The following is a 72,089-nucleotide window of genomic DNA, read 5'->3' as shown; positions in this document are numbered from 1 at the left end:
CACCGCAGCTTCAGCTACCTCCCTCAAGATTTGTGCCTCATCTCTACTGACTGTGTCTCCAAACAGCTAAGCATAATGATTATTCCACCAAAAATAAATAAATAGTGGAAAATAATCCGGTCATTAAAAAGATAAAAATATGAATGTGTTTAGCAGTCTAATATGAGCAGCGACAAAAAAAGTGAAGGACATACGTGAATTGAACACTGAGCCTTAATAAACTACATAAAAAAAAAATAAGATTTGTCAGAATAAGGATTAAGTAATAAGGATTAAGCCTTAACTGAAATTGTGCAAACCAAAAATATTGATAATAATTCTTTATGAAACAGAAAAAATGTGATTGCACACTTCTGCGGCAGGTGTGCTAGGTCGAAGCACAGAAAGTTTTGAATCTGTGTTGGAGGTTGACTATGAGTTGTTTGCTTAACCTTGACGAGGACAATTTTAATCCTTTATTTAATACATTTATCATCAACACAACAGTTGTGATAAACTGTAGTGTGCCTCTTCCTCTGCAGAGATTGTAAGAGTGATTCATCACAGAGCTACACGTCTCCAATAGCTGGGACAGTTCCCTATATAGTTCAAACCATTTCTGTGAGTTTTGGCTTTTGGTTTCCTGACCACGGAACTCACACCTTGATCCAACATCCATGTATCAGTGCAAACATCCGAACTATTAATCAAATTCTATGGAGACACAATCTACTAAAGTACAAATACTAAGTTACTGTACTTAAGTAGACTTTTAACTGTCAGTATCTGTACTTTACTTCATTATTTATATTTCTGGCAACTTTCCCTTTTACTCTACTACAGGGGTTTTCAAAGTGTGAGAGAGTGAGCCCCCCCTCAGAGAACAAATTTCAGCGGAGCCCCCCCCCCACATTTTTTTTTCTAAATCCCTGTGTGTTTCGAAAGATCTTTTTAATTATTTTACAAATTTAAACATATTTTTGAAACATTCTAAACATTTTTGTGTGTCTTGCCCAAATTATTGACTAGTTAAATGTCATTCACACACCCAGTGTTTTTTCGCTAGAGCCTCCAATGTCCTGCTGTGTGAAAATAGTAGCCAGTGGAGAACCAGACCCTCCTAGGAGGGTCCGGGGGGCACACCCCCGGGAGATTTATTTTCACCTTTTTAAAGTGAAATGCATGAATCTGGTGCACTTTGAGAGGAAAATTAAGAGGCTAAATATGAGGAATTTTGTGTGAACAAATAATTTGGAGACACTGGGTCTGATGAATCAGAAGCTATTGAAGAAAGACATGGATTTTCCATAAAAATATTAATTTAAAATAAAAAAATGTATGCAGGGTCCTCTGGGTTGGGCTTGTTGCTCTTTTTCTTTAACGAGACCTATTTCTCTGTAATATAATGAATGCATTTAAATGCAGTGAGAGGAACGAAGCAGAAGAACTCTTGTCCAGCTATGCCGTGATCTTAATATTAAAAAACAAACTAAAAATGTTATTTATTTTTTTAACATATTCATCCGCGCCCCCCCTGCCATAACCCCGCGCCCCTTTGAAAACCACTGCTCTACTACATTTCCTAAATAAAATGTGCACTTTTACGTCCAATACTAAAGTACAGTCAATATCAAATTCTTTCAGACTTTTACTCAAGTAATATTCAAAAAATGAGACTTTGACTTCTACCAAAGTCATTCCCTGGTAAGATACTTGTCCTTTTAAGTATTACTTTCAAGTGCTTTATAAAAGACTAGCTGCCACTTCATTACTTATAGGTCTATCATTTCAACCGTTAAAAGAAAAAGACTGTCGGAGATGTGAGTGAACAAGCCACAAGGTTGAACCAGTAGAGTGTGTTACACCCACTGTGCACACACACACTGCTGCATTTGTTCTTGTCGGAAACTTAAATGAGGCTAAGGGGATGGGAGTCACTAATGGGACTGTGTGAGAGTCCTGGTGTTAAAATCCACCAAGCACTAAGTATTAAAACCAGCCAGGGACAAATGAATTCCCAGAAAGGGGTGACATCATTAACATCCACCCTCACTGCCCCCCCCCCCCCCCCCCTTGCTCTCTAAAAGCACCTCAGGGTAAAAACTATCATTGACTGTGTCTTTCTGAGGGCAGAACAGAAGAATTTTTTTTCTCTCTCTTCATCTTTCTCTATTCCCATCCTTCCCTCCCTCCCTCCCTCGCTCCTCAGCTGTTAAGGCATCAAAAGACTTCCTGCTCTTGTTGCCTGTGGTGGTGAGAGAGGCAGCAGTGAAGTGAATTCAGAGCACTTTATATCCCCTAGTCATTCTCTCTTGATGTCTTTTAAGCCTCGGTTCAACTGAGCGGTGCGGTTCGGTGCGGCTCGGCACGCGTTTATTTGCGTTCCCCACCGTCAAAAGTTGGGAAGGGCAGAATAATAAAATAAGCAAAACTGTGGCACACCTATTTTTGTCACCCTTCTGTTGGGGTACCACACCGCACCAAAGGGTCCTGAAAAGGGTGGAGCTACACACTGCAATCTGTTGATCGGTCGACAATAGTCATTCCCATGCGAGACATAAACCTCCGTGTGTAATCAACTCGGCAAGTGGAATTGCAAGCTAGATCTAGGGTTGCCGTGCCCTGCCGGACCGAACCGATCTGTGCTTCTCAGTGGAAACAAGGCATTATGTTTTAGCCCCTCCCCCTCTCTCAAAACTCCCTTCTCTCCCGACTTTGATGCTGCAGTGGATGCACACGCAGCACTAAACAGGCATGGATGGACTGATGATGAAGATAAAGAGAAACCAGGCTGGAGGGTGAAAGGGATAAAGAGAGAGAGAGAGAGAGAGGGGGGGGGGACGGAATGATAAAGAGTGGATTGATAACACAAGGAGTAGTGTGGGCTGGGTAAAAGAGGATGAACAGAGGTTGAATAGATATTAGGACTTGGAGATAGAAGTGTCTGGCTATCTGCTGCAGTGACTCCAGATAGTGAGGCTGACACGTGGTTCTTAACATCCTAACTGAAACTTGCCCCCCTGGGTAGACCTGTAACAGCTTCATTTGGAATGGAACAGAAGGCACTCGCTGAAGTAAAGCGGTATAGTTGTACAGAGGCTAATAAAAGAAGAAGTATGCAAGCTGAGGGATGGTTTCGGATGTTTAAACCCGCAATATAATTCCAGAGTTCTAACAGAAAATGGAGTCATGGTCAACCAAAGGACATTGAACTGTGTGTTTGGTGACATAGTTGCAGTATCTATGCAAACGCCTCCAATCTTTAATTCTCCCCATTGAGTCTGATGGAGATGTCATTAGTTTAGCAGGCATTGCACACATTAAAGTGTTGACCTGAATGTGGTGCATGATGAAGGCAGGGGAACACACAAGTGAATATCCTGATAAAGGGTTTTTACTGGGAGTTTTTTTCTCAGCCGAGCTAAGGGTTATAGGGCAGGGTGTCGTACTGTATGGAATGTAAAGCCCACTGAGGCAAATGTCTATTTGTGATATTGGGCTATACAAATCAAATGGATTTGATTTGATTTGAATACACTTCACCTTGAGGGAATAATGGTTGAGGTATTTTAGTAAAGGGATCACACAGGCCATTAGAATATATCTGGGCACCATGAATGATTATTTACAAAACGGTGTGCCAATTCATCCAGTAGATGTTAAGGTAATTGACTGAATGAGTCAACAATTTGATCTCAAAGGTCAGTAGAATTCATCAAAAAAATGTTTTGCAGTTAGCCATGAAATAGCTACCAGACAAAAGTTAAAAATGTGTCTCATCAATAAAATGCGTGTTAACTTTTGTCCAGCTAGCAACAGCAATAGCAGGCTTGCTAATTGGTTAAACTTAGCAGGCTGCAGGTATGGCAGGCACCTAGTCCATCCAATGCTTTGTCTTGTGTACTTATTCTTTCATTTGTTGTCTTTACACAGGTGGAACTCCTGTTTTGAGATAAGATTGAACTTTCTATACACAGAAAAAAAATCCAGAATTGTATTATTGCAGCTAAGGTTTACCATGAGCTACCGCTCGTACCAGTTTTAGTATCACTACTCAAACTCAGGTGTCATATTGGAAGAAGTTTCAATGGTCTAGAATACTCAGACATTTTATCATTTCAGTTTGGAAACATATCTGAAGGGAAATATATTTTTACACTCAAACAAAATATATGGCATTTAACATGCTGCCAGAAGCTAGTATGTTACCAATTAGCTGGCCAGCCACAGCTGCTCACCAAACTAGCTCCACAGGCAGTCTCTATGGTGCCAAGCCAGCACCCAGTGAATATGGAGTTGCCACTCCCTGTTGTGAGCAGATACAAATGCTAAAAATAAAAACTATGTTTGATTGAAAAGGGATGAAAATTGCTTGGTTCATGTCCAATTTAACTGTTAAGTCTTCACTCCTTCAAAACAAAATGTCTGTGTTTGCCTGTTCAACAAAAAACAAGAGTGACATCAGCCAAACTCTCCCTGTAGCTCTTCTGCCTTCCACTGACGTCAGAATACCAAATGTCTGTGAAAAGGCAGAAGTTAAGTAGTCTGACACAGCTGGCTGCAGGAAAGCAAAGAACATTGGCAATACTGTGGACTTAGCAGACAGGTCATCCCTGTGACTAACACAGGCAAATAAGGTTTGAAATCAGCAAAGTCTTCCTCCAGGGTGACTGTGCTCTTCTCTCGTGACATTTTCAGGCCAATCACTGGGTCATCACAGAGGGTCCGCAAGATGCATTCTGATGTATTCTTGGAGCCGGTAAAATTGAAGTAATGTGTGGTCCATACACCGGTGTGCACACACACACACACACACACACACACACACACACACACACACACACACACACACACACACACACACACACACACACACACACACACACACACACACACACACACACACACACACACACACACACACACACACACACACACACACACACACACACACACACACACACACACGGTAATTTACTCATGGCAGAACAATGAGCTCATGCTGCATGGGCTATGGTGATGAAGTGGATGCACTCATGCACTCCACTGTGAGCAGTCCATCCAAAAATAACACTTTCTCTCCATTGTTCTGATAAACAAACAAATCAAAATCCAGCACATCAAAGTTGTGTATGCACTAAAACTTGCAGTCCATGTCTGCATCCAGAACGCCTTCTGAATGCCATATATTTGGTCTGGAGTGTAAAAATATATTTTCCAGCAGATCTGTTGCAATGTCCAAAACTGGAGTATCTGGACCATCAATTGAAACTTCTCCATATCAGTGCATATTTATTATAACACCTGAGTTTGAGTGGTGATACTATAACTGGTATTAGCAGAGGCTAATGGTGGCTAACGTTAGCTGAAATAAGTCAATTGTGGATGTTGCTGTGTGTTCAGTAAGTGTAATGTTATCTCAAAACAGGAGGTGGATGGACCAGGTGCCAATCTTCCAGGTCTTGTCCACAGTCAGTGCAAATCGGAACAACAACGGAACTGCTTCTCGGAGAGAGAGAGTTACAGCCCGACGTCAGCACCCACGGCCATCAATCATTGTGAAGTGATTGAGACGTGTGGAGGGCCGTCAACTTGTCTCATTAGCATCAATTCGAGTTCAATGCATTTTCCTTGAAACAACCTAGAAGAGGAATAATCATTCCTACAAGAAAGACAGAGGACATTAAATCCAATTACATCAAACTCTATCTGTCATATTAGAATATTAAAACCGACCATGTCCTGCTCTCAACTAACCTGCCCGCAAAACATACTGGTAATAAACACATGCAGTACAGAATGAGGATGTAGCCACAGTGACGAAGCTTGCAAAGACACAAACTCTTTCTTTCCTGTAAGTGCTCAACAATTAATTCAGCACCAAGAAATGCCTCACTCTCATTCCGACACACACACACACACACACACACACACACACTCTCTCCTCTCCTCTCCTCTCCTCTCCTCTCCTCTCCTCTCCTCTCCTCTCCTCTCCTCTCCTCTCCTCTCCTCTCCTCTCCTCTCCTCTCTTTTCTCCATCTGCACAAAACTGCTTAAAGTGATAATGAGTTGTTTTTAATAATTAATTTGCATATAAAAGCCGAGCCGTCTGTGTGGGTGGCAGAAAACAGATCCTAGATCACAGTCTGGCTGCTGGCGACGCTTCAGAGAAGAGAGGCAGGAGGCAAGAGGGAAGAAACAAACACAAACGGAGGAAAACAGAGCGGAGGAAAGAACGAGGGAACACAAAGAAATGTGGCAGAAACAGACAGATGAAAAAAGGATGTGCCAGAGAAAGACTGCTGTCAACAAGACACTATGCATTTAGTGTTCCTGTTTGAGAATCTTTTTCATTTCTCTGACACTTCCAACTCATTGCTGTGTTCAGTTTGTGTTTGTAGCCAAATTGTCACATATATTGAGGCAGCTAGCACCCAGAGATTTTAATGACACAACAAAAAAGGATTTTGGTGGCGATACAATGGACAAACCAATTAAAAGAACACATTGCTACCTCCAAATACAGTACATGCATTAGTGAATGGTTCAGCACCACCCCCAATGGACAGCAACATGCTACCTTGTACACAGGGATAAAATACTTAGCAGCATTCTTAACAGAGGCACTGTGTTTGTAGTTAAGGCATTTCCAATATCAGTAGATAAAGTCGCCACAGTGGTCTGCAGCATTACAAAGCTTAAGCATATTCAAAGATAAAGTCAAAGCTGCTGTTTAATGTTACAATTATAGAACAGGCGAAGCGTAACTTACTTACATGAGTCAAACTGTTAGGGCTCAAGAGACAAAATTGTTACAAAGTAAAAATGAGAGTGAATCTGTATCTACTTTACTCATAGGGGATGTTATTCAGGACAGGAACGCACACACACACACACACACACACACACACACACACACACACACACACACACACACACACACACACACACACACACACACACACACACACACACACACACACACACACACACACACACACACACACACACACACACACACACACACACACACACACACACACACACACACACACACTTCGGTGAGCTTTCACAAAGGCCTTGCGTAATTCCCAGTATAGAAGCAACCCACTCAGTGAAACACTTAAAAAACGCACACCTCACACAGATAATCTCTGCTGAAACAAGAGAAGGAAAGTGTGTAGCCACCCACACACACACACACACACCTACACGCAATCAAGTCCATTCTCTGCCATCAACCACACAAAAGATGGCTCAGGCTTGACAAGGACACACACAAACAAACACGTACACAGGCATCGCACATGGACCTGTATCAGAAGATAACGCTACTTTTTGAAAGGTTATTTCCTCGTTGCGCCTACTCTTGCTATATCAGATCCAAATGGACTGTGTTGTTTTGGGCTAAAGGGGACTTCAAACAGTTGCTGTTGCATTTCCGCACATTTAGGCTTAAAGAAACATTCCCTGGTGTGATAGATTTGAGTGCAGACTGAGTGAGTAAGCGATTGTCAAAATATAAACTTAACTAAGCTTAGTGAGTGAAAGACAAGGATGCTGGGAAGGCACAGACAACTCAACACTGGAACCCATCCAAAATGTCCTTGTATGAGGAAAAGATGCCAAATATGATAAGCAGCACATTTCAACTTTCAAGTCAACAGCAGCGGAAAAAAAACGTGCACAAACTCTTTAATGCAGTTTCTAGAATTTCAGCCTTAGTTTGCAGTTCATCACCAAAATGAAAGAGATAATGTCTCCTCTAAGAAAAGCTTGTGCATGCAGATCTAACTGTATACAATTCTTTTTCGTTGGTAAGAAAAAAAACCTGTCTTAGCCATTCAACAAAAAAAAATGGAACAACAAGTAGGCTAAAGAAAAGCTGCCATTTTGCATTTACGTTGGTTTACGTGTTAAGCGGACTGTTGCATCAAAGGGCCCTTACATCAAACATATGCAACAAGCACTCAACTGATGTACAACGTCGTGAAATGGCCTTCAACCATGACAGCTCTGTACCACAGTTAGAACAATAATGTGGACTGACTGATAATAACATAAAAAAAGATGATAAACAAGCAGTGTCGTTAATACTCACTGAAGCTGTGGCCAGGGCCTCCTTGTCGTAGTACTTTTTCCTCTCGTACTTGTCCCGGATAAAGATCTCCACTGCTCTGAAGGTTACAAATTAAGGACTGAACAACTGCACAGAAATATTCAAACATTCTTTATACACGCACGCACGCACGCACGCACGCACGCACGCGCACACGCACACGCACACGCACACGCACACGCACACGCACACACACACACACACACACACACACACACACACACACACACACACACACACACACACACACACACACACACACACACACACACACACACACACACACACACACACACACACAGATTGATTAACATACTGTAATTCTGGAATGCTGGATGAAAGCAGTCTTGAGCCTTACATTTCCTGTTTTAATGGGTGTTTGATACTGCGGGCTTTCAAAAAAAAGCTTTATGATTAGGACGTTGCCAATTTCAATTTCTGAACGAGGTTAGAATTACAGAGGAGATGATATGTAGCAAACTGGGTTGGTTCTCCCAAAGGTTAAACAAGAGCATCGCTCGTTTGTGTAAAATGTCTGAAAATATTCAAGTTTAATTGGTAAAGGACTTTAAAGGGGTTGTGTGAGTTATATAACCCGTTGTCTGTTGGAAGCAAAAGGGGCTGAAGAACATGATCTAATGGTCCAACACTCACCATCATCTTGCTGTATCCTAATACTCAAAAGTTGTTGTGCCTTAACTGACCAAACCTTAACCATAGCAGGGGATGGGCTTATGAATTTCGGTTACATAGGTCGTCAACAAAATGTGAATCATGTGTAACAATGAATTGGAGGCAGAGTCATTCTGGTATATATGAAACCACCCCAAATATTATTCAAATTCCATGATTCTCCTTGTGCTTCTCTCAAGATTTCATTGCCAGTGGGAAACCCGATGGAAGAGGTTTTAATCTAGACATGGATTTCATCTTCTTGCCAATGAGAGTATACGGACATTGTCTTCCATCAAACAAATTTAAATAGGATTCCTGTCAATATCAAAATAACATGAAAAGACATACAGACACACTCACATACTCTTACTGTGCTTTAATCCAGACTCTCTTTACCATATATATTTCAGCAGCTTCTGTCGGACGGAGTAATAGACTTGAAAAGATTGAAAAATCATGACCCGTCCACACACCAGTCGAGCTACGAGATTGGCTGGAAGACGGGGTGCTGCATCTAAAAACACAGCGCTTATTTATTAGCGCTGACTAGCAACAAGAAGAACAGATAGGCTGGCTACACTATGATACTCAGCACAGTGCTACAGAGAGTGACCTGGATAAATGTACACCAAATGAACTGGTGGCTATTACGTACACGTGACCACAATGGAGTGTTAGATGAAGACGGATGAGGCACCAACAAAACACAATGAATGAACAGGAGAGGCTGAAATATGGGCCCACTGATGACCTTTAACATAAATGATATATGGTCTATGCAGTATGGCTGTGGTGAGATGGATGGAGATTTATTACATGGTAAGTGACATTACACTAGAACTGAAAAAACACCTTAAGCGATCATGTATGAACTTTAATGTTTCCTTGTGTCTACTGAGGTGCTGTGGTTAGCAGCTGCCATACTGCGGGGGGTGTCAGGAAAATAAACCGACCTTGGTCCCACTACTTAGGTACATTAATGCTGAATGCTAAGGTATGCCAGATAAGAAAAGGGATAGTACCGCTTTTTAAGAGTGACATTTTAGCCCCTTTCCAGCATTTTCTAGATACAATTGCTTTTTCAAAGAACCAGCAGCTTTGAATATAATGTATATTGACAATCAACTAATAAAGCTATTGAAAAATAGGTTTTGTGTAAACTGGACAGTATTTTATTGACGGTCCCTAAGTCAATATGGAGAAAATCCATTTTTCCAAACCCTCCCTTCTACAATTGCTGTCTAAAAGGTCCCTTGAAACTTCATTATATTCTTTTCACTGCGAGTCACGTATAAAGGTCCTTTTCAGTGCACACGTCTGGCAAATCCGTCTCCACTGAAAACCTCCCTCTCTGTCTGAGGGAATAAAATGATGTAAACATGGGGATTTCACAGCCCTAGTGGAAGTACAAAAGAGAAGTTACATAGCACAAACTGTAGTTCTATCCACAGAATGTTAACACATCCGTCTGTAGTGCTGTGGTGTTGAAATCCAAGGGTCAGATTTGATGCAAAACTATGAATCAAAGCCTATACTGCTGCACCAAATTAAGAAAATACTGCGTTACATTATCATTTCAACTGATTTATAATCATTTCAACAGTTTTTTTCCCCTTGACAACAATGCATTTAAACTCTTTAGATAGCACGATATGAAGATAAATCCTTCCTAATATGGCTTATTTCAACACTTTTTCCAAACATAACATATTATATATTGCCCATTATAAACCCATATTATTCAAACTCTATTTTAAAACTGCTTGAACGAGACCACACTGCTGCTGTGTAAACATTCATAATTGCACCAATGTAGATTGTGAAGACAAATTAACAAATATGGTGAGGGAATCCAACTTCATTTTGTTATTTACACTGATGAACACAGTATATAGCCGGGCCAAAGTGATGTGTGAGCAGAAGCACACATGGTGAAAAACATTTGCACTCATTCAGGCTGCTGCTGCCTATAATCCCATGGTCTGTTATCTGCTGTTCTCAGCCAGCGGCGCTGCTGTCAGAACGACTAATGGACTTCAAAAAGAGTGAAGAATGATGACCACCCGCACAAAATGGGCCTGCCAGATACAAGATAGGGTATTAATATGAGCAGCGTTTCAGGGAGATTATTTATTTCAGTCCGCTGGTGGAAAAATATGAACATATGCTGCTATGTTAACCACACAGCTGTCTTGTCTTGTAATGGTGGAAAAAGGGCAAACTGCAAAGCACCGCTTAGGTCGTGTGTGCGTACACACACAAACACACACACACACACACACACACACACACACACACACACACACACAAATACACACACACTGCTGGAGGTGGCCCTGATTTAATGTGCGGAGTCAGAGTGACTCTGACGTAGCGTGCCTGTCACTTCCTATCTAGTGCTGGAAATGATTGGGGATGTGCGGACCAAGCTGAAATTTGATGGTCACAAAGTTAAGATGTGAAACTGTAATTTCGCTGTCTTGATACAGAAGAAGGACCACGGCAGGAATGATTTCACCTCGGGTTAAAGTGATCAGTATGCTGTTATACTGTATTCACTTTAGTGTTGTGTGGGGCAGGGAGAGCTTCCTTTTATAATTTTGCCTTTTGACTTCCAAGTGATCATCTGACTTTAGGCTAACTAGACCGCTGTCGGCTGCGCGTGGATCGAGCCGATCAGCTGAGCGAATCAGCTTACTGACACGGGGCTGAAATAAAATGAAACTTAAGGTGGAGCAGTTACATATAAATGAATACATATTGTAACCAAACACAATGAATGTGTGCTTTGATTTGTGTCAGTACAGTAGCTCACGTGAGTCTGGTCTCATAAAGCAGACATACTTTTTTTTAAAGGTCGTTCCTTTGTTTATGGTTTAAACTTGAATATGAGGAAAGAGTCACAGTTCTAGTGAAACTGACTATATTGACTGCAGCTCGTACAACCATTTGTCATCGTCCTGTTGTTGCCAGAGTTTCCTTCTCTGTTGACTGTGTAAATAAGCTTGAGGTTTAGAGGATTTTAGTTTACATGGCGAGAGTATTTCATTGGCCACAGACGCTACAGTGTCCAATGGGGAGAGAGACAGTCATCACTCAGGGATGTAACTCAAGCTGACAAACCGCAAAAACTATAGACACATGACTCACCTGAGATAAATAAGGAAACACTTTTCTATTCTGCGTCACAGACAGTAAGATTAATATTCAAAACCAACACTAACACAAAGAGAGGACACACTGAATAGATAGTTACTCGATAGTAACTTTCACATCAAGACTGACTGAGTCTGCTGTGTTTTCAGCTTCACTCGAGACACAAAATGGCTTCCAGGTTAGAGGAGGATCTGTGTTGTCCGGTCTGCTATGAAATCTTCAAAGATCCTGTGATCCTGACGTGTAGCCACAACTTCTGTAAAGACTGTGTGCAGAGCTGGTGGAGAGAGAAACCGAACCAAGAGTGTCCAGTTTGCAAGAGAAGATATTCAAAGGACACCCTACCTCCTAACTTTTATATTGAAAGTCCCTATTGAAGTTTTACAGCTTTTACAAATGAGATGATGCCTTATTTATATGTTAGTTGATCGTCAATTATAATGAAGCTTCTTTCTTTAATAGAGTGTTTATGCCAAATATACAATTGTGAAATATGTACTAGTAGTTTTATGTGTACATAAGGATGGGAGAAACATACTGAAACTTTTATCATTTAGTACAACCTGCATAAATTCATCTGCATTTTAAATGAACAGCTCAAGTGATTTAACCTCTCACTTTGCTGTGATGATGTGGAAGTACACTCAAGTGTGTGTTGGTATGAAGAATACCATTCTATAAACACCTAACCCAGTGATATCATGTGGGGAGAAGGTGCCATAGTAACCCTGTAACATGAAGTTGACCTTTATTAGGCCTTTCACACCGCCGCAAAATCGGCGCTAGTTCTGGGCTTGTTCGGAGTTAGAGCCAGTGTTTTGGTTTCACACCGCCAGAGAGCCTGCTCCGGGCCGTAAAAACCGGGGGAACTCATACCCCAGGATTGAGCTGGGCTTGATAAGAACTGCTTGCGCCAGCGGCTGGGGGAGGGATTATCCTGACCAACCAGAGCAACTCAAACCTCATGCCCGCCATATTTAAAAACACCGCTACTACGAGACGTAAACATAACATAATTACCGAACGTAGCGATCAAATTGACCGGCGAGAATACGCTGTATGGGTCCTGTTTGCTTAAGAAAGCAAAGCGAGAGCCAACACGTGTAAAAATAAGACGTATTCGCCGCTGTTGTTGTGCTTAAAGCTAGCGGTAGCTTTAGCGTTAGCCACAAGAGCAGCGGCGTCGGGTGACGTACACACACGTTTACAGTGACGTCATGACGTTGCTCTCTTGCCGGCTCCATGGCTGTCTCCGGTCGATGTGAAACCAACCGGTTCATAACTGGGATAAGGCTGTAACCAGTTTTGAACTGACCCCAACACCAGCCTGGAACTGACTCTTGGTTCATTTTGGTGTGAAAGGCCTATATGTGGATCACGATGATAAGAGGAAACGATCCAAGTGACTTTATGGTGTAATGTGGGTATGCTGGGGGTTATTAAATACTTTGATGAGTACAGAAATGATTTGTCTCATATGCTATGCCTCTAACAGTCATCATATCACAATGCACTTGAGTATTACATTTTGGAGATGTTTATTAAACGGCACGGTCACCATCTTTAAAAAGGTCACATATTGTGCACTTCAGGTTCAAATGAATAATTTGAGTTTCTTCTGGAAACTGGGTGTCCAAAAAATGTGCCATTGTTGAATCTCTCTCTCTCTCTCTCTCTCTCTCTCTCTCTCTCTCTCTCTCTCTCTCTCTCTCTCTCTCTCTCTCTCTCTCTCTCTCTCTCTCTCTCTCTCTCTCTCTCTCTCTCTCTCTCTCTCTCTCTCTCTCTCTCTCTCTCTCTCTCTCTCTCTCTCTCTCTCTCTCTCTCTCTCTCTCTCTCTCTCTCTCTCTCTCTCTCTCTCTCTCTCTCTCTCTCCCCCTCCTCCTCACTGGGGACTTATATTAATGTTGAAAAACCATGAAAAGGTACATTTTGCATAATAAGTGACCTTTAAAAAAAACAAAAGAGGGAATATCTTGCTGCATGGCCTCCAGTATAGGCCATGCTGAAACTTGATGAAACAAAGAAAACAGATTAAAGGCATACTAAGCGATTCAATCTAGAGAACTTTTAGTCAAAAACAGCTTCCATCCGCTACCTGTCCGTCATGTGTGCACGTTGAAAAAAAAAGTAGTGTTTACTGTTTACTCATAACCGCGACTCCGCTAACGGCGATCTAAAAAGCCTGTTTCAGAGCCAGCAGCTCGTTTCGGGGGAACAGGTCGGGCCAGGCACTCGCTCTTGCCTCAACTATTATCCCAATAAATAAACATAATCAAACGTTCGCCCACCGTTCGCTGCAGATTACCTAGTATGAAATTAAATCAATTATTTGTTTTTCCCCCCTTTCCATTGTCACATAATTATATGTGACACGGCTATGTTCATAAGTGATTGTTATGCAAATGTATGGTGACACTGGGAGTTTGCATGCAAATACGTGGTGACATATGGAGCTTTAAGATCTGTATATATGGTGATCCTACACACCTGTTATGTAAATCTACCCTGACATGTATTATGACACAAAGAGGGCTTAACACAGATGTATTGTGACAAACAGAGTTCTAGGTTGAGGTTGGGGTTGAATACATTGAATGCATTCTGGGGCCAATGGATCAACACACTGAGAAAAAGGCTGGAGAAGGATACTGGTCTGTCTGTGGCCGTCTGAAGTTCTCTGGTAGGTGGGCCTCATACAGCTGTTTGGCCTTGCCGTTACCCATGTCCACCATACTCTGTGAAAGAAAGAAAGAAAGAAAGAAAGAAAGAAAGAAAGAAAGAAAGAAAGAAAGAAAGAAAGAAAGAAAGAAAGAAAGAAAGAAAGAAAGAAAGAAAGAAAGAAAGAAAGAAAGAAAGAAAGAAAGAAAGAAAGAAAAAAGTGCGGTGTTAAAGGCAAATTGTGAAATGCATCTAAGAATGTGTCTCACATACTGAGTTCTGTCATACATCACATTTGCACTACTTCCCAAGCTCTCTTTCTCACTTTCTAAAACACACACACACACACACACACCTTATGTGTCAAGGCTAAATTAAGAGGAGGGTGATAAATGGGGTGATGATAAGAGAAGTGGAGGAGATGGAGTCGGAATAATCAGCCATCCAGAATTAATTACTCATTGAAAGCGATGATTAACATTCAGAGGGAGACCCTTTCTACTCGCACTGAGCTGATGGATGGGCACTGCCTCCAACAGGCGCACATGCAAACCCAACAACTGGATGTATTAACAACTGCTTGATTAAATAGATTACTGCCATGCTCAGGTGAGTTGCGCACACACACACACACCTAAATAATGTGTGTAATCGAAGCAATGTAACATGCTGGATTTCCCAAAGAAACACACCTAATACACAGACTAATTACAGTTATCTACAGTCCCGAAGAATAGGTGTGTGTGTGTGTGTACATGTGTCGGTGAATGCGAAAGTCCACAAACCAATTGTGTGTGCGAGAGATGTACTGGATTGCATACTAAATAATGCATTGCTGTGTGTGTGTGTGTGTGTGTGTGTGTGTGTGTGTGTGTGTGTGTGTGTGTGTGTGTGTGTGTGTGTGTGTGTGTGTGTGTGTGTGTGTGTGTGTGTGTGTGTGTGTGTGTGTGTGTGTGTGTGTGTGTGCGTGCGGTGTGCGTGCGTGCGTGCGTGTGTGCGTGTGTGTGCGTACCTGGATCTGCTCCTGTGTCCACTGGTCCAGGTTGACAGACTTGACTCTGGCGATGTGGACTCCCAGGTTGCGGTGGATGCCGGCACAGCGGATGCACATGAACACCCCCAGGTTCCAGGACGCCCATCGCGGACCTGAGAGTATGGGAAAGAAAGAAAGAAAGAAAGAAAGAAAGAAAGAAAGAAAGAAAGAAAGAAAGAAAGAAAGAAAGAAAGAAAGAAAGAAAGAAAGAAAGAAAGAAAGAAAGAAAGAAAGAAAGACATTTCTTCTTTAAAACTGCACTAGTTCCAGTTTTTTAATGCAAAGGTCCTGTGCTGTGTTATCAGTTTAATTGACTCAGTAGCTTCGCTGCAGAGAAGAACATTCCTCTACTATCTGAGATATATTCACTCGCATATGTCAAGGCATTTCACTACTTTTATCTAAATTGTGGAAGTGAGGGAACAGCAGGAAGTGATTCATTAGACCTATCATGAAATGCAAGAGCAAACTATTTTCCCCGTGTCTCTCAATTCAATTCAAAAACAGTACTACCAAAGCATTACACATTTTACAAATAATAACAAATGAGAGCAAACAAAACAACCGCTTCAAATAGTTTGTTCCCCAACAATGAAAGCTTGTCTTGCTTCTAGTAAGACCAAACAGTATAGGATCTCTGTATTAAGTCTGCATAGTCAGTGATAGCCAACAATAGCTAACTCTAACCAATCAAACTTTCAACCAAACTTTATTTATATAGCACTTTTCATACAAAAAAATGTAACATAAAGTACTTAATACACCCCCCCCCCCCCTACCCCCACTCCAACGACACACACAGACATTCACAAATGCAAAAACAATCCCCCCTCCCACCCAAAATAACATAGAGTCCCATACACAGAAGTCACAGGTTGGACAAAATATTTGACTGACCAGGGGGATTGCAGCAGGCAGGTACTGAACACTATCACAGCTGAACAGAAACTCAACAAGCTAATATGAAAAGACGAAATGCAAACAGCACAAACATCCAAAGCCTTTACTAACTTCGGTGGGATTGGCTCACTCCAAAAAGAAATGAGGACAAACTCACACTTAACTTAAGGTTGACCCGAGACGTTCTTAAGACTTTCTTATCAAAGTTGCTCAGGAAGTAATATTCCAAATCCTTTTATTAATGGGATTTTTTTTTTAGAAAGCAGCATGGAGTGGTTTTGTTGTATTTATAAATAAAATGTGATTACAGTTCCTTTGGTTCTAAAAAAATACATTACTGTATACAATGAACAATTGTTCGTCATTTTGAAGCATAAGACATGTGCAGATGTATTGTTACTTACATTAAATGTACAAGTTGTGTCTTGAGAATGACTGCTTGCCTTAACTCCAAAGAGGAAATTAATTTTTTTTTTAATGAATTGCTACAGAAAAAAAATCCATCCTTGAAAAAACAGCACAAGAATTATAAAATCCATGTACGTTTTATACAAGCATTCTGATTTACCGTCATTAAGTGATAAGTAGCTTTAATTAAATGTCACTAAAATAAAAAATAAATAATTCTAAATATGAAAGGATATATTTAAAAAAAAAGCTCAATGAAAGCAGCTTTGAGATGAAGAGTGGTTTTCAAAGGCTTTCATTAGCTCAAGGGTCATAAAAATACATTTGATCCATAAAGCCTAATCCTCAAAAAACAGATTTTTTTTCTCTTTTTTTTTCAAATCATCCATTACATTGTGGTGTGATGACGGGGTTCTAAAACCATTCTTTCCATGTACAGGAAAAAATGGCACTGAAGTAGAAGCGACTCAATTTTGGATTGTGTGTCTTTGCTTGGACAGAGGCCACTGCAAAAGGACCCAGGCAAGAAGTCTCTTATGATGTCTGCTGACACATGATCGTGCAACGTCTGTTTAAGAGAAGGCACGGACATTTTTAATGATCCCACAAGCAAACTGCCCCACAAAGGTCAGTCTGAAGCAGGGTGTTTTTAAACTAAGTCCTTTTTGATTGGCTGACACTTTGAGATAACATTTAGTACTACCTTCTAAATACTAGGAGCATTACCATGTCAACATAACACACCAAAGCATAAGCATTGATTGAACTAAACCTATTCATGAACAGTTGCAGTAGTCAATCATATGTTCAGCAGCATACATGGATGGCAATTAGCATTTAACAAGAGATGTAGCTTCACTCCAGGAAACAAAGGAGCCAAAACATAAAGAATAGATCTAACAAGACAGCTGCAAATGTTAGCATGTCCAGCTAACTAACGTATTACAACCAGTCACAGTCTTAATATCAAGATCAAGAGGCACATAAGCCAACTACTTAAGTTTGTAGGATTGCTGGTTACGTAAAATATATTATAGGCTATATCATGCTCATGACTAGCACATCCACTGTTTAGCGATTCCCCACAGTGTGCGGAAAACAGGTCCAGAATGCTAGCAGAGTTTAACCTAACAATTTTGTTAGCTAAGCAGCAAAACAACTTATATTGTAATGTAATAACTAATAATATTAGGACCAACTAGTCTACAGCACAAAAACAATGCTGTTTATTTTTATGACTTCATTATATTATTCTTCATCAACGTGTGAGGACACTGTTTGAGCTGCCACCCGAATGCATCCTCCATCACAAAACAAACTTCGGCTTTGCCAAACCTCCATGGGGGTAAATATGACCTGGCACCAGACACAAATGCCATCCAAATCATTTGGATGTGCTTGTGGCTACAGTCCCTCCGTGCCATCATGGGTTGGCTCTATCTCTCTACCAGAGCCTCCGGAGCATGAAGCTTAGTATCCATCAATATGATGAGTGCAAAGCGACTTTCAACACAGCAAGTTCCAAAAAAGGGATGAACGTTTGTGGATCCAGGCTACATAAGAGGAACGGTGGGATGGCAGCGGGGATGCACACACAGTCTAGTGTTGGCCTGCCAGTCTCGGGTAAGAGCATCAGAGTGTGTTAATGCAGTGGCACTAATGCACTGCATGGCCTAAAGGAGCATTAAGGCAGGGATGACCGATTGTTAAGCCTAAAATCAAGCCGCTCAGCCATTGTAAGCTGGACTCTATCTGTTATGGATTGGTGTTGCTCTCAGATAACCTCTTTTAATACATTCTCCAAAACAAATGCACATGGCCGTCTTAGCCGAGTTCCTATCTATAAAACATTGGTGAACATGTGCATACACATTGCCCGATGCAGTGGCTGGAAATTTGTTTTTGCAGAGATACACTTACATTTTCTTAACAGCATGTTTTCATAATAGAGTCTCATTCTCTACCGGCTTCGGAGCATTTGTATCACTGAGAAAATCAATTGTGCAGTGCAGAAAGGTCCAATCCATTCTGACTGGTGAGTGCCAGTGTCAGCAGATGAGGACCAGCAATCTCTAGGAGTCTCTTAGTGCAATCTGATTATTCCCTGCTTTTGGCCACCACCATATTTCATAAAGTTAATGTTCATGTAAATTGGCATTCAGGTTTCCATTATTCCCACGCTACTTTACTTAGTGTTTGTGGATGGACAATTCGTCACACTATCACACTTAAACCAATAGCTACCCTGCATTCTTATTTCAGGGTCCATTTGCACCTTGTTTAACTTTAACGTTGGCGCAATGTATGATGCTGTAGCATAGGTGTTCACCGTACCGTTGAGAGCTAAGACGGCCGATTGAACTAAAATTCAGAAAAGCACATATATATTGGCCGATGTCAGCTCATTGCAGGTCAGTATCGTATGTTAGCTGATAATTGACACGACATTGAAAGTGAATAAATGCCAAAGATGTTCTAACACTGGCACTACTCAATGGCATGTCATCAAGAGAGTAGTGCCAAGTTACTTTTTCAACTGTAAAATATCCTGGGGGGAGGGGGGGGGCGGTCCCTGTAACCACTACACCACGAGCAAGTTTATGTGGCAGATGCAATACATTCATAATTGTTTAAAAGAGGAGCCTTGGGCGCAACCTTAGAAATGACTTCAAATCAGTGCAAACTGCAGCTGATGAATATGATTACTGTAACCTGAACAGTAGCTACATGGATACATTAGTATCTGTTATGTGGATCATTCAGATGCATTAACTGATTTATTATGCTTCTCATGGCTTCATTTGCTCTGCATTGAAGTTTGGACAAAAATAGACAGCTGAATTGAGTTTTCTCAGTAGACATGAGCCCTAGTATTCCCCCCCCCCCCCCCCCACACACACACACACACAATTCAAACACACCCATGCTAATTTGTAGGCTGCTGACCTGATTAGACACACATGAGATTCTTGCACACACGCACACACAAACACACACACACACTCAAGCACTTCCATGCAGGTACATTTGAGCACATCCTGAAAGTGCCATAAAGCATGCATGGCTGCACTACAGACACACACACACACACACACCAACATACAGACTGACACAGACACGCACTTGCAAAATAAATATACAACACACTTAAAAACACCTGTTAGATATGCAAATACAGGTGTGTATTTTTACCTGTTTGCAAACAAACACTCTGAGACAAACAAATGGTTCTCCCAGCTGAGACACACACACCATGGAGCCTCCATGAGTGACAGCAGGGGGGGGGAAGCCAAGCATGAAATTAAACCCCCAATTGTCAACTTGAGGACAGGAGGACGACTGACAGGTGTGTGTGTGTGTGTGTGTGTGTGTGTGTGTGTGTGTGTGTGTGTGTGTGTGTGTGTGTGTGTGTGTGTGTGTGTGTGTGTGTGTGTGTGTGTGTGTGTGTGTGTGTGTGTGTGTGTGTGTGTGTGTGTGTGTGTGTGTGTGTGTGTGTGTGTGTGTGTGTGTGTGTGTGTGTGTGCCCATGCTCTAGTACATACAGTATCCCTTGCTCCACACCCCTGTCCAGTTGGTGTCATTTTCCACGAAGAATATCAAGAAGAAGAAACTGTAACAACCAAGCAACACTGTAGGCTAATACAGACAGGGATACATGTTTTGCAGAGCCACTTATTGCACTTTCTGCTCCACCATTCTGGTGATGGGGTTTCACACTTGTCTTGCTTGGTATTAACTTCCATCGTGCCAACACTTTCGACATCTTCTCACAGCAGACTCTTGCCACAGTGCACGGCCGTGTGGCTTAATTCCAAAGCATGCACATGTGTGTGGACTGCAAGACTGGTGCTGGCAGTATGCATGAAATTGCTTGTCCGCTTTTGTGGTCAACCCCACGGACTCGAAAAGCAGAAACTATGTACTGGGCTTAAGGCTTAAAAAAGGTCTCACTTGACTCATGTGAATCACTCCATACTTTATCTGGTCTGAGCCACAGCCATCCACAAATCCATTCTGGCCACTGACATAGCAGCCATCTATCTCTCTATGTGAATATATTTTTTTCATATTGCCAACAGCCCTTTAGCTTTTCACATCCGTATTTGACTTTATCTGGTCTTGTAAAACACCTTGAAAGCTCAGTGTCACCAGAGCTCTTGCATAGAATATTTATAAGTTCTTTAAATGATGTCTGGATGGCTGTACTACCAAACCAATTGAAAGCAGCAGCTGGTTGTTATAGCATATAAAGGCTAGGGGGGAAATAAAGCATGAAACTCAGTGGTATATTCCTATTTAAAAGAAGCCTCCATTTCCTAATTAATAAAACGTTCTCTTGTTAAATCATCGGGAAAGGGGCTAAGATCTTTATACAGCTCTGGAAAAAAAAATGAAGAGACCACCCCAAATGTTTAGTGTCTCTCGTTTTACTATGTATAGGCATCTTTTGGAGTAGAATGAATATTTTAGTTTTATAATATAAACTACTGACAACATTTCTACCAAATTCCAATACATTTGTTCTCATTAAGAGCATTTGCAATAAGTTATGTAGAGATGAAGATTGGAGAAAGATCCAGACTGGTCTCTAAATTTTTATTTTTTTCGGAGCTGTTGAGTGGAGCGGCAGAGAGTGAGGAAGAGGATGCTGAGGGGGATATAAAACAGTGCTTTGCTGCCCCCTGCTGGATCATTTGTGTGTGGGCAGTATAGTAGCAATATAGCAGTATAGTCGTGTGGAGGAGTGGATAGACTTTCCCATTTATTATTGCAAGAGCAAAGCCTCAAATAAAAACTCATCATCCGCTCTTGTTTGTCTGTTCTTAAACAACATTGTGGGGCAGACAGTCTGTGTGTCTTGAGGGTATGGATACCACATTTAACCATTATGAGAGCTAATAAAAGACACCGGGAGTGGACCCAGACACTAGAAGGGGATTTTACTTTTTGGTCTCAAATCAGGCATGTGGTTTGTTTTGTTATGTTTCGTATGGGAAAGAGAGGAATGATATACTAGAGCTTTTAGAAATTGTAGAATAGTGTTGGTCCAGTTTTTATTCAGCCAGCCAAAGAAAAAAAACAATGAATGGAGAGATGAAGTGAAGATAGGATTCCATCTGCTGGCGATAGGAGGTAAGTGTAGTGTGGATACAGCCAGAGTATATGTTCACATTTAATATTCCAGAGAGTAAACAATGAGTCAATCAATAAGTCAGTTGACAGAACAAAAAGAGGTCATTTTCTATTCTGAACAAGGCAAATCAGACATGGAAGACAATGGTGTCACTGTTATTAGCTGGGTTTCTTTACTTTTATTTTATTTTATTTATTTATTTTTACAAATTTTTTGGTTTATTTCTGTGTTCATAATTGTAAAGTGGCTTTTAAGATGAATCTACTCTGAGCGTGTACAATCAATGTCCCTTCTATTGTTCAAGTATCATGGCCATTGGCTGGTTAGTGAAAACACTGAGGTGCACGTCTTTTTCTCCTCTTTAATCACTATGATATTAGTCACCATTTTCGTATTGTTCTTAAGAGATCTACATTGAGGTGAAGCTGCAATTGTCCAGGGACTAGTGATGCTTCATCATATAATCCAAGCGTGTCTTATGTTTCTTCTAACATTGACATGAAACTTGCAGATATGAGTGACAGAGCCAGACACTACACCCACTGCACTCTATCATGGCTGAGCTGCTTCTCTTTCTCCCCGACACTGCAAAGTTAACCTGTCCTTTGCCACTTAAAAAAAACTGTATTCACTACTGCAGGTGTCTATATGAAAGCTTGTGGGTCCATATCAGAGCGAGTGTTTTGTGGGCCAGAGCCAGTAGTATTTTATGTGTGTGACAGCAGGAGAAGAGGTTCCAAGGACAGGTAGTCAAAGCGCTGAGTGGCCCGCAGGCGCTCGCCAAGATCTGCTGTGCCAGCACAGAGGAGAGCATGTGCCAGCTCAGAACACCCCCGAGCCCCAATACAGAAACACTGACACACTGCCAGTCAGCCTTGTGTGTGTGTGTGTGTGTGTGTGTGTGTGTGTGTGTGTGTGTGTGTGTGTGTGTGTGTGTGTGTGTGTGTGTGTGTGTGTGTGTGTGTGTGTGTGTGTGTGTGTGTGTGTGTGTGTGTCATCGCTGAAAGGATTGTGTTAAAAACCAAAGACGAAAATTATAGTCTGGACTCTTAAGTAGTGGACGGACTGTGATGCCAAGGATGACAGGCGAATGGAATTGCAATCAATACGGATCTCTCTCTCTCTCTCGCACACACACACACACACACACACACACACACACACACACACACACACACACACACACACACACACACAATGCAGGGCAGTGTGTGTGTGCGTGGACAGGGTACAGGATTGAGGTTGGAATTTCAGCTGAGAGACTATAAGGTGAGTCACCAGCACACTGCAGTGGTCACAGTGGGGCTGCCACACCCAGAGCTGTGACTGCAGCATGCAGCATGCAGCAGGCAGCATGCAGGACAGATAGGGTTTGCTAATGAGCACACACTCTAACACAAACTGATCAATCAAAGCACGACTCTGTAATCTCACAAGTCAATCAGCCACGGAGTGAGAGCTTGTTTAAAAAAATCAATACAAGCCGATATACACCGCCTCTGTCTGTTGCACTTGGCTCTGACAAAGAAACTTTCACACAAGTCTCCAGGTCCACTTAGAGAAGTTCTGTTCTGAATAGCCACGTGTATTCATCATTGTATGTGAGACAGTGGAAAATGTTTTCTGACCATCAATATAAAAAACTGAAAATAATAAATAACAGATAAAACCATCCATTTATCTTTTGTCCTACAAGGTGCCAGAATATGTTTTAAACGCTATTGCGATCACCCAAGCAGACATTTTCAAAAGTCTTGTTTTTTCAGAAAGCCTTAACTTACTTTCAGAAGAGAGGGGGAAAGGGGACTCAAAAGGTGTAGAACATGTTTTTCTTTCGAAATGATTGATAATCAAAACAGTTGAATTGTTTTCTGCCGTCTAATGGTTTCAACTTTAGTCCATACTTTGACTCAACATTATCGGGGAGGGAGGGATATAAATGGCCGTTTCTGATGCAAATGTGCATTGAAACTGCCATTTCTTTATCTATGCCCAAGAATGTTTGGTAACACATCCACCAAACATTTATGTATGAAATAAAATGATCTTCTTGTTTTGATATAACAATGACATTTTTTTTTACACTTTAGAGCAAACGTTCAGTACCTACAGCCCATATACCTTGCTTTAAGTAAGATATATTTAGCCTACTTGAAGCTAAGCACATGAAACTAAAAACATGTTAACTGTTTTTTTACTGTCAACTTTAGCCTATTGAGGCATTATTTAGCTTTCTATATATTATTTGGATAGAAATAGCTATGAAACAGTCAACATTACTCATAGGGCATGGCTGAATGCTGCTGATTTATGACATAACATAAGTACACATGCCTAAGGCTGCAGGGCCACACACTGACTGATGGAGTAAACACAAATCAGTACAGTAAAAAAAGATGATTTACTTAATATAATCATTAAATCTGGATAGGATGAGTAGAAAATGAAACTTGTGAGAAGGATATTTACTATGTGGGTGGGGGCACTAGGGTGGAGTCACACTTGATAGGGAAATACAGACTTGACACAGATTAATAAATGATGACTTAGGAAAAATAGCTTTCTAAAAGGCAGTTCCCACTGTAATCACTTCGTGCAAACAGTGCTTAAGCCTACCTTTGATTTTTTTTATTATTTATTGAAAAGAAAACTTCATATTTGGCTTGTTGTCAATGATTAGCTGTTTGACCAGGAGGACTGAATACTTCCCTCTCAGCTGTACCACTGAAGGATTTACAGGAACAATGCTCTACTGCTGTAAACCAACTCACATGAGAAACATGCGCGCGCGTACACACACAAACACACACACAAAAAAAAACTTAAATCGATGCAGCGTTCCTATGCATGGTGGTATGAAACGTCTCCACCTCAACTGAGCAACTTAATGTGTTTTGGAAAGGCCATGAACTAAACACTATTATTTATGATGACGTTACTTAGGCCTACTCTAAGTCTGTGTGTAAAAATAAATTATTATAAAAAAAATTGTCAGCTACTGCAATAGGCTTTGATGATGGATAATGAAATGCTGTAGGCCTACTAATATCAAGGATGACGAGGATTTAAAAAAATAGGCTATGTAAAAAGGAAAACGTGCAGCATCAGCAGCAGGCAGTGACCAACAATGATCAAAAGTGATACACTTGCTGAGGGAGGTCTTATACAGATGGCAGCATTTTATAATAGTACCATGGGCAGCATTACGCATGGTGATGACGCAAAAGGCATTCAGCCTCAGTCATAGGTAGCCACGATACGAGACGTTCAAACACCACACAAAAGTCTGGGAATTTCATGATTCAACACTTTTTTGGCGTTTGGACATCCTCAGCGGCCGTGTCTGAACTGCCATACTAACGTCCTACTCATACTCATTTTGACTTCAATTTGAGTATGTGACGGTTGGGTATGCGAGTTTGGGTATGTGAGAAATTCCCGGATGAGTACTAACTTCCGGGAAGATTTTGGGTATGAATCGATCGTATACTTTTCCTACTCAACCGCCCCACAATGCACTGGGTCAATTCTACCCGCCCAGGAAAATGAAATATTTTCGAGCAAGTTGCTAGGCAACAACATTGTTTGGGGTTCCGCGATCTGACAACTGTACGTGCAGTCATTCATACACTCTTACAATAGATAAGAGATGAAGATAAATACCTAACAACATTAGAGTCACTAAGTGAAATGAGTGTTGTGAGTCTGATAGTGGAGAGAGATCAGAACAGATCGCTGTCCCACACACCGCGGCTCGTCCAGCTCAACTCACAGACAGCTGAGTGCTGATGTGCCGGACAGAGAGCGTCGGAGGGATCCTCCGCATCAAAACATCATTAATATAAAACAAGAGGTCTAAAACACAGATGATGAACACAGGACTGTAAAAATCTAGTTCAATATCTAACCTGTAGAGGGCGGTTATAAGCTTAACAGTGTCTAAACTGCCTGAATCTTATAAGAAGAAGAAGAAATTCTTCATTGCTTGAGTATACTTCAACTGAGAACGTTTTAGACGCAGCTCGCATACACAATCGATCTTTGAGTAGAGAGTATGCATGAGTATGTAGGATGTAGGACGCTAGTATGGCAGTTCAGACACGGCCCACGATCCTGAGACTATTTTGATAGAACTACTACGTAGAACATTAAGAAAACATTTCATTTTCAAGTTGATATTGCTCACTGGGAATGTTTAGGCTAAGCAAATGTTATATATTATAAAGCCTACTCATCGAAAAGAGTGTTGCAGTGTGATGTTTGGGATGCATGCCGAATTGATGACTGTTCCCTAGAGACTAATAAAAAACACTCCGATCAAACTGTACCTTTGAGTATGAGCTAGGGAACATTCAACATTGAAATGTTTTTAATGGAGTTTCGGAGGTGGTTTTGCTTTGCAAGACGCAAAGGTGTAAGGTGTTCGCCGCAGCTGCAACAAACCCACGGTATCCGATGCCGACTTGACCTGTATCCACGCGGCACATTTTCGGGAGCAAGCTGCACTTCTAATTCAATGCTGCCTACACCGGACACGCGCGTTTTCCGCTCATAAATAAAGCATTCAAGGACGTGACATCGATAGGCCCTTCTATCGGGGTAACACATGCGTCAAGTTAGCCGTAAGCACACAGCAACAAACCGGAATCACAGGCCATCTGATTTCAAATGAAATCGCATGAATTTAGACAGCAACTCAATTTTTTTTAGAAAAGCACATTGTTACAAGAGTAAACAGGAAAACATATATTTAAAACTATATTGTATTGTAGGCTTATAAAAGCCTATTGTCTTACAGTTAGGCTACATTACCCGAATACCTGAACAGTCAATGCTCAATACAAATCATGTGATTTTTTTTAAATAGCATGCAAATATGGCTAATTTCATTGATATTTGTGTATTGCCTCATTGTGTCCATTTCGTTATTTTTATCATCTTCGTTATCGAGGTGTTTTACTTTGAAAGTGCTGGGCGGATGTTGTGTGTTTTTGCGGTTAGTTGGACTATATCGCTCAATATTATTCATTTTGGCTTAATTCTGACAGGACTCGGGGGATAAATAATGTTTGCATAGCATGCCGCGAATATGCTTCATACTTACATTAAAGAAAAATTATTAATATTTGACTGACTCTTTGATATTATAAAGAGACTCGCACTCGGCTCAAGGGGATGTGAGCGCAGCTGACTCCCTCATCCCCATTACAATAACGATATGTTGCTAGCTTGAGCGAGCTGTAGCTGTCAGCTGTCAGGTTCCCACCTCGTCTCGTCTTCTCACACACACACATTTCTGACATGGAGGTTAACATAGAAAAGGCTGTCAGGCCAGGCGTACCTTTAGCCTCACAGTCGGCGCAGTACTTGTTGTGTTCTTCTCTCAGCAGTGTAGACAGAATGACCTGGTGCTGCTCATTCAGTTTCAGGGCTTTCTCTCTCTCCGAGCGCGTCGTCATGTTGCCACAGTTTGAACGGATAATCCTGCTAGTGTAGAGCCGATATAAAAAAAACCTGGAGTCCTCAGCCTGTGTTAGAGATGAGTGGACATCCCAGTATAGGTGTAGCCGCTCTGTGCCGCTTGTAGTAAGGTTAGCCTGCAACCTGCTAACAAGGTAATACAAGGCTCCACGGCAGCATCATCACTGCTGCCTTCAAAACCGTCGGAATTTTTTACACCTTCACATGAAACCAAATCAAGCTGTATTTAATAAGCATGTTTGGAAACACAGGAGATGTTGATACATTTGTTCACTTAGCCTAATATTCTTCATGCATTTGCAAAGATAATTGAATACAAAAGGAAATGCTTTTGGCCATAATTATTGTTTTAATTTTTATAATGAGATATCGTCATATAAAATATGATTACACTCACACAAGTCACATGTTGTGAGGTGAGGGATTTTTTTACTTGTATGCCTATGTTTCATAGCCTATGTGTGTGTGTGTGTGTGTGTGTGTGTGTGTGTGTGTGTGTGTGTGTGTGTGTGTGTGTGTGTGTGATGCCTACGTTTGTGAAGTAGTGTGGTTCATTTAGGCCTAACATTTATCAACCTGCAATATTTCATCATTCGTAGATGGGTGCCTGCTTGGAATAATCTAGCACCACCTTGTGTAAAGAGTATGAGGGGATGGCGTGGGTTTGAGGTGATGAGGCACTGATGACAGTGGAAAGCTGATTCACCTAAAGTTAATCACCTGTGTTTTGGATGGAAACCGAGAGTAAAGGTCACTCAACTCTTTCACAGAGTCATTAACTAATTACTTTACAGGCGTTACACATTTTCTCAATTACTTGAAGGCATTTTTTCTGTTCAGAATTGAGGTTTCCCAAGACATTTGGGTAACACTTTACAATAAGGTACACAAAAAAAGAGTAGTTACCCTTTTAAAAAGGCTAGTTTACCTTTTTAAAATGAAAATCATTTTGTATCAGCTGTAAATGTATGTTTTAAATTTTCTTGAACACAGTTAATCCAAATCAGCATAATGTCGGATGCACCACAGTGGTTGTGGATATATTCATGGGCCTGTTGGTTGTAATGCTTGTGGACACTTGCAGGCAGAGCAGTGATTGGCAGCTGCTCAGGTTTATAAGGCAGAATGGAACTGTATCTTTAAAAAACATGAAAGAGCTGGTGTTCCTTTGTAGTCATCACAATTAAAGGTGCACTATAGTACTTTGGGTGTGTCAGAGAACTGACAGATTTTCTAAGCTATATTTTCAACAAACTTAACTTTTAAAAAATTGGATCCCTCGAACACTGTTTGAAGTTAGAAAGCTACCTGAAAAGTCCATGTTTCACCGTAGTTGTTAGCAGCAGGGCCCACTTCAGCATATTCTAGTCTTATGTTTGGTTAAAGGTGAAGTAAGCGGTTTATTTATGTTAATATAAGTGTTAAATCACTCTTTATTCATACAGTGATCACTTACATAATGTGCGCGTTTCATAAAGCCAATCTCTCAGTCAGCTGCTCTGCATGTAATCGGCAAATAAACATATTGGAGGATCCCGAAATGTTTATCTAATCACTAGAGAGAACGCTACAAACCGACACTCGTCTCACTCATGGTCTCACTGCCGGTGCACCCCAGAGCAACAGATGGGTGAATGTTTATGCGCCTACAATGGCGGAGCAGGTAAAAATCCTTCCCAATGTCTGTTTTGATGGTTTTTATCATGTTTTATCACACTTATGGATCTGATATGATGCTAGATAACTTGCTGCTTGAAGACCGCAGTGCATTAATGTGGTGACGTAGGGACGAGCGAGGGGACTGATAACTGCAGTAACTGACAGGAAGTTAGCTAAAAGAACCATTCCGCTTACAGCACCTTTAATGTGCCTAAAAACAATTTTTTTTTGAATTATGATTATATAATTATTCAATACTAAGAATTACACGTAGAGTAAATATCCAAATCTAAATAAATCACATTCTTCGTGTTTACACCATGACGTTAACTATATTAGGTGCTCCACTGGCAAGAGTGAGTTGCCAGGTAACAGGTTAAATGCTGCAAACCATGAACATACAACAGAAGGGTACAAAAAAAACAGTATCCTATTCATTTGTGTTGCATGAAAAAACTGTACTGTATCATCTTTAATGTTGACAGACAGCAAGACCAACAGCAGAGAGACAACTGAATAGTGTTAGACACTGACATGGCACAGGCAGGGTAGCAGCTACTCCAAAACCAAACAAAAAACTCCAGAGAAACTAAATCACATTTTTTAACAACAGGTTATCATAACACTGGCAGAAGAAGAATTAATTCAAAATTGTATATTGACAATAAAAAAATTGGAGAACATGTTAAAAGGAGAAAAATACAAATTAATACAAAAAGTTAAAACAATTACGAATAAATTACTATCAAATATATAAATATTTAGTACATGTGCCACATTATTTGTAATTACATGTGATTGTGTACACCAGATAATACTCAAACAAAATCTACTCAGCCTTAGGTTAACGGAGCAGTTGTTAGCTTAGAAAAGTCATCAATTCAACTCAAATGATGATTAAGGAAATTTTGAACAACACTAGTTTCAACATACACACCATGATCCAAAACTAAAGAAGCACCGGCACGTCATAATCATGAGCATCTCAGGCATCGGGTGTGACAGCAACATGCAGAGGTTATGTTCAAAAAACATGGCGCTCTTCAACTCTTAACTGGTCAACACCAGCTGTTCCCAATGAATCTTAAATAATACATCAAATAAATATTACCACTGGTATCATTTTACATAGCCGGATGCAAACCCTTCCAGACAAGACCACAGTAATGGTTCAAAACCGAGCTCTTTGACACTTGTCATCTTCACATTAAAGTCTGTCACCACTAGAGGGCAGCACAGGCTCGCCGGGTCAGCCCAGTTTCTGCATCCTAAAGGCGGATATTGTGCTAAACCGTCAGGAATTTGGCACAGTTTTACTTGGCGTCAAAGTTTAAGCCACACTGCATGGACATGAACTATGGCAATGGGGGCAAGGCTAGACTTACAGTGGTGATTGAGGAAAAAGCACAAGGCAGTCACACTTAAAAATCCCACAAAGTGAGCTTAAGTGATAATAATGGCACTGACCAATGTTCCCTTTAAAATGACCTCGCAACCGTGGCTTATAATTCATCAAAAAGACTAGAATAAAAATAGGCTGTACGTCTGTCAGTCAGTGAGTTGATATCTGCCAGAGAATGTATAGCCAATACCACAGGAAGGGGTTATTATGACAATTCAGGTACTTTGGACTAAGTTTGGGACACACTGAACCATCAGGTCTTACAAACAATTCAAATATAAATAATAAGAGACATCATTTAACCTCCACTGAAGGGTTGATATCATAATGCAAGGCCCTGAAACGCCTCTGGGGAGGGCGGGGGGGGGGGGAGGGGGGGGGGGGGGGTTAAACACTCTTAAATCAAAGGATGGACTCACAAAGTAATGACATGCAGTATGATGTGAACACGTCATTTTGGTCCCGTGTGTAAACATATGTTTAAAACTTTGATTTTTGAGGGATTTTTTTTTTGCGGATTTGCTGGGATTTCTTAATCCTGAACGAATGACCTAACTGACAACCTAAGTCGCATATCTGCTCTTTAGTAGGCTAAATCGGAGACTGGAGTGTTTTCAAAGTTTGTCTACAGTACTTGAAAACTATAGTGTTTGACTAATTGTAATCATGTCTTGTAACCTAGGACCACGTTAAGCTTATAAAGATGCCTTTAAATAACTCACGCTCTGTTAAAGGTCTGTCTTCAGCTTTTGGTGAACAATAGTGAGTTCCAGTAGCTTCTAGTTTGCTAGCAAATATAACATTCATCTTGGTTTCATCTTTGATATTACATGTTAGTTTGTTACGATTGCTAGCTAACTCAAGTAGCAGGTCAGTTTACCATTACATAAATCTGAACACATATGTAAGCTAACAAAAAGTTAAGAAACAAGAGCAGTAATCCTAACGAACTGATAGCAAAATGTTAACATTGCTTAAGCTGGCTAATTAGCTAGCAGTCAAAGCCCAAACGCTTGCTACTATTAAGATTCCTCTGTAAAGTATGTATCAGAAGTAATTGGCAATAAAGATAGCCCACTTGCTACATTCATAAACGATTTGGAAGATACATGTATTGTTTTAAAGTGGTTTGTGACAATTGGATAAGAAAGATGCCACCAAACAAACTTGCAGAGCATAGCAACTTGCCTAATTCAAAACGGTTTGATGGATAAGTGGAACCTTTGAGAGCTAGCTAGCTGAGATGACTGAGGGTGTTAAAGGTCTACTTCACCAGTGGGAATATGAAGGTTGTGACATCACAACTGGGCAAAATGTAGGGTTAGACAGTGAGACCATAACACACTCTTTCTGCCTTTTCTCAGGCTAGGATGAACCGATTTCTAAAATGTTTGCACATTTCTACCACATAGGATCTCAGAGTTCAATACACCTTCATATTCCCACTGGTGAAGTAGGCCTTTAACTGTGTAGCCATTAGCCTACTGATAGTAGAATCAAGGATCAAATGTGTCAAGCAATTAAGCTGTTGTCTTGACAAAATTATAGGAACTTGCTTTGAAAACGCTGATATCAATTGGTTACCTAAGACAGAGTTAGGTAGGCTACCTATCATGTTTGCAGTTGGTTTTTTTCCATGGTGTTAGAGATTACGAGAACCTTGGTTATGTAAATAGCCCAAATGTCTGTTTACTCAGGGATAAATAGGATTATTCTGTGCATATAAAGTGTCAGTGGGGTTTCTGACATGAGCATGAGCACGTAAATACACTTGGCGAATGGCTCAATGTCCAAAAGGTGAAAAGGTTACACAAGGCCTGTCTAAACAATAGGCCAAATTCTCAACCTGTCAATTCGTAGGTTAATGATTGACATATTCTGTATGTCGCCGGCAAACAAAAGTCCTGGCACATCTTGTAAACATCTCTCTGAATGATGACGAACAACTATTTTAAACGTGTGACCAACTGTACCCTTTTCAATTTAATTAGACTATGGAAGATATAATTTGCTGTTTCCATCCTACTAAGAAGGTTTAGTGAATGGGCTAGACAAATGCAAGGTATGACACACTGTCAAACATTGTTTAGTCATTTTGACTTATAAGTATTTGGCACGTTGTGAGTGTTTTTTTAGTTTTCGTTGGTCACATTGTGTTTGCTGTCTGAAGATAAAAACAAAACTTTAAAAAATTTACTTGATGATCTACTTGTGTACAAAATGGTTGTGAGCATCTCATACTATAGGCTACTTGAGACAGAACCGAAAATCCACATATATGGGAATGTATTTGGAACATTTTACAGCATGTTCTTATCACTGTTTATCTTAAAATTCTTTCATAAAAAAATCTTTAAAATGTCATTGAAAATTATTATGAGTAGAGTATTATTTTTTTCCAAATTAATAATTTTCTTCTTCCTCATCTATCCTACCTATCTTAATGTGCATTAAAATATTTGGATGGAAACATATGCCTCGTTTCAAATGAGCAGCAAAGTTCGGGTCCGCATGGCAATGTTCGGTAGCGAACGGTAACCCGAAATCGGGATTGCGTTTCCACTGCCGAAACTTGCTAGGCGGGTATTTCGGTACCCTTTCCAACTTCTGACAGTGGAAGAGCAACTAAATGGGTACAGAGCCGCACCGAACCGACCTACACCACTCAGTGGAAACGAGGCTTTAGTTATTGGGATGATGGCACAAGTGACTGGATTTCGAAAGCACAACAGCAGCACTAGGTGCACTGTTAACTGCCAGCGCTCTAGTTACGATGGCACTTTGCTTTTCCTCACAATTTTAAAATCATCAGTGACCTTGTTATTTGAATGGACGCTGAGCCAAAATTGTGTCCCATCAGCAGCGATGTCAGAAGTGTGTAAAGGTCCGAGGTCAGGGGGGTTAAGCCAACAAGTCTTTCTGAGTTCACAGGACAGACTCAATGGCTTCCGGCGTGGCCCCTGGTACTTTGGTTTGGTATGTGACCAGTGATGAGGTCTCCTCCTCTGCCTGGATGTTGGCCAGTGCCTCCACCCTGACCTCAGCCAGCTCCCCCAGCTCCCCCAGCTCCTCCTGCTGCTGCTGCTGCTTCTTCATCTCCCGCTGGTTGATGTGGTGCAGGATTCCAGCCCCCAGAGCGTCTCCCTCCACGTTCACCACTGTGGTGGTGCGATCCCTGTACGCAAAGTGGGAATAAGATGACGAGGTTAGTCCCGACCTTTTGAGTTATCATCTTTCGGTTGCTAGAATCACCTTGATAAACAACTGGATCGCCTTTCTTTGTTCTTAGCTGCACACACGTTTTCAGCAATTTTTCACAAATATGTTTTTCTTTTTACATGAGATTCTTTTTACAAGAAAAAATCTTATTTTACAATCTGGCTTTGTTTTTGGGGAAAAATACAAAATACTATTATTCATTTAAACTGTTTCCCTTCGTTTTCCCCTGCTGGTCCACAGCTGGGAATCCCTGGTCTTTTTTGATCACTGCAATGTACGCAATGCATGTGCAGACGTACTCAGACGTTTTGTCACAGAAGTGTCAGTGGATTCAGAGGTTTTACTCACACAATCCAGTCCACAGCCAGCATGAGGGACAGGTCGTTGGTCGGTAAGCCGATGGCCTCCAGGATGATGGCGATGGTAATAATGCCACCGGCTGGGATGCCTGCTGCTCCCACACTGGAGGCTGTGGCTGTCACCCTGCACATTATAATGACGTTATCTAATGAATGATATAATACTGTTACAAATCCATTGGAACAGATGGAATAAAAAGGGGACTTCCGAACTTTGCTGGCAACTGTTAGAACAACTGTATGTATGGATGACTTTTCGTGTGATTTCTAAGTTCTTGATATAATGTTCTGATCATTCTTTGAACTCACAAGATGGTGAAGATCTGTCCAGCGTTCAGCTCATAGTTGTTGAGCTGAGCGATGAAGACAGCAGCGATGCATTGGAAAAGGGCCGCCCCGTCCATGTTAACAGTGGCCCCGATGGGAAGGATGAAGCGGCTGATGCGTTTGTCCACACCGTTGTTCTCCTCGACACATTTTATCATAGAGGGAAGAGTTGCTGAACTGGTGAGGTGAAAAGAAAAACAGATCATAATAATTTTCCCTGTCAAGTGAAGTCAGTCAAGTTAAGCTAATACAGAACGTTTAGGGTGTCAAGAGTAAATCATTCTAAGAGTTTTCTAAACAATTCAGTTGTTTTAATGAAAAATACCTAAAAATAATAAAAAGGGAACTGGTATTATTGCTTAAATTGCGTATAAGATGATCAGAGCTCAAGATAGGACGTTAAACAGGTCATAATTCCATCTTTACTATTGATTTTATATTGAAAAACAAGTTTTTCGCCCAAACTGTGTTAATCAAGTTATTCGCCTAAAAGCTCAAATTTATTTTTCTTGGTGTCACATTTGTACACATCATGATGACCTTTCATATACCTTTGCCAAATAATCATTTTACTGAGCCAACCTGAACACATCATATATGAAACGGTTTAAAACTTTTCTTTAGATAACCAGCCCATAACTAGCCCATTATTCTGCCCATTTTAACATGAATTTAAAAACTGCTTTATTATTTTAACTGATGGGACTTGGGCCACACAGTCAGATTGTGTGCTGACCACCGCTGCTTTGAATGAATGTTGATGCTGCTGCTACCGCTGCTACTGCGTCTGCACTATTATTGTCAACCAAGATCTTTGGTTTACATTGTGCCGCCAATGTTAAATGTGCTTTATACTTCTATCAAATGACTTAAAAGATGACATTTTGAAAATCCCACAAGTTAAAAAAAATCGAAAATACCTGGAGCAGGTGGCGAAGGCAGTGGTAAAGGGCGTGATGAGGCCTGACAGGAAAACATAGGGGTTCTCTCGTGTAAAGCCAAAGTAGATGAGGGGCAGCACGATGCCTCCGTGGATGATGTGACCCAGGATTGAAGCAAATATGTATTTTCCCAGGCTGGTGACCAGAAGAACCACATCTTCCATCTCCACAATCTTACTGCCCACAAGGAACATGATGCCAAAAGGGATATACCTGAGAGACACAAGGGGGTAAGAATTTATCGGAGAAGATCCCAGCCACAAATGGTTCAGACATGTCAATGCCTGGTCAATCCTGATCTTCAACCAAATATCATTCAGTCCCAATGCAATCCATACATACCACCATCCAGACCACTTTCATAAATACCATATATGCATTCAGCTCTACTCACCACATGATCCACGATACCAGCACCATGGTGGCCTCGTTGAAAGCATTGAAGAAACGAATGAGTTCTTCCCCCTCTTCCCCCAGCTTCCTCAGCGCCACGCCAAACACCATGGCGAATAACACCAGGCCCAGGATGTTCATGCCTTCTGATTCTGTTCCAAAAGGCACCTACAACACAGACAGCAGAAGTCAGTCTGTAGGAGACCAAAGAGACAGTACAAAGATGGTGGGAAGGAGAGCTGTGAGGAACCCTTTGTTTAGTTCAAATGAAAATGGAAAAACTGACAAGTCATGGAGAAGTTTCGACAGGTTTCTTCCAATAGTCATAGAGTCATTTCACTATGAAGCAGAGATGTCAACCTCATTGTGGTTAAAGGAGAAGTCAGGGGGTCTCCAAAGTTATTAGAAGGCATCATCTTGGAACTTTTTTTTTTGTTTGTACAACATTTAGTTCCAATCCATGCAACAACTGTCAAGACATCTTACTCCAATTCAAGCTAAAGGAAAAGTCAGGGGATCCCTCACATACTGTCCATAGGATTTATACTGGGGATCATGAATGTCTGTCCAAAGTTCCACAGCAGAACTTCCATCAGTGATTGAAATACATTGCAATTTTGCCAGCGTATTAAATAACCTTCCATGACATACCTACGCTTAAACTGGACATTGATTGGTTTTTAGATGGGCATGCATGCATCTGATGTCTGCGTTTCTATCAGTTTTAATGGATGAATGAAGAAAAATGTATTAACAGAGTAATTTCCCTCAGCACTGTATAGTCCAAGCAGCCTGCCAGACAAGGCACACCTCCTGCTTTGGCTAGTCTACAGTTGTATAAAAACAAATGAAATGCCAGTACTTCCTGTACTTGGTCCAAAAGGTCAGAACCATCCAAAACCTGCCCTAACACAGGACACAAACCAAACCAAGGTTCAGTATAGTCTGGACCAAGACCACTTCTTTAGGTCAGACCAAGGTCCACCTGTTAAATTGTGGACCATGGTCCGCGGGAGGTTTCACACCTGTAATTCAGACACCCATGATCCATGTCTGTATCTAGGTCAATCATAATTCACCATTTACCCAACAGCAGTTGTAAAGTAAGCTTGGACTGGGACTTTATTTGTAAGCCATATCTCGTGTTCTTTTGTTCGGATGTATGGAAGGTAAAAAATAAAAGATGACTGGAAAAAAGATGAGGGAAAAAGTTCTCAGGTGTTATTTAATGAAGTGAGATCACAGGACAGCGTTTTATGATGGTGGTAATAAGCATCATTAATATTTAAACAATTAAAATCCTGACAAAGCTTGTCAAACAATAGCATGATATATTCAACAGTAGTTCATACATCATCTCTTGCTACAGAGTGTGTGTACGTGGGTGCATATGTCTGGAGGCAGTTGAAGGATTCAGTGAACTGGATGATGGATAACGAATAAGGACATGGACAAATCCTGAGCTCAAACCTCTTCCATTGTCCTGAATACTCCCACAGCTAAACCAGCTTCAGCCCCTGGCACTGGGGGGGGGCTGTTCAACATGACCCATGATAGACAAATACCATGGACCACAGCCAAGATCAGGGGCCTCATTTATAAAGCTTTCTACGCACAAAAACCTTGCGTAGACGGCAGAAATGTGCGGTCAAATGTGCGGTGGCAAAACGGTGGTATTTATAAAAGAATTCTTTGCGGAGAAGTGTGCGTATTCCCACGCAAACTTTTGACCATGCGTAGAGCTCACGCAAGGTTTTGCTGACTCGGGGAATCAGCGACACTCAATGGCAACACCACGAAATAAAGCTCTGTCATCGGAAAAACACACACATCCTTGTGAAATGCATGGCACCCAATATATTTAATCAATTATATGTGCGTACCTATTGTTGCGAATATAGGCTACTGTTGTCTATGGCATGCAGTAATGATGTAGGTTGATTTACTTATCAAGTAGGTCTATACATGGTTTGGTTATATTTTAAATTGAATCTTATAGTTCTACTCTATAATAATAGCCTATCATATACGTCAGGATGTGTGTCCGTGAGTGGCCAGCGGGAGAGCAAATAGTCTTTATTTTAGGCTGTGTGTAAAAAGTAGTTTTGTACAAAGTTAAGGGAGGCCAAACATATTAATTAAAACTATATATTTCGTTAGATAAAATCATGTTATTAATTTAGCAAATTATTTTATGCATCTCTTTCCCATAACAATTCACCCTGGAAGTTTAAACTATAATCTGACGTTGTTGGAAATGTGTTGATCTCACGGAAGGGAAACAATGCTTTGGAATAGACTACAGGCTAATGCACTATTTCACTTCTCACAACACATTTTATATAGGCCTACATATAGTCCTACAGGTTAGCTAATACGTGATATTTCATACAGTACAAAGTTGGGAAAAACATCTTAACAAAGACTATAATGACTGTGCCAATCATGATATGTGATCAGCGCGCGTGTGTTTGTGTGGCAGTTACAGCAACGCATGGCACGGGCTTTCTTCCTTTCTTCCAAAAATCTGGAACTAACTCCCAGAAAACTTGAGGTCTGCTGCAACTCTCAGTTCTTTTAAATCGAGTCTGAAGACTTTTTTGTTTCCATTTTAACCTGCAATTTTTATTTTATTTGCTTCTTTTATTAGCTTTTAAATGTTTTATAATGTGTCTCCATTTTAACCTGCAATTTTTATTTTATTTGCTTCTTTTATTCGCTTTTAAATGTTTTATAATGTTTTATGTATTCTAATCTTGCCCCTGTAAAGCACTTTGAGTGGCCTTGTGTCTGAATTGTGCTATATAAATAAACTTGCCTTGCCTTGCCTTGCCTTCCTTCCCAGTCGCTTTCTTTGCGGCAGGTTGCCTCCCTTTTCTCCTCATGTCAGTCAAAGGTCCGTGCTTATTAAGAGCGTCATCATATTCTGGAGCTATTTAGCATTCGCCATGTAATGGTAGATTGTGGGATGAAACTGGGAGGTGAAGTGGGAGGACACGGGGTGGAGATCGTCTGCGCACATTTCACCGCAGGTGGGTATTTATAAAGGGAAGATCGCGTGCAACTGTGCGCCACACAGTTTTATAAATCTCAATTTTTTTTTGCGCAGCACATTCTTGGCTTTGTGCGAACGCAATGTTTTGGGAAGGTTTCTACGCACACCTTTATAAATGAGGCCCCAGGTCTGCCAACTGTTCCCTTATACTTGGTCAGTGGGTGCAAGCCATGGTCACTTTGGAAAAGTAGGCTAGTTGAATTTATAAGATTACTAGTAGGGGCGTTAATCGCTGGTTTCATCACGATACGATATTAGATCGATTCAATGAGCAACTAAAAAATATTTAAGCAATAGCACATGAGAGTTTTTTTTTTTTTTATTATTATTATTTTTTATTCTTCCGGACAATTACACACAATACGCAATTTTCTCTTTGCATATTTATACATATTACTTTGTGTTATCGTCCGAAGGGTGGCAGGAGAAGCCAAAGGCTTATCAGGTCCCGCCCCCACTGCCATAAGATTCAGATACACAGCTACTGATACAGTTAAAACATTTTTTTTTAAGAAGATGCATTCCAATACATTCCAATTTTAGGTCTCCTTATTCATAGCCAGTGTACAACAGACATGCTTTCCATTTTCCTCTCTGCCTGTGACAATGCAGATAGTGATATGGCCTTGTCCATTTCTTCTCTAGTAGTCTAAACACATCTGCAAAAGTATTCAAAACAGTCAGTCTGTCTGCTGACCTCGGCTGCAGTCCCATAACATGCAGTGTGTTGTCGCTCTATATCAGCGCAGCCGCTGCTGTGATTCGGTCGTAGGTACGAGGCCGCAGGCCGAGTGCCGAAGAGAAACACAGCAGCGCTGATATAGAGCGACAACATTGCGACCTCGAGTGTGATATTGCTTTTATACAGCAGTTTTACAACTTAAATTCACAAGTTAACTTTAAAATAAATGTGATCTTTAATCATTTAAGAATGTATTTGCTTCCGCCAACACAAATAGTCCGACAACAGCAGTCAGAGCGGAGCGCGTTGCTAAGCAAACAACTTGACGGGAGTGAGCTCGTCCTGCAGTGTTTACTCTGGTAACATTAACCACGGCGGCCCAATGTTCTGTTAAAATCACTAAAGAAAAGGAACTGCGGATCTTAATCTAGTTTGTGATAAGGTTCACTGCCCAATCCAAACCCCCACGCTTCATTTCCTAGAGTTTATGAGTGTATTTCGGCCCGGAGGAAGTTATACAATGAGGTGGGAAAGCTAGGCTAGGCTAAAGCTATGCTGCGTCCGGATCGCGTCCGCTCGTATTATTCAGCAGCCTGAGTTTATCTCCACACACTATTGCTGTCTTCAGTAACGTGAGTGTGAGCGACTACCGCACACTGTCTCTGTCTGTGTGTGGCAGCGATGCCCTCTCAAAGGGGGAGTCAACCCCAAGCCACAGTCAACCTGAGTCACACACACACACAGTTTACACAAGTGAAGCTCCGGCTCATCAGTGAGCGGACTGATTTAGTCAGTTTGGTCAGTTTGGTGAACAGTCCCTGAACAGTCGGAGTGATGTTGGACGCTCATATCAGCGCTGCTTCAGAACGCATAGAATGTCTCTCGTCCAATCAAATCACTCGGTCAGAACCAACTGCTGTATAATTGACGATATCACAAAGTTGACTTCGATTCCATTCAGGGCCTGCGATTGATAAGAGACGGTATCATGCCCATTTAACATAACCTGTTACACCTATCAAACAATCCATTCTCCTAGTGGAAATAGTGTCAAACATAGACGTGCAGAGAGATTGCCAAAATAATAGCGTGTATTAAAGACGACCATATGCATAGATTGTGGCCGTTGTAGCGATGCTGTTAGATCTTTCGCCAATTAAACGATAAATCGATATACTGTATATCGATGTATCCTTACAACCCTTATTATTAGTATATAGTCACAGTTTTGCAAATTGAATCATAAAGAAGATTATTGAAGAACCTTATTCAGTCATGAAACTGAAGGGTTCTTCAGTCCATACTGTGTTGAACCATTTGAGCGAGAGAGTGGTGAACAGAACCTTGAAAAACTGTTATTTTTGTAAAACTGGGTGTTACTGTTGTAGAAGCCTAAAATGTCTTCTGTACTACTTTGTGAGAGGATTGAGTGAGGACAGGCTGTACGTTTCGATCCATTGGTTACTTATCTTCTGCCTCTCTCTGATACACCTACAAACTCACCATACACACATCTATGATCCAACATTAGTACATCTAATAGGCCCAGCAGCAACATGTAAGGCTGCAAACACAGCGTTATACCAGGCTGTGTTTGTTCCCTTATTAGACAAACACATTATCAGCCTCATGTGCCCAATGGATATGTCTGGTGGGTCAAGCTAACCTGAAAGCTGGTCAACCCTTTTGACCGATTGGAAATTCACAGCACTACAAAAACATGTCATACAGAAACGACTTTGTCAGGCTTCATGCACTTTAAAGTGGTACCAGGCCAGATCTGAATGTTAAAATAAAACTGACTTCTGTAGGTGAACTAAATACAGTACCTGTGTCGTCCCAAACCATAACTATATTTACTACAATGACCTATTCCCACTATTTCTGAACACAGTCAAACACACCAGGCTTTCTAAAGGTATCAGTACGCTTCAAATGTACAATATTATCTGGATACATCTGAATGCACAGGTTCAAGCACACAAATAAGGATAACAATGCAAACGTGTTTTCCTTCAGAGGCATTCAATATGTCGCACTCTGGTTTATGTTAAGTTGGATGGTGTGAGAATTTTCGGTCTTTAGGATAGTTAATATGAATCTCAATGATTAGTATTACACTTATCGCCTGTCTTATGTGTCTGTCTATCTCTCCAGACAATAGTTCAGCTTTGTCACCTGTTAGGAGACAGTGTGAGGTCAGCTGATCAGATAAAGTCCCCTCCCACTAGACCCTAAGGTTCTTATGGTTCACTGTGTTCAACTCAGACCCAAAACAATGGTACACTTAACGCTCCAAGCCTGGAGCCTTCAGAGATAGCACAAAGTTAAAACACTGCTCTCAGGAAGCATCTGTCAAAACTGAATGGCAATACACTTGTGCTGCTGTCCTGTTCCCCTTGATCAAGCCTGTAATAAATAATGCTTTATAACTCATATTAACCTCTTACTACTGAATAACTTCCATCACAGTGGGCTTGTTGGGACTTGTTGTTTTATCTTCAGAAATGCCCTTGTGTTTCCCTGGACCCTGTATCCTTGCTACAGACAGTAGTGGAGGTATACGTCATGGTAGTGAACCTATCATTAACCTATATATGTTTAACCTAGAATGCCTTGTAGTGATGCACGCTGATTAAACAAAACTGTGTTTGAAAGTGAGATGAACTCCACAGGCTACGTAAGGAGATCTCATCTGCTATTTGCTCTTTGCTTGTTTGCACTCGTAGGCACAGAGAGTAGATAAAAGCCTTTTAACCTCACAGTCATGAACAACTTTAACCCTCCGTTCTGACGTCAGTGCTGCACCAGTGCCAGGGGTTTGAATTATACTGTAAGTATTCTATCAATTAAGACATAGTGTAGTTACAGATCACACACGGTCTTATTTATGTGATATAACATGTATTGTGTGTGTGTGTGTGTGTGTGTATGTGTGTGTGTGTGTGTGTGTGTGTGTGTGTGTGTGTGTGTGTGTGTGTGTGTGTGTGTGTGTGTGTGTGTGTGTGTGTGTGTGTGTGTGTGTGTGTGTGCATGTGTGTGTGCGTGTTGGAGGCTTCTTGTTCCTACCTTTTGATAGAGGGTGGTCCCATTGGTGTCGTTCCCTACAGCGACCATCTTGTATTCAGTGGCATACTGCAACATAGAGGAAAATAATAATTGTAGATAGGCTACGATATGTTTGATGCTAGTGTCAAAATGCAAATATTACTAAGTTTCTGTGCCGATTCATGATACACGATTTAGAGGATTTGAATTCAGGATCGCCGTCTATGAGAGTCCCAAGGGTGCCGTGGCCGAGGAAGTGTACCGTGCTTGGGTAAGGATGGTGCATTCACACTTATCAAACGTACTAGACTTTAGGGGGCAAATGTACTTGGGCACGGTACAGATGGCCTAGTGTGAGTCCTCCCTTAACTGCCTACCAGCTCCAGCGCTGTCCTTATTTTCTTTTAGGCCTACATGGAGTTGACTGGTGTTGATCTTCTCATACAACTCTCTGAAATAAAGTGAACACATGAATGTCAAACTACCCTTTCAAAGTCAGTGGTTCCATCGGATCAGCTCTTGGATGTAAAACCTCAAGTGATGGCTAAATATACTGTATAAAAATAGGCCTACGTATTATACAGTTATAATTGAACAGGTAAAACAGTAATGTGGATTTTCAAACTTTGCAAAGCAGGTTCTTAGTGATGAAAGAAACAACTTGAACACGTCACTACTAAAGAACAAAGTCCGTTCATTCTAAGAAATGCAGCATGTGAATAAAGTTGGGAGGGGGGGGGGCCAGTGTACTGCGGTCCATTCAACAGAGAGAGAGAGAGAGAGAGAGAGAGAGAGAGAGAGAGAGCATTGGAGCAGTGCGGGTTGCCTCCTTTACTCCTACAATGCTGTCCCTCTTACTCCATTTCTTTACACAGCCCTATAGGATAAAGGATCTCAATATCTTGGCAGATATATCGACTTTATAAGTTCTTGACACTGCAACATACAAACTTAAATAGCCATTAAAACGAAAAAGACAGCCTTCCCCAGACTCTAAAAATCCTTCCCTTAATTTGTTTAAAGGTCTGTTTGAGCACCTAGCTGCTTGTCATTTTGTGTAAATCTCCCCGCTCTCTGCTTTCATGGTTTAATCCACGGTTGGACCCATTCCACAGGAGCTCTAGCCCAGTATAGGCTGATGGAGAGGTGGGGGGGGGGGGTTGTATTGTACTCTATGACCTGGCTGTACTTAAAAGGTCCATTTTGCCATTTGTGAATAATTCACTCGCCTGGTTGGTTTTAGGTAAGTTTAAGGCGATTGGTTCAAATACACGAGTGTGCACTTTCCTTTTGGTGTGTGCATAGCCCATTTTCTATCCCTATGCTTTCGTCCCCAAATATTGAACTTTCCTGTGATTTTAGCTTTTAGCGGACACGACGGTAATGCTAGGAAAGTGGAAGCGGGCCGCGGGAATCGAGAGCAGCGAGGCGAGGCGGGGTTGCTAGGCTGTCTGGAATGGAATGGTTTCTCCATGGTAACGGCTGGTAAAGGGAAAAGGGAAGAGAGGTGTTTTGGACGAACAGGGTGCTAGCAGTCTGTATTCTGGACTTCTCCTCATTAAGAAGCATTATCAAGCTCTCAGCGCGGACAGCCAAGGAGTTACAGCTGCTGTAAACCAACGTGGAGTGGCAACGTCGTGAAATAAATTCAGTTGAACAACAATCCACACAAGACACAGACAGGTGGTGAGGGAAAAAAAACAAGACAGAATGTGGCAATGAAAAATGGCATTGGTGGAAAAAAAAATAAGAAGTGAGGTGCTGGCACTTACAGAACGGAAAGCAGAAGCCACCAGGTTAGCAGGGAATAAATTCCTGCAAAAGGAAGAGGAAAAACACTGTTAGATCAACAGAAAATGACTACGAGAATACTCCTGTCTTTCTCTATTTTGATTCTACTGTATAGCCTATTAGACAGGCTAAAACATCAGGACATATTAAAGCCTGCAAAAGCAATCAAAACAATAAATGAATGTATTTCAGTACAGCGTGGTTAACCCGTCTGAGTGATAGATTGTTCACATCAATTGGTTTAGCATCACATCACACTTCTTGCCCTTTGGCTCTTTTCCCAGGATCTTCCACTAAGTCCACTATTCCTCTAAATTCCCTGACAGAGCAGTTGTTCTGGCAGCGACTGTCTGGTTCATTATTAAAACAAATCAACAAGTTCTTTACTAGGATGAGAGAATCCTGGAGGGTTCGCTGTATTCATTAAACACTTTACTTTTCCTTTGTTTAACTTTCATATCAATGAAATGTTCATCTAAGTTAAGTCTGTATTCGCTTAGCAGCTTTCAGGGTTTGGTTGTGGCCTGTGTATTTTTAAATAAAATTAATTAAATGGCGCTTAATCTTCATTGTACATATTTTTTTAACCAATCATGCCTTTTAATAAGACTGAACTATAACAGCTGCACTTATTTAACCAAGGAATTTACCAAATTGTCAAGGTTAATCTCATAAATTAGGTTGAATATTACACACTCAAAAACCATGGGTTAAATGTTTGACCCAGTTCCTAGATAGGAGGGCTAATGGTTCATTTTATTGGGTTATTTCCTGAATACTCAGTAACACGAATGACCCAAATTGGGTTAAAATTAACCCAGGGTTTTTTCACACACACACACACACACACACACACACACACACACACACACACACATGCTCCAATGAAACTCAGCTGTGACCTTAGGGCAAAAATAACGCATGGAAAAGTCCCATCAGGGCACCCCTTCACATGTAATAAAAAATAAAATCTAGGATCATGTGCTAGTAGAGCAGTTAATTTTCTAGCCAAAAGGTTGAACACATTGGTTGGAATTAAGATTTTAAAAAGGGCGATAAGGCACTCCAAACCAAAAGTGCAGGGGTGGTTGCCCCCCTACTCTGCTGACCAGGTTTTACCAAATATTGACAAAGCAGGGTACCAGGGTGAACCATTCATCTGGACTCTTATGTTTCTGTTATTTGTAGACATCACTCAACCAAGCATGAGTCAGCATGCTTCAGCTCCCTGGGTCTGTCTTTAGTTGACAAACCCCATCATGTGCATATGTATTCTCTTCTACATTTTTGCATACTTTTTGCTATGACTCAATCTAAAAACAGTGTGCAGCATCATTATGTTTACCCTATATACAATAAGTTGACTTTATAATAAAGAGATGAAAACAAGAGTGGCCGCCTGCAAAGGTTTTCCTTGGCTGTAGAAGTGCCATGCTGAGTTTATTTTCACTTCTGTACGAACAGACAGGGATTACTTTACACGTATTAATGTGTGTTTGTTGTAACTCTATGCCCCAAGGTCACACTGTCTTGTGCAAAGAAATACAGACTTTACGCATCTATTCACAAGGCCAAGACCCCAACCAAGCACTCCACACCATAACTTTGCCTTCAGGCCAAATCAGATGCAGGATGTCAACTCTACATGCAGTTAGCCATAATATCTCCTCAAAGTAATTTCTTTATTTCCTTATGCTGCTGAGAGATGTAATGTTTTTTTTTAAAGTTCTTGCGCCCACAGCAGGCTTCCCACTCGTCTTCTCTCCAAGAGGGCAAAGGTCAGGTTCCCTCCTGTCACATGACCGAGGCAAGGATCTGGATTAACCCTGGGAAACCAGAGCTGAAAGCTGGCAAACACTTCCCACTGAGAGCCCCCCCCCCCACCCTCCTCCCCCCCAACCAACCACACACTGAGCCCCATGGCTGGCTCTGTGTGGATTGATTTCTAAAGGTCTGTTACATAACAACTTGATTTTCAAATTAATGGAAGCCAAGCATTGTGAAGGATCCCTCTTAATTCAAGGCAGCAGAAAAGGCTTATTCAGCTAATGTGAGGAAGCCGTGATGATGTTGCACAGGGACACAGTCAGTGAAGGGAACAGCTCTGGGTGGGTGGATGGATGGCTCAGAAAAACATCAGAATTCAACATCGGAGACCGCTGCTTGTTTCACGTTTCCAAATCACAGTCGGCATTGTTTTTATGTTCAGTGTTATTACCATATCATTTACGAACGAGTATTAGGGCCATGACAGAGATAAGAATATGACCAGGATTTTGTTTTAAGTAGGTTATGCACTGCGTTAAGGTTGGACAGATGTTGACAGATTCGAACTTCCGGGATCGATTTGAACTTTTAGGCAAGCCTTTTCCCTCTGTCCCGTGGCTCTAATCCTCCTCCTTAATGGTTCCCTAACCTAACCATGTGTTTATCAGGGCTCCAGAGTGCGCCTAATTTGGGCGCACATGCGCCCAAAAATCTGTGGAGTGCGACCAGATATTTCCACTGGTCGCACCAGTGCACCTGAAATTGATCACGTCATATTAAATGTAATATTGGGTGTTGTGCTGCACGATTCATCTAATTGCGATGTGAGCAGCTAGTGCAATTACATAACCGCAAAATTGGCTGCTGCGATTGCGATTCAATGTAGGATAAATGTGCGCGCGTGTGTCTATACGTTCCAACTGCTCCTCTCGTCTTTTTGGTAGCGCCCCTCTGACAGTGTGTGTGTGTGTGTGTGTGTGTGTGTGTGTGTGTGTGTGTGTGTCGGTGTGTGTGTGTGTATCTGCGCGCGCACCTACACGGCGTGCAAGACGGTTGCCGAGTCGACAGCAGAGTAAACAAACAAACATGGACGCCGACGCGCAGCAGCATCCATGCTGAACTGTGACGGAAAACAAAGGCATATAAAAGAGTTGCCTACCATGAACTGTCTTTGGGTTGAAAAAAAACTCCTTCAACTCAGTATCCGTCTACCTGTAGTCCAAAAAAATAAAAAAAATGCGCACAGCTGCTGCTGCAGACGGGCTCAGAGAGTCGGCACCGTGCGCATCAACAGTCATTCAAAGCAGCGGTAGTTATCATACAACCGGACGGTGTAGAAAGTCCTGTCAGTTAAAAATAGTTATCCAGTTTTCAAATCCATGTTAAAATCGGCAGGATATAGCATGTGATATAGAGCTAGTTAGCTTAAAAAAAGTTGCTAACGGTGTCAAATGTGTTGTGTTCAGGTCACCTCGGTAATATAAATTTTAGGCAAAGGTAAATAAAAGGTCATCATGGTGTGTTCAAATGTAACAAAAAAAAAAAAATTTTGGTTTTTGGAGAGAAATTTTAATAATACAGTTTTGGTGAAAAACTTGTTTTTTCAGCAATATAAAATAGATAGTAGCCTAACTATGGAATTATGACCTGTTTAACATCCTATCTTGAGCTCTGATCATCTTATGGGCAATTAAAGCAATAATACCAGTTATCTTTCAACAAAATAATAGAAAAGTATGGATAGTGGTATCGATAAAGACCCGGATCGATAAGGAGACTCGATAATGCTTATAAAGACTATTGTCTTTGGAAGAATGCATTTATTTTAATGGGGAAGTATTTTTTTTTTTTTATTACATTTTTTAACTATAATTTTTATTATTTTGAAAACAGTATAGGCCTAGTAGAAGCTTTATTTTTTATATTTTCACTGATTCTTAATATGTGCTTGTTTTAAATTGAGATCAGGTATCGAAGCTGTCAATATTCTCAAATCTTCCTTGAAAACCAAGAAAGTAGAATCATAATAGCCTACCATTTATTATATTGCGTCGCAAATCGCAATATTGGCCACTATAATCGCATTTCTCCAATTCATGCAGCACTAATTTGGTGCACCCAAAATATATGCTGGTGCACCTAGATGAAAAAGTTAGGCGCACCGGTGCACCCAATGAAAAAAGTTAGTCTGGAGCCCTGTGTTTATTATTGTTACCATGACAACAAAGTCCTCTAAACATACACTGTTTTCATTTTAGCCGAAACTCAACCACAGCGTCTTGACATCATGTAGTAGACAACGTATCAGTGATGTTTAAAGGGTTTTAAAGGCATACACAAACTTAAAGAAAAACTCCTTCTCTGAATTAACTTTCAAATCTTGCTGGTTTACTGGCCTAATCCTTCATGAAATGTCAGAGCAACTGGTGGTCACCAGTGCAAATAGAGAATGACGCTCCAGAGTAAGGAATGAGAAATACATGTGGACTGTCCACCTGCTATATGCTGATAAACTAGAAGTGCTGAGGGCAGCATATCGTGTTCAGTTTGTACTACCACTACAATGCTGCTGCTGGGGTTTACTCCTCCTCCTCCCCCATTCCTCTCTTTCAACGGCTGTCAGCTTTCCCTCACACTGTGGGGACTTATTATTAGGACTGCTCCTGTAAGGCCCGCTGAAGGCCATGCAGTGAGCATGCTGATATGTATAGGGCTGCCAGTCAATGCTATATATATTTATATATATATATGCTGCCAGTCAATGCTATATATATTTATATATATATATGCTGCCAGTCAATGCTATATATATATATATATATATGCTGCCAGTCAATGCTATATATATTTATTTATATATATATATATATATATTTATTTATATATATATATATTTTACCATTTTCATGTTCATTTTCATTGTTCATTGAATATGACAAGTAACGTGTGTAGAGCTTCAATGCAACTATAAATGGACCAAAGTATCAGGTCAGATGCAGACAGGTGAAAATGTACAACTGTGCCTCTGCCTGCTTAAATGAAAAAGCATACAGTAATCAATTTTCCCCTGTGCTTACTTCATCTCAAGATAGTGAACCGGTGTCAAGGTCTCTCTGGAGGCAGGTCATTTACCACTGCATGTCCCCCCCCCCCCCCCCCCCATGACACCAAGAGCCCCTTTTATGACGTGTAGGATCCATCGATGGGTAATATATCACATCTGCTATATAAGGGGCTGGGAGCACACCTTGCTTGGCCATAAAGCCTTGTTGTGTCTGTTATAATGCTACATACAAGATGGCATTCATGATTCTTGGCACCTTATTCATCCTGCTACTAAAAGTTGAATGCTGAAACACTCTTGGGCACAGCCATAGTTCTGAAGATTGGCAACAGAATTGAGTAAAGATTCATTAATTATCGTGCCCACTCACTAAGTACTTAACATGCCTCAGCAAACCTCCCCCCCCCCCCCCCCCTTTCACTCAAGGGACAAAGCTAGAAGGAAAAGCCTGACTGAGTGGCACTTGAGCATAGCCTTACAACTGCACTGCTGGACTAGAAGTGGTAAAAGTGGAAGTAGGCTACTGTTACTTGACTATAGCATAGGGGAAAGAGCAGCATTTTACCGTGGGATTAATTAAAGGTAATTGATGTACTTTAAGGGTCATTAAGTCTGTAACGATGTATGATCAATTTGTGTGTAAAATCGAGGTGTGCAGAGTAACTACAAACTGATTGAGCGTATGCAGAGGTGAAATGTAACTAAATAGAAGTACTCTACTTAAGTACATGTTTCAGACTAGTTCATCTTTAAGCCTTTACATACAGACTAAATACTCATGATACTTGAATACTTTTCTAATCAGATACTTTTGTTCTTTTACTCAAATGCTACTGTAATAGGTCACTTGTAACGGATTCATTTTTAAAGTAAGGTTTCTCCACTCATACTCATGGTTTTCAGGTCGGACTACTCTTTACACCACTGAACATGCGCGCGCACCAATCGGACGGCTCCATGCGTCGAGCCGCTCATGCGTGTAAATAAGCAAGTGTTCCCAATGTGCCATATTTCCCATCTGCAATATCGAACCATATATTTCATATTCTTCATTGGCATACATATGAGTGTTTCATTGTTCAGTTTGTTTAGAAACTAATTCAAGTGTTACACAGTAGCCTACCTGGCCAGATCTAAGAAGGAGTCTGCGGTCTCCTTGTCCTTGCTGATGCTCTCCAGTCCCAGGCTGTTGGTGTTCAAGCCCCCCGCGCCCACGCCGGGTTTGATGATGAAGGCCAGGGCCACGCCGATGGACGAGGCGATCAGCGTGGTCACCAGAAAGTAGCCCACCGCGATGCCGCCCAGCTTACCCAGGGAGCGCGTGTCCAGGCTGGCTGCGCCGGACACCAGGCTGCACACCACCAGGGGCAATATGATCATCTTCAGCATGCGGAGGAGCATCTCTCCCGGGAAGGCGAAGTAAGTCATCTGCGCCTTGGTCAGGTTCATGTTGCGGACCATCATACCCAGCCCGACGCCCACCAGCACGCCCGACACAGTCATGATCACCAGGAGATTCTTCCTGAGAAAGTCCATCACTTTCTCCCTGCAGCTCCTCTTCGCGCCGCTTTTCTCCACGATCCGGTCGGTGGAAGCCGAGCTGGGCAAGGCGTGCCCGTTGATCTCGCTCTTTTTCTCCATCTTTTTTTATTCTTCTGGTAAAGAACGGTGGTCCAAGGCAGCGTGGGATGAATGGGAAGGCTAGTTGAATGCACACACTCACACACGTTTGGCACACGGTCTGTGTGGAGGCTGAAGGCTGGAGCGGGTGTGAAGCACTGAGCGTAAAGCGTGAGGGAGGGAGAGCCAATGGAGAAGGAGCGACGACACAAAAAGAGCCGGTGGAACATGCGCACAGCACACACAAGCCGGTACTTAATAACCCAGCAAAATGATGCAAGAGTAAGGGGGATTGCCAGGGTATCTCAATGTGAGCAATGTGGCACATTTTTCCTGTTAACTGAATAATTACATCATGATTAAAACGCCAGAAAATTACTGTTTTGTTCATTTCCCTGGTTCTTTGCTGCCCCATTCTCTGCCCGGAGACTGTTTTAAACAACACAAACAAAATAACAATTTAGCTATAATATCTTAGTAACCAAATGCATTACACACAAAGCCCACTTTCTAAGTAGATAGTCGTTCTTTTTAATGAAAGATGTATCTGGTCTCTTGCTGTGCTTTGCTCATAAGTAACCTAGGTTACATAGTTCAAGGTTTACTCGATCAACCAACGAGTCGTCATTTCACCAAAATATCAGACGCAGTGACTTTCTCAGCAGTAAGAAACCTACACAGAACATGAGGGTTTGAGCTCCTTATTTATTCACTTTAATTCATAGATCCTTGCACTTCGAGTCTCCTGAAATTAAAGGCTATAACCAGGTTTTGTATTATTATTATTATTACGTCTAAAAGCAGTGAACAATCCATGTGAGGTGGCTCTAAAGCAAGTGACCTGTCATATCCACAAACAGTAAGAATGATGGTTATGCGCCAGAGGGCTGTCAGCACCATGGCCAGCGCTCTGTGCCTCCTAGGGGGCGCTGTTGCTTGCTTTTTTTCTTCATAAAATCATTTTTTCTTTTTTTAATGGCAGCTCATTGCAGCACTGAAATAAAATTTATCAAATTCAAGAAGAGTAGGCTACTCATTTAAAAGAGCAGACATAATCCAAACATATATAGACTAATCGTCTTTCTGAGGTAAGGACCGCCATGTTGCACACAATGGCCTTTATATATACATGAACTCATTGCACCTCTGGTATTTAACCACAAGATGGCAGTATAATAAAGCTGTTTTGTAAGTGCCCACACAGCAAAGGTATGCTGTGGCAGTACATCAGAATAGAACAATGAAAAAAGGTATTTGATGTCTCTTTTTTTGTGGCATCTGTCTTTTATATTTTCTGTTCTTAACTTATATATAGTATTAGTTTAAGACAGCACTTTTTATTACATTGGCTTCTCAATAAGGTTTATAAGTTTACTTGTATCATTCTTATTCTTATTCAGCATGTATTAACCCAGAGTTGAGCAAATGAGCGTAGATGTGAATGGTCTTTATTTCAAACCGTAAGAAATGAACAGTTAATCATAAATGTGGATTATCTGTATATTTACTGGTAAAATATGAACAGATGAGTCAGGACGTTAAAGGGGAACTCCACCCATGTTACACATCAAAGTGTGTTTCCACCGCATGAGTGTAAAGAGATGTTCAAAGCCTTTGCAGCTGGTGTAAGTCTGACTAATAACCTTTAGGGTGATTTCCCTCCAGTCAGTGTAGCTCGGGGCTGAAGACTACAAGTTTGTTGCTGGCAGCTTGAGGCTACATTAGTTTTACTATTAGTAGAGAGATGCATTGTGGGTAATGCAGGCTCCAGCTTTGACATTTTTGATGTTGATCATTTTTGGTGGAGTTTTTTTTTTCAAGAGGAAAATAATATACAATTATAAAATCAAACTGACTACGTGATTTATTCATTTGTAATACCTTACGTTTCTGATAACCTTTCTAATTTCCTTTGGGGGCTCACAATCTTTTTAATCACTCTCTATGATTTGTATTTAATTACACAGAAATACATGTTAAATAGTGTGTTTTGTAACCTAAGGGAGAAAAATGTGTGTGTGTGTGTGTGTGTGTGTGTGTGTGTGTGTGTGTGTGTGTGTGTGTGTGTGTGTGTGTGTGTGTGTGTGTGTGTGTGTGTGTGTGTGTGTGTGTGTGTGTGTGTGTGTGTGTGTGTGTGTGTGTGTGTGTGTGTGTGTGTGTCAGCTACAATCAACTCAACATTTAATTAAAAAGGTACTGCTATGACATAATGTGATATTTGGGGTATGTCCTCTCTTACTATATAAAAAAAACATGTTAATACAATCCATTGAGGAGCAGTGTACTGTTTTTTAAGGAGAGAGAGACAGGCAGAGGGAGAAGCAGCCCTCTGTTCCTGACTGTCATCTGCGGTTGTCCTCACTGACCCTTAGCTCTGCTGTTGCTAAGTTGAGCTATACACTTTCCATCCCTCCACCAATATAGACAGATTGTCCCCCTTCCCCTCACAGCTGTGTGTGGCCTGAATGCTGGAAATAACCACCAGCCATGCAGATCAGCAGTCATGGCTGTTTTAACAGTGGCAAATGTTCAAATGTTGTTCTCCAGAGCCTCTGCCATCTAGAGAGAAAAAAAACATCAGAGAAAGACACAGGCTGAGCTTTAAAATGGAGACTTCTAAAGCAGAGACTTACAATATGCAGAGCAAAGAATAAACAGTTTTAAGTTGATCAAAAATCTAATCCGACCTATGTACTGTATGTCTGATACAATGGTAAAGGTGCAGCACTGCAAAAGCCTGGTTTACTTGGAAAAGAAAAACTGGACTTGAACAGACCTTTTTTTTTTTAAATCAGATTTTACAAATGCATACGGTAACCACTCTGCCACCATGTTGCTCCAATCCTTTGTTATTTTAACTAAATCAAGCAACAATTCCTCACTAAGACAGACAGACAGACAGACAGACAGACAGACAGACAGACAGACAGAGACAGAGACACACTCACACACATACACAGGCAGACAGACAGAAAGACAGACAGAAAGACAGAGACACACACACACACAGGCAGACAGACAGAAATACAGACACACACACACAAAAATGACAGCTGAACTCTAACACAATACCAAGCGCAGCAGCTTGAACACTTCCATCGCTGTAACTTGGTTTCCTCTTTATCTATAAAACACATCAACGTACTATTGTCAAGTCACTTTTTCTACTTTCTACTAAAGCATTCTGTCCACCTGCTCTTATTACAGACATGTCTTAGCTTCCAGCAGTGACCCCTTGACTTGCTTATGGATTCACCTCTAAATGGTCAAATGTTCCCTGTGTGCTTTTCATAAGAGGTGTAATATTAGTCAATTAAAAATGTTTGTATTGACCAAAATTACATTGAATATTTTCCCTTACTTAAGTCTATATTGAAACATATTAACCATTCATCTTAACCACGATTTGGAACAGTGACTCTCTACAAACTGGTCGGCCACTGTTCAGGACACATTTCAGTCTAAAAGAACCTACTGTACTGTGCTCCGAAAATACCCTTTTGAAAGAGTCACTTAATTTTCTTTAAAACAACCATCATGCCTTGAATAGAATCCAGGCTTCTAAGATAATATATCCTCCAAACATGAACAGAATGCATATTGACTGTGTGCAGGGAACCTCCATGATGGAAAAAACCTGTTTGTTTACTACAACATGTAATAAGAAACAACTGAAGAATGTTTTGTAAAATGGAATGAATAGAACTGATCATAGTGGAGGTTTTCCCAATAGATGCCTAAGTATACCTGTTTTCTAATGAACAAACATATCATAACATGCTTAATTGTATCCATTGATAGGATTGCATCCTACTGAATGGTTATTATTTTGTAGTATTCATTTCAAATTTAACGAAAGATTCACAAGCTTGCTGCATCCGGAGTTTTCATCCACATCTTGAGGCATACACTGTATGCAACCACTTGGTACCATGGGAACACAATTCAACTCTTTCATTTTTTTTCTTTTTCCCAAACTGGTGTTGCCCAGGTAGATTGACCTTTTCAAGATAACATTATTATCATAGATAGTATTTAAAATGATTATCTATCAATTTTCCAAGGCTTTTTGGAGCTTTTATATATATCCTTAAAAATGGCAAGGCAGGTAGACTTAGAATATTTGTCTCCTGGAAAAAAAAAATCTTTCAGCCTCATTCATTACAATCCCAAACTGGTCAAATGCCAGCTAGTCCTAGAATATGAGTACAAATGTGTTAAGACAATATTAAAAAAGAAAGGAGACAAAACAGACATTTTCTCTTTTTACAGTTTATTGTATACGTATATATATATACATATATATGAGTGTATATGTATGTATATATATAAAACTACAAAAGTAAGACTGTTTCAAAATTGATAGACAGCTGTCCATTATCTCATATACTATATGTATGTATATGCATGTATGTATATTATATACACACACACACATTCACATATATATTATCTACAGTCCACATTTGGATCCCGGTACAGTGATCAGCTGACAGGTGTGTCTCTCTGTGTTTGTGTTGTATTGCATAGAAAAAGGCACAGCTCTGAGGTCTGTGTAAAATACAGCCTTCAGTAGAGGGAATCGGCCTCGACTGGCGGTCGGTCTTTTTTCTCGTGGCCGACCGCGCACACGCACGCTCGGAAACAGCGCTTTAAAACAGATTCGGTAACAAACACTGATCGCAAAAAAAGTCTCAGGAGCTCGAATGTTGTTCATACTATGTACATTACTTTTGGCATTGAAGCGTCTACGACAGGCTTTGGAGTCTTGACATCTGAAACGGTTGGAGACGGGGGTTTTTTTTTTTTTTTTTTTTTTGAGTATTGCTGCATGAACTGTTTCGCCTTCAACTGGAAAAATGATGAACAACAAAAAATGAGTACAAAAGATGTAAAAAGTTGTGGCCGCCACCCCACAAACAAATCAATAAACAAAGCAACAAACAAACAGATAAACAAAGATAATATAAACTACCTATGTATGTATATATATATATATAAAAAAAATGGCTTCCACCCCATAATTCCACACTCAGATACATTCCTATCTGAAATACATTCCTACCGCACATTCTGTACACGCATTTACAATCCAAATGTTCACTTCACATCAAAAATAAATATATATTTACACAGAAAAAAAAGAAAAAAAAAGAAAAAAATATGAATAAATAACTTCATTGACCAAAAAAAAAAACAAAAAAAAAACAAGCACTCCAAAATTCAAACATAGTAAAAGAAACAAGACACAGTCGTCTACAAACAGTATTAGTTGGTGCTGTTGTCTGCTCGGCTCACACTCGGCTTTTGAATTCAGTTCATTAAAATGCGGTTCATTGCTATAGCTGAGGTCAAATGCATTCTGGGAAAACAAAATATCTTCCATTGGAACATGTTTTTAACATCACCCTACTCAATTGCTGTTGGCTAACACATTAAGGTGAGTCCCACTGGATTCCAGATTACACATTCTGTCCCAATAACAAACTACTATGTGTCCCACCAGCTGGGGATGACCTCTGCTAGAAATACCATTCACGTCCCATGTTGCACCCAAGCAAAGGCTGTGTGAAACTTAGACAAAATGTAGGCGATATGTATAACAAGGAGACAGAAGTTACAGTTGTGCATAATGTGTAAGGTGTCATTTGTAACAATGAACAATTATTATGAATAATGATGACCAATCTCTGCTCTATTCTTATAGCTCATTGTCCTGCTTTGCTAAAACAACTCCATAGGGCGATAACATATCATATGTTGTGTTCTGAGTACTTACTTATGTACTACGAGTGCAGCTTTTGAACATCAAACTGAGGACTTTTGCAATGTAGCCTCGAGGCAATCACAACACTTCACCACACAGCAAGTCTTGAAATGCAATGACGATGACTGTTGGAAAAAAAAATAAAGTTTTATAAGTATGCCATGGTGGATCTTTTTGCTTTAATTTGCTGACTCGTTGCTGTTATCTCTCTGAATATGGCATCGCTGCTAGACTATCCTTTGAGCTATGTGCAAATTGGGGCTAAATATATGTTCTACACACCATAGACAATCCATGCAAAAGCCTGCGAGTGTGTGTCTGTGTATCGGTTCATTCTAAATAAAGCTTTTTAGCCTTTTTTTTTTGTTGCCTTATATCCAAATCCCTTCCATACACACAGTGCCCAATTTTTTCAACAAAGAGCACCATTGATAACATATCAGAATTGTGAGTTGTAAAATGAAATGATCAAACATAACATCAAATGAATTACTTTGAACTAGATAGAATGGAACATTTGTGTAGAAAGGACTATTGTATATAATATAAAAGGCTGTAGCTGTAGTAGTAATTCTTATTCTTTTTTTTTAAACCGTGTGAGTGTGGTCTGCCTGTGCAGGGGGGCAGGGGGTGGGGGGGCATAATGTTTTGAAACAACTAACTCTTTTGTCTGGTTGCAGTTTCAGGTTACCATGGTGTTTTTCTTTTGTTGGTTTTTCCTTCTTCAGTGGAAATTCACATTGAAAGGAGTTAGGAGACGGACGTAGCCCTCTCCTGCTATGTCCTATTGGTTGACTACATCTGTGGATCACCGCGGGGTCTAGCCTATCAAAACTGTCCCGCACAATGTAAAGAGAAGTGAGCAGAACCACCAGATTTTGGCATATAAAAGCTCCTACTGCCAAAAACACAAATAAACCCTACTCTGTAAACTGATAATACTGAATGTGCTGCTGAAAAATGTGTCCGTCAATCATGTTTACTTCATTTTGTATCAACCCAAACCAATCCAAAAGTAAGGCATTTTGTACTTAAAACACCTTCAGTTATCTTGGGTGTGATTCTGGGAAAATCCTATGGAGTCTAATTTGTGCCACATTGGAGTTTCCCCCTGTAATCTCTTGATAGCTGTTTGGTCAGCCAAGTTGAATGTATCTTAGGGGCCTAAAGTGTCTGCTTTAGGGTTGGATTTTTTTCAGATCATCTATACATCCAACTGGTAGACAGGAGTGGATGGTGGAGCTGTGGTCGCTTCCTATGTAAACACAATGTCAAGCTCTCCTGTGGGTGTGTAGCTCATTTGAATTCTGCCTTAACTGATGCATGATAACAACCACCGAATGAACTGGGCTCATGTAAAACAGCATCCAGCACAGTTACATGTGCCAGCCAATAGATAAAGAGAAGAAAAATAAACCAAGATCTGAACCAAAATTCATACGCATGTGTACAGAACAGATGTCTCCTTCTAACCTAAAGAGTTGAACAAAACACCCAGGCCAAAGTATTTTTTTAGAGCAATTCATTCCCAAAGAGCGTTATTATATAGCCAAGCTAATACGTAAATGTAGCACACTGCTAAAACAATGTATTCCTCGTTAAAAACCTTTTCCATGCTCGCTTTACAATTTAAAAACAACATAGCCTCTGTAATAAGATAAAGATTAAATAATTATTATTTGATCAGGAGAAATGACCTTACTTAATAATAGTTGTAATACAATAAATTAAAAAAAAAACATTGAGGAGAGACCTCTCTAGGCTTTAGAACCTAAAAGAACTAGAAATATAAACAAATACTGTAAAAACAGGAATTGAATAAGTGGTCATTTTGAAAGGCACTCATCTGCTAAAAGCCATGAATTCAGTGTGTATGTGTGTGTGTGTGTGTGCGTGTGTGTGTGTGTGTGTGTGTGTGTGTGTGTGTGCGTGTGTGTGTGTGTGTGTGCGTGCGCGTCACTTGTATTTCTATACCTACGAGGAGTTAATGTCCTCACAAGAATAGAATGATTTCAAGAATCCTCCAGAATGAGGACAATTTGCACGTCTTATTTTTTCTCTATTTACAGTTACTTTTTACAGTTAAGGCTTAGGTTCAGGTTTGAAGATTAAAACTTGAATGAATCCTCACAAGTATAGAAATACAAACGTATGTGTGTCATTGTTTCCCGGTTTTCTTCATATCCATATTTGGAAAGGCAAGCACAGTGCATGCACAGTGTTGTGTAGTAGTAGTAGTTGTCATAGTAGTACTAATGGACATCACCAATCCATGTTTACAATTACCGACCTTTGAAGAGAGTAAAAAAAAAACATATAAACAACAAACAGGGAAACCCCAAAATCCCAAAAAAATGTATATTCCAGTCTGTTTGTCCGGAATAAAACTGTGTGTGTGTTTTCTAAAGGCGGAGTGGTCTCCGCTAGAGTCAAGAACCCACCAACACCTCCATGATGTGGTCCAGTTCTGTCAGATCCATCTTAAAAGGCTGATTGGCTGAAACCTGGGGGGCGGGGCCACTGTAGGGCGACGCCAGTGATTTGAGGAGGTCGTCTGCCGTCACCACCGTGGACAGTTTGGCCAGGCCTCCGCCCGCCGCCACGCCAGAGGCCGGCGTACACGGGTCAAAGTCATACATGGACGTGTCTATGTCGGCGAACAGGACGTCGTCCAGCGCCAAGTCTGAGAGAAACCCCGAGGGAGAGGAAGAGGAGGGAGGGGAGGGAGGAGAGGAGTCTACCAGGCCTCCAGGGGGCAGTGTGGGCAGAGTGTCCCTGCCTTCAGCTAGCAAGACGCTAGCCGCTGCCTCTGCTTTAGCTCCCCCCGTCCTGGAGTCTCTGGGGAAGCCCATGGTGGGTGCTGGGGACAGGGAGGGCTGGGTGAGTGGTGTGGGACCTGGGGAGGTAGTCACGGTCGTAGTATTAGCTGCTGCTGTCCTTGTTATGGCTGTGGGAGGACACAGCTCCATGTCACTGAGAGCTGAGGAGGACGAGGGAGGCGGGGCCGCCCTGGAGGAAGCCGGGCTCACCACCAGCGCCGAAGGTAAGGGAGGAGGCTGTGCTGGGGGAGGAGACAGAGGAGGGGTGGGCGGGCACGGGGCACAGAAGGCTGAATCTCCTCCGTCCTCCTCCAGTAAAGAGGCCGGAGTGAGGCAGGCCTCCAGAGGGTTGATGGGGCCGATGGGACAGGCCTGGGATGCCTGGCAGGTGGGAGGCACCATTGGGTGTGGAGAAGACGGTGGTGGTGGTGCTGTCAGGGGCATGACCAGTGCAGAAGGCTGGGACACAGACAGAACACCGAAGGAGGGCGGGGCCTCTCTGAAGCCCTCGTCCATGGGGTCTTCTGGAGGTGGGGATGGGGGGAAGAGCATGGGCCTGAGGGAGCCCTCCTGCTTCAGCTCCTCCTGGATGCGTCTCAGCATGTTGTTGATGAGGACGCGGCGCTCCAGGCTGGGCTCTCCCAGAGGCCGGGGGCTGTACAGCTTCATCAGGGAGATGTTGAAGATGGTCTGCCTCTGCAGGGTGTAGGACACCTTGGACAGGCCCTCTGGACACAGGCCTAGGCCCCCTCCCACCACCTCCAGCGTTTTGCCTTCCAGCCCCTCTTCATCCTGGTCCAGCTTCCGCTTCGCACCTTTACCGTACATGTATCTGGAAAACACAAACACACAGGCAGGGGACATCAATCAATGTGTAGCTTGACTTAGAAACCTTTGTACTGTATATAAAATATAAGCCATAACCCCCCCCCCACACACACACACACACACACACACACACACCCCCATAACATTTGGATATTCAGGAACTCAACATGAGATGACCACTGTCTTACTACATGTCACCTAAAAGACAGAGCGAGATACAGTATACACCAGGGAAGTGTGCATACTGAAGGCCAGCTGCTTGTGCTGATTCAAAAAGCTGCTTGAACACAACAAGCTTACTGCAACAGGGGATTTAAAAAGAAAACATGCGGAGCAGCTGCAATGGGAGCCGCACCACTGTGTACTGTAGCCCAGCACACTCACACAAACTGAGAAACACACACACACACACACACACACACACACACACACACACACACACACACAAACTCAGAAAGACACACAAACTAAGTTATGTAATAGTCCTGCTGCACAAGAGGATCATAGGCCAGTTTTAAAGCCCACCCCTTCTCCCCCCTCCCCCTCCTCCTGCCATATTAGAACAGCACATTGAGTTACTTCTACCACTTTCAGACAGCACGCGTGTCCCACCCCGACACATTGGCATGAGACAGCTGTCACCTCTTTGTGTGACTGTTAGCAGACACTCAGGTCTGCAGTGTAGTTCAAACACTTCACTGATAGAAGGGCAGAATAGCACTACACTAAATGAAATCATTCAGATAGAAGTTAAGCTTTAGTTTCACCAGTTGTGTCCGTCCACCTGCACGCTGTAGCAGTCGTGAGTGAAGAGATTCCCCTTTAGAATATGTGGTATTTTATTTTGTACTGAGTTTGGTGTAAGAACCTCAGACTAAGTTCTTCAACTCAAGTATGCATACTGTAATAGAGTTGATGTAGAGACCTGGCTTGGCATGGTCCATGTGCATAGGTGCCGTGAAGAAGAATTTTCATTTTATAAATCACAAAAATACCATGTACAGGTCTTAAAAATGCACATTTATTTCTGTTTTTTAAAAGAAAATGTATCATAAATCAGACAATTAACAACTTGTGAAAAAATCCTTCTGTAATAACCTTCAGAAACGTAGGAATGATTATGGAAACTTATGTTGATGTACGTAAGTGCTTTAGAAGTTGAGATTTTTGGTTCAGAGTATTATAAAAAATATATATAACTATTGTTGACATAATGGCTCTTAAAGATGGTTGTAAAGGAGACATATATCCAGACGCAAACAGAAAAGGTTTAGTTAAACACCTAGATGTAATATGTTGGACCTTTTTATTATGCTAGTATGAAAGAAGACATGTTATGGAAGCAAAATAGACAACATTTTTCAAATTGACCAGTGCTTGAAAAGAAGCTATGTTTCTGCCTGCTGTGTCTAGCCCTAAACGTCCCGATCATAATACAAATTCCATGGGTGGGAGCAAAGACAGTTGAGCAGAGCTGAGACAGACTCCTACCATGTTCACGAGGAGGGTGGTGAAGGAGGGTTGTCTCACACAAGTTGACCCCATACAGACGGCCCCTCGGAGCTGATAAATCCACAATGCACTCCTTAACTATAACATACTCCAATAGCTTTAATTAGCTAATAAACACTACCTGATGGTGTCATTATCGCTGCTACAGAGAAAGCAAGAAAGAGAGAAAGAAGGACAAGAAAGAGAGAAAGAAAGAACAGGCATCGCTGCAGTGTGTTTGACTCTAATCCAGGCTGACAGGCTCATGCAGCCAGCCGCTCTCTACACACACACACTGCGCATGCGTCTCCACACACACACACACACACACACACACACACACACACACAGGAAGTGTGAGCTGCAGGCCCAGTCACCATGGCGGGTTGGTTGCCATGACAAACAGAGTCAGCTGGGAATTCACCCAAAGAGATGACAAAGAATTGGATGGTGGGGGGGAGAGAGAGAAGGTGTGTGTGTGTGTGTGTGTGTGTGTGTGTGTGTGTGTGTGTGTGTGTGTGTGTGTGTGTGTGTGTGTGTGCGCGCACTGGGGGGGGCAGGAAGGAAGACTGGGAGGTGGAGGAAGTAAAGGAGTAGGGTGAGAGGAGACATGGTCTGCAAAAGGTGGGAGGGTGATGATGAGCCCTCTACCCTCCCTCCACTCAAACTGCTGCTGAGGTTGATCTTTTAATACAGGCGGAATAGCAGTCTGCATGCTAAGCTAAGTCAACCACCTCCTCCTGGCATTAGATCCATGGCTAATACAAGAAGTGTATACTGTATGTCTCTCAACCAACTTTCTATGGAAACAAGTCAGTTTAATCCCCAACATGTTAACCTAGTCCTCCAGTTATCTCCATCAGGCGCATTATAGCAAAACAATAGCTGCTAAACATGCTACTACCAGGCACAATCAACACTGTTAGCTATTTAGCCCAGAGACTCTGTACTTAAGTGTTACAGTGAGAGCCACCCGCAGACAATACAATAAATTAAGCCATATTGCATACCAAATCTACCTTAGCAAAAAAACAACAACTTGGTATTAGAGCCCTAATAATAAATCAGCAGATATTTGCAATAGTATCGTCCCCTAACAGTTAAGAAGAAATTGAAGGGCAGACTGCCAGTGTTGTGTTGAAGATGCTTTAGAAACAGGGATGCCCTTACATACATTGTCCACCAGAGAGAGCTGACACGTTGATTTTATAATCTGTAAAATGTCCTGATAGGTAAGTAACACACCTTTTGAAACACGCATGTAATTAATTATTAAATATATGTGTATTTAAGGAAATAAACAAACTTTTATTCAAAACATGTTACATTTTAAATATTTTGTGTAGCTCTCTCTCTCTCTCTCTCTCTCTCTCTCTCTCTCGCTCTCCATAACAGTACTTTAGCAACTTTCTCAATTGGAAGAATGGAAGGATACAGTTCCCTTTTGAGCTATCCCTGGCTAATCAGAGTTTTTGTCGACATTCTTTTTCACATGGCCTTGCGATGGCCTGTAGGACATGTGAGAGTCCTTGGCCCCCGGACACTTCTTTTGTAATGGTCAGTCCTCTTGGTCAGGAACAAGACGGCTAACTGTGATGGCTCCAGCTAAGCGCAAAATATTTTGGAGTGTGTGGGACCCAATTGAAAAACAAGGCTGATTGGAAGATATCCTAATACTCACAGAAATGCTTGGATTGGGGGGCGTCATTAGCTCAGTTGGTAGGGCGTCCCCCCCCCCCCATGGGCCTCGGCCAGCAGCGTACCCGGGTTCGATTCCAGCCCGCGGTCGTTCTCTGCATGTCACTCCCCTCTCTCTGCCCCATTTCAACTCTGTCGCTACACTATCAATAAAGCATAAAAATACCAAAAAAATATCTTAAATTTTTTTTTAAAATGCTTGGATCAAACAGACTTGGGTTACTTGGTGTGTTTCTTACTATGAGTTGAGCAGTGGACACTAGAATTTAGAGCATGGCGTTTAGGACATGGATGTAGGGTGCATGTCTGAATTAGCATATCCTGACACTAGTTCTATTTAAACTGCATTGTTGACGAGTAATAGACTGGGTGCCATTAAGATCTAAAAGCCAGATTCTAACATGTAGATGTTTAGTAACTCCTACAAGTCCTCTACTATGTCTGTATGTCTGTAGCTTGTGCATTCACTGCACAGCTGCCTTGTGGAGTTTCCAGTGAAAATGGCGAATCAGTGAGTGTCAGTGAGAGACTGAAAACAGAGAGAGAGTTTCAAAGCAGTTTGCGGTTGTGAGTGTGTTTGAGAGCCCGAGCAGCTGCGCATGTCTGACTCACTGACTCATGGCACACACACACACACTCTCACACGCACGCACACACACACACACACACACACACACACACACACAGTGCAGGGCTGACATACCAGCGGTGCCCCACCCCTTACATTCCACTTCATTATCCTCCTCTACCCTGCTCCTTCTCCTCCTCTCGTCTTCAGTCACTCTTTCACCTTTTTTTTCCATCTTTCGTTTCCATCCCCCCTCCTCTACCCCCCCCCCCCCCCCACACACACACACACACACACACACACTCCTCCTTCCACTGTCTGTCAAAGTTCACAGGCCCAGAACCATCCTACAGCCTCTTATGAGCCTATCTGGATATCAACACACACATAGAATAATAAAAAAAAACATATCATAAATGAGTCAAGGAGATCTGAGAGCTGCACTCCAAAATGGAGCCATTCAAGGTCACCGTGACTTCAAAAGTGCCACTGTGTTAACTGTCCTACGCAATGAACTGTCTTTCAACAAAAAAAAAACAACCTTTTCCAAAATATTTTCCATGAGCTAAATATAGCCGAAGGTCTCTACTTGAGACCTTCGGCAACAGACACAGAAGCAACCAGCTGCTGTGACTACAATGTGACCAACACAGCCTCTGAAGGTCACTGCTAGGAGTCAGACTTCTGGACTGAAGATCCAAATAGACCTTTTTCTTTCAATAATCACTACTTTTACATTGGAAGTGTCAACATATGATGAGTATTCAGTGTGCATGAAGACTTGTATACAGTACAAGTGGTCCTAACAGCACAGGTTATTAGTATTTGTGTTAATGCCCTTCTTTGAAATGGAATCAAATGGTTGTATAAGGAATCTTCAGGTTCATGGCCTCCAACAGTGACATCACTTTCAAAACAGGTGTGATACCAAACTGCAGGTAGATGGGTAACTATTGTCATTCAGCTGTACATGAAAAATGCAAGTTCTAACACAATTTTATTTCATGGCACACGATATAGAAGTAGAATAAATAGAGTAAATAGTCATGAAGTAAAAATGTAAGTAAATGTAAGCACAGACACATCTTATGAAATATCGGTTCCACTTTAAAAGTTTGAGATGAGAATCCATTTCTTAATGGTTGTTTCCAGCAAGGTGATCTAATCTATGAAAGTAATGTCAGGTCAAATGTGCTTCATTCTCAAAATAAACCCTTCTCTGATCTCCCATGTCCAAAGACATTTTCCACGTCAACTGTCTGATACACCAAGCGCACACCGCTCAGCCCCTAATGAGACCAACAGCAAACAGCAGTCAAATCTGAAATGTGATCCAAAAAGAAAGGCCCTGTGCCGTTAGCCAAGTGGGATTTTAGAAAGAAAAAGAAATACAGTATAGGCTATTATATATATATATACAATACAGTATATGAATAGTATAAAGCATAGACACACAAAGACTGTGCAGTGAGTTTAATCATGTATGAATAAATGATTCGTCTCATCACAAAATGAAGGTTTAAAACATAAAAACTGGAGTGATTTATTACAACATGTGGGCCTATAGCACGATATTGTTCCAGGGCCTGACTGTAGTGAGTGTGTGTGCATGTGTGTGTGTGTGCATGTGCGCGTGCATTTGTCTGTGCATGTGTGCATACGCGTGCGTGTGTGTTTGTGTGCCTGTGTTGTGCGGTATAGTCGTGCAGTGCTAGTGGATGGAACTCTGCAGTGATATTATGATCCTGTAACCGGATACGCTGGTTTTCCATGCCTGGGCTGCACATCCATCCACCCCTCCCCCTCACCTCCACATCGGCCTATTTCAGCTTCTCAAAGTGTGGACACACACACACACACGAGCTGCACTGCACTCCACTACACTGCTGCAGCCAGGTAGATGAATGTGGCGCTGCCGTGTTGTGTGTGTGTGTGCTGTGTTGTATGAGACAGATTCATCTTGGCATTGGCTGGTGCACCAAGGCATACAGTAAGGGATACAGTGTGGCACGCATGCAGCAGGTCCCACTAATGACTCTGCCTCCGCTGTTCCTCCACCCTGTAATGCATCCAGCACTGCACATGAGGACAACTCAACTACTCACTCACACAGACACACACAAACACAGACACTCACACTCCCCCACACATGCAAGCATGCACACACACACACACACACACACACATGCACGCACGGACAACTAGTAAACACATTCCAGGACTCAATCCAGAGGAAGAGATAGTACATTGTAGTTCTGGCCTGACAAGACCTACTACGCTCAACAGCAGCTATGCTTCCTCCACACACACACACACACACACACACACACACACACACACACACACACACACACACACACACACACACACACACACACACACACACACACACACACACACACACACACACACACACACACACACACACACACACACACACACACACACACACACAACTTGAGGTTCAGTTACACCATGACGAGAGCCACTACTACCGTTTGTACTGCTGCTGTTACTACTACAGTGCTGTCTACATATATCCTAAATCCTTATTCAGGTTCATACTCAAGAATCCTCTGCCGATACCCTAGATCAGAAAAAAATTAACTGAGTTTTTTTAAATTCCACAACAGCTGATCTCAAACCAGCCAACTAGTGAAAGCCTGAACTGTGGACTGACACCATTAAACTCTTTAATATGTGCATCATTATGCAAATCAGGGTTCAGTTCTCACATGAAATGCTGATGTGAGCTTTGGTCATGGTGGTGGATGAAGGTCAGTTACATGTCAAGGGTCATTTGATTTGTTGGTTTTTTTTCGTCCCAATTTTCCAGCTAACTTTTTAATGTTACAATATCATCCATATGAACTATATTATGGCTTATTATACTGGTATTACAGGTATGAATAGTCAAAATAATGTAGGAATGAACTGAAAGCCTGTAAACCTATAGTTGATGGTATAACTCATTTAAAAAAAGGCCTTTATTTTGAAATTGCTGAAAAATGTGGGAGAATGGAAGTTAGAGAGGTAGAGATGTTGATTCATGCAGTGGGTAACAGTGTACACGAACGTGTGTGTGTGTGCGCGCTCCTTGGTCTGTGTGCGCACGTGTGTCTGTGCGCGCTCGTGTGTGTGTGTGTGTTTGCGCGCTCGTGTGTGTGTGCGTGTGTTCGTGCATGTGTGTGTGTTCCCCCCCCCCCCCCCTTCATAGTGATCAGAAATGCTCACATGACAGAGCGGTCAGCTGGGCTTCAGACAGGGAATTCACTATGGTACTCTTACGTAATGACGGACCTGGTTACAAAACACTCCGGCTCCTACTGCGCAACATGCCGCATCCTATTAATACAGGCTGCACGGGAGTGTGAGGGCCGGGCATGGAGACCTGGGGTTATATTCTAAACCACTAAGACCCATGACGTAGGGCTGAAAGGGGGGCTTCTTGAACTCTGAACGTGCCCTTGTCTTGGTAACTGTATGTGCATTTGTTAGTTGATTTCTTGAACCAAATGAATGGCTTTCTCAAGTTGATTTAGAGTATTTCAATTGCAAGGTTACGGTGTGTGAAGACAACAGTATAATAGTGACATTCAGTGTAAAGGAGAGAAAGGAGTGCAAAGGTCAGGGATACAACATACAGCAGCACACACAGTAACTGACTCTGTCTGGAGCAATGTTATAGAAATACCTGTCAGTAGAAAGGAATACAGCAATACAATCTACAGCAAGAAAATGACTCAAAATAGTGTCATCATTAAAAGGTAGGATTCATAACAGGGCGGTTTGGTTTGCTGGCTGTCACTGTCAGAAAATACATGAAGCAAACTTCAGCACAGCCAGTCCATTGATTGAACACTATGCGTCAACACATGAGACCTATAACAAGTGCCATGTTGTACCTGAAGGCCTCATTCTTTGGGATTAAAGCAACCATGTGAGATAAAAAAAAGGGACAATCCACTGTTTTACAATAAAGTTATCAAGTTGACATCACATATTATCTGGCGTCCACAGAAGTGTCCAGTAAGTCACAATGACACACACATCATCATCATGCACAATCAGTCTGTGTCATTCCTGTATTCATAAACAAACTCTCTCTCTCTCACACACACACACACACACACACACACACACACACACACACACACACACACACACACACACACACACACACACACACACACACACACACACACACACACACACACACACACACACACACACACACACACACACACACAGAGAGAGAGTCTATAAATAAAAAGCAAGAAGAAGAGAGCAGATTTAGGTCAGCAGACGTGTCTACATGCTGTTGAGCGCTCCACTCTTTCCCACTGAGCCTCTCTGAGAGAAAACACAGCTTGACACTTCTTCACAGTCACAAAGCCTCAGAAAAATGCAGAAATCAACAGAACATATGTCTGTTCACTGTGTGTGTGTGTATGTGTGTATGGTAGTACCCACCTTATTACTGCAGTATGGGCCTTATTGCCAAAGTGCAGCCCACCTTGTTAGAGCAGCACCGGCTCTAGTGCTGAAAGCCTCATTATATTGTACTGTGGGCAGCACCTTGTATAAGGTTTATTAGAAGTGAAATCCATGTGAATGCATCACAAACCCTAGAACTAGCCTTATTCCCCCGCACTGTGAGAATGACTATTATTACTTATAGCATTCAGCTGATAAAAGGTATGCCATATAGACTAGCCTGCTACATCCATCCCTCATAGTGTATAGCCCATACAGCAGGACTGGTGTATTACTCTAAATTCAAGCCTAAGAAGTGCTCACATCTCCCATGTTGTCCAATGGATTTTCACATCATAGGCTTCTCCTAAAATTCCCGTGAAGATGTGTGTTCAAGATGATTTTGTTAATGCCTTTTAGATCCGCCCCAAAAATTCCTCCAAGCGACATATTGATGCATTAAGTTTCAATGTAGCCCCTTTTTACACTGCCCGTGATAGCCGGGGGAATGTTGGAGCTTTTTTTCCCCGCCTTGCCCTGCTGCTGTGTACATGGGACGGACACAGAAAGGCATTACTAGATCGTTCAGAAGCAACACATTTGGAGACGAAGAAAGAAAAAAGTCAAAAAGTTTTGAAAAAGTGATATGTTATTATGGGTATAAGTCACACACCACCTCTTTCATTCAGGGATGCGGAACGCTGCAATGTAAACACACACACACACTGTCCCGCCAATATGTGGGGCTTTGCTTGGTCCAGACCAAAGCAGGCATTTTGGACGATTGTCGTTGGCTTTCGCTCTGTAAAAAGGAGGCTATAACCGCAGTAGATATTCAGGGGGACTACTGGCCTGGGTACTGAAAAATAAAAAAAGGTATAAATATTTGGCATTAAACTTCGGAGAGGAACTTCAACCATTGTCATTTCGCTTATAGGAAATGTTCAACTAAATGAAACAGTGACTTATAATAGTATTTTTATATATATTCTGTATTCTATATTCAGAAGTCTGGGGGCTTCCTCAGGTCTGCACAAAAAAAATATCAAGGCATCCCTCTGTGTGGCTACCTGTCTATCTATCTCCAGTATCTAAGGCTGTTGTATAACTCTGCACCTCAGACATGGTTGCATGTGGTCTGACTTGACAGGATATTGTGGCTGCTCTCATCCAGACAGGTGAGAAGAACCTCTGAGGTAAAGCTACATGATGCAAGCGTGTGGGCCACACAGAGAAGCAGAGGATGACCTGCTGCTGTCACTGTTAGCATGGACACTGCTGCGGTGCTATTACAAAACAGACCAGGGCCCTTAACCTCACCTCACCACAACAACCACACACAGCTACTGACACAGTCCCACACACTGGCCACTACAGAGCTTCACAATAAACACTGCAACAAAAAACACATTGCATGACTTCACAGCACGTTTTTTTCAGGTGTTCAAGAACACAGTTCACACAAGCAGTCAATAAAGACAACTTTAAATGGACAGTAGCAGCCTACATACAATGATTGCATAATAAGGCTTCAGTGTAGCCCAGAGGCTATGAAGTCCCTCTTTCATGTGTGCTGCTGTTAACAACATGTGTTCAACTAGAGTAGACTATAAACTAACCCAAGTCATTTTATTCGGCCCCACATAGGCCTACATTGTCAATAAATGCTGTGCTGTGCCTGTTTACATGTAAAAGTATTAATACATGTAGGTCATTTTAGGTAGGCCTAATTTGGAATAGCCTATGACTTTATAAAGAATTAGAAAAAAACTAGGCTAACGTAGGCTATGAATTGAACTTGAGTTATTCGTTGTAGCAGCATGAGGCGATGGGTGAGTGTAAACACTCAATGTGTTAAAGGGCGAAAAAAGTTTATCAGGCAAGACTTTCCTCCGTGGTGATAAACTGTAAAGTTGCGGCCGTCTGCCTCGGCTCTGTAAACTACACTGACATTAGTTTTGGACGCATATCAATAGAGGCTCACTGGAAGTATGGCGGGGACAGTTATTGACAGATAATGTAGCCTAATAGAAAAAACTTTTTTTCAACCACAGCTCACTAACCCCTCAGCGCTATAATGAAACACCAGCCCGTCAACGCGTCTATTATTCATTGGAAATAGGTTACAACACCGCCTTCAACCTAATGTGTTTTCTCGAGCGAGTTTGACTCCACGAAAGACAGAAAAGCCGTGTCTTACCGCGTCCAGGTCCGCCGGAATTTGGAAGAGAAACATGGGAAGGTATTTAAACAGTCCTCTCCGGCGACAGAAGAACAAGCCGTCCTCGCTCGCCCGAGACTCTTTCACACAATGGCGCTGATAGGAGGAGAAAACTGCCTCCGCTCACAGGAACGCCGCTGCCTTCACGAGCTGTCGGACACACTCGCTGAGGTAAAAGCTGCACGTGCGTTAATGCAGGCTATAAGCGCCATCCGTGTGTCATTCGAAGCAAAACAATGTAATATAATGAGACATGAGTTGGTCAGTGTGACCTCCAATATATACACAGGAAAAACCATTGTTCGATTCAGTTTTTATAATTATTTAAAAATAGGCCTATGTCAACTTTTGCTTGGCACATGCTTAATTAATGAGTAAGACAGGCTAATGTAGAGCTGAGTTGTGGCCTAATAGATGTGTATTAATAAGATATTACACTTACAACCTACACTTGAGTTGTTGAACATTTGCATAACAAACACTTGCGCTGAACAGGTCTTTATTAGTGTAACAACGGCATAATTACAATCAAGATATAGCCTAGTATTAGTGACAGAATCCATTTTGTTAATATCGTTAAGTTTCCGAGGGGCGCTTGAAGGCAGCAGGAGAAACTGAAACCGAGCAGCTGCCCCAAGAAGTGGCGTCGTCAACTTTGCTCCGCCCACACACACACTCACACACACACACACACACACACACACACACACACACACACACACGCACACCATAGACCAGGCGCGCGCGCACACACACAGGCACACCATAGACTGTATAAAACAGGCGCGCGCGCACACACACACACACACCCAGTGTATTCCTCCCTCTCCCTCTCAGTATGAAGTTAATTAAACATTAACGTCATTTTGAAACTGTAAAGTGAAAGCAGTGTTCACGTTTACAGCTGTGTGAAGACCTCGGAAAGCCTACACTACCAATAGTCTTAATTATTCTAATTGTCCAATATCGTACCAGTTTAATTTTCTCCTGGTTTTGTGCTTTTTACCCCTTGAATGTTTCACTTGAAATCATTGGTTTATTGATCTATTGACAGGATAATGGTAAGTGGTGAAAGAAATGAGCAGTGGGTTGACTGTGGTGTTTGGCTGGTCACTGATACCCGTCCATACCCGGCAGCAGATGGCAGAGGGAACGTGTCCAGTAAACTCAAACAAAACCCAGCCAGAGTCTGCTCCGTGCAGACAAAAACACCAGTTGAGCATGTTTTTGGGGGGCATAAAATGGGCATCTAAGAACCGTTTGTGGCCCTGATGCCCCCTGCTGCACACTCACCCAGTTTTGCACACTGATAGGCCTACACTAATAGCATGCACAACGTTTGTTTTGTTCT

General features: G+C 41.6%; 3 protein-coding genes across 6 annotated transcripts in view; all 3 read right to left on the bottom strand.

Moving 5' to 3' along the window:
• The window catches only part of smap1 (small ArfGAP 1), a 90,430-nt gene extending 62,792 nt beyond the window's left edge, over positions 1 to 27,638 (bottom strand). For all 4 annotated transcript variants that reach the window (XM_080036239.1, XM_080036241.1, XM_080036240.1 and 1 more), the window contains exons 1-4: positions 27,404 to 27,638; positions 15,600 to 15,733; positions 14,579 to 14,664; positions 8,081 to 8,156 (exon numbers count right to left, since the gene is read on the bottom strand). In XM_080036239.1, coding sequence (XP_079892365.1) covers positions 8,081 to 8,156; positions 14,579 to 14,664; positions 15,600 to 15,733; positions 27,404 to 27,521 — 414 coding nt within the window. In that variant the 5' untranslated portion in view covers positions 27,522 to 27,638. The remainder of the gene's footprint in view (positions 1 to 8,080; positions 8,157 to 14,578; positions 14,665 to 15,599; positions 15,734 to 27,403) is intronic.
• Positions 27,639 to 33,529: 5,891 nt separating this feature from the next.
• Positions 33,530 to 50,891, bottom strand: slc1a4 (solute carrier family 1 member 4; the record flags this gene model as incomplete). Its single annotated transcript, XM_080036909.1, has 8 exons — positions 33,530 to 33,779; positions 34,172 to 34,306; positions 34,492 to 34,686; positions 35,430 to 35,663; positions 35,845 to 36,011; positions 42,650 to 42,715; positions 44,401 to 44,443; positions 50,374 to 50,891. 8 exons carry the CDS (start codon positions 50,889 to 50,891, stop codon positions 33,530 to 33,532), a joined length of 1,608 nt encoding a protein of 535 aa, XP_079893035.1.
• Positions 50,892 to 57,322: 6,431 nt separating this feature from the next.
• Positions 57,323 to 70,787, bottom strand: sertad2b (SERTA domain containing 2b). The gene is made up of 2 exons (XM_080036303.1): positions 70,718 to 70,787; positions 57,323 to 60,288 (listed from the first exon to the last, which is right to left on the bottom strand). Exon 2 carries the CDS (start codon positions 60,282 to 60,284, stop codon positions 59,067 to 59,069), a length of 1,218 nt encoding a protein of 405 aa, XP_079892429.1. The 5' UTR covers positions 60,285 to 60,288; positions 70,718 to 70,787; the 3' UTR covers positions 57,323 to 59,066.
• Positions 70,788 to 72,089: the final 1,302 nt, after the last annotated feature.

Source organism: Ammodytes marinus (assembly GCF_949987685.1).
Source record: "Ammodytes marinus genome assembly, chromosome: 11".
In the NCBI taxonomy this organism is placed as follows: Eukaryota; Metazoa; Chordata; class Actinopteri; order Uranoscopiformes; family Ammodytidae; genus Ammodytes; species Ammodytes marinus.
Note: the sequence above shows the minus strand (reverse complement) of the source record. Positions and strands in the feature narration are given on the sequence as shown.

Bases quoted from the DNA above. Each gene is read 5' to 3' on its own strand.
- sertad2b (XM_080036303.1), bottom strand. From the start codon at position 60,284: ATGTACGGTAAAGGTGCGAAGCGGAAGCTGGACCAGGATGAAGAGGGG.